Genomic DNA, 72,089 nt, shown 5'->3' on the forward strand with positions numbered 1-72,089 from the left:
TCCTTTTTCACCATAGCCCTCTATGGGCTTCCAAATATCACTTTTCCAATTCCACAAGAACTGTCTTAGCGAAAGGCTTCTTGAGGGGAAAGCTGTAACTCTGTGAGATGATTTCACAGAACACAAAGAAGTTTCTCAGAAAGCTTCTTTTTCTTTGTTATCGGAGGATATTTCCTTTGGCCCTATAGTCTTCAAAGGGATCCGAAATATCTGTTCTCAGATTCCACAGAAATAGGGCTAGCAAAGAGATCCTCGAAATACACATGTAACTCTGTGAGATGAATTAACAGAACACTAAGCAGTTTCTCAGAAAGCTTCTTTCCAGATTTCATCTGACGATATTACCTTTTTCACCATAGCCCTCTATGGGCTTCCAAATATCACTTTGCCAATTCCACAAGAACTGTCTTAGCGAAAGGCTTCTTGAGGGGAAAGCTGTAACTCTGTGAGATGATTTCACAGAACACAAAGAAGTTTCTCAGAAAGCTTCTTTCTCTTTGTTATCGGAGGATATTTCCTTTGGCCCTATAGTCTTCAAAGGGATCCGAAATATCTGTTCTCAGATTCCACAGAAATGGAGCTAGCAAAGAGATCCTCGAAATACACATGTAACTCTGTGAGATGAATTAACAAAACACTAAGCAGTTTCTCAGAAAGCTTCTTTCCAGATTTCATCTGACGATATTTCCTTTTTCACCATAGCCCTCTATGGGCTTCCAAATATCACTTTGCCAATTCCACAAGAACTGTCTTAGCGAAAGGCTTCTTGAGGGGAAAGCTGTAACTCTGTGAGATGATTTCACAGAACACAAAGAAGTTTCTCAGAAAGCTTCTTTCTCTTTGTTATCGGAGGATTTTTCCTTTGGCCCTATAGTCTTCAAAGGGATCTGAAATATCTTTTCTCAGTTTCCACAGAAATAGGGCTAGCAAAGAGATCCTCGAAATACACATGTAACTCTGTGAGATGAATTCACAGAACACTAAGCAGTTTCTCAGAAAGCTTCTTTCCAGATTTCATCTGAGGATATTTCCTTTTTCACCATAGCCCTCTATGGGCTTCCAAATATCACTTTGCCAATTCCACAAGAACTGTCTTAGCGAAAGGCTTCTTCAGGGGAAAGCTGTAACTCTGAGAGATGATTTCACAGAACACAAAGAAGTTTCTCAGAAAGCTTCTTTCTCTTTGTTATCGGAGGATTTTTCCTTTGGCCCTATAGTCTTCAAAGGGATCCGAAATATATTTTCTCAGTTTCCACAGAAATAGGGCTAGCAAAGAGATCCTCGAAATACACATGTAACTCTGTGAGATGAATTCACAGAACACTAAGCAGTTTCTCAGAAACCTTCTTTCCAGATTTCATCTGACGATATTTCCTATTTCACCATAGCCCTCTATGGGCTTCCAAATATCACTTTGCCAATTCCACAAGAACTGTCTTAGCGAAAGGCTTCTTGAGGGGAAAGCTGTAACTCTGTGAGATGATTTCACAGAACACAAAGAAGTTTCTCAGAAAGCTTCTTTCTCTTTGTTATCGGAGGATATTTCCTTTGGCCCTATAGTCTTCAAAGGGATCCGAAATATCTGTTCTCAGATTCCACAGAAATAGGGCTAGCAAAGAGATCCTCGAAATACACATGTAACTCTGTGAGATGAATTAACAGAACACTAAGCAGTTTCTCAGAAAGCTTCTTTCCAGATTTCATCTGAGGATATTTCCTTTTTCCCCATAGCCCTCTATGGGCGTCCAAATATCACTTTGCCAATTCCACAAGAACTGTCTTAGCGAAAGGCTTCTTGAGGGGAAAGCTGTAACTCTGTGAGATGATTTCACAGAACACAAAGAAGTTTCTCAGAAAGCTTCTTTCTCTTTGTTATCGGAGGATATTTCCTTTGGCCCTATAGTCTTCAAAGGGATCCGAAATATCTGTTCTCAGATTCCACAGAAATAGGGCTAGAAAAGAGATCCTCGAAATACACATGTAACTCTGTGAGATGAATTAACAGAACACTAAGCAGTTTCTCAGAAAGCTTCTTTCCAGATTTCATCTGACGATATTTCCTTTTTCACCATAGCCCTCTATGGGCTTCCAAATATCACTTTGCCAATTCCACAAGAACTGTCTTAGCGAAAGGCTTCTTGAGGGGAAAGCTGTAACTCTGTGAGATGATTTCACAGAACAAAAAGAAGTTTCTCAGAAAGCTTCTTTCTCTTTGTTATCCGAGGATATTTCCTTTGGCCCTATAGTCTTCAAAGGGATCCGAAATATCTGTTTTCAGATTCCACAGAAATAGGACTAGCAAAGAGATCCTCGAAATACACATGTAACTCGGTGAGATGAATTAACAGAACACTAAGCAGTTTCGCAGCACGCTTCTTTCCAAATTTCATCTGAGGATATTTCCTTTTTCACCATAGCCCTCTATGGGCTTCCAAATATCACTTTGCCAATTCCACAAGAACTGTCTTAGCGAAAGGCTTCTTGAGGGGAAAGTTGTAACTCCGTGAGATGATTTCACAGAACACAAAGAAGTTTCTCAGAAAGCTTCTTTCTCTTTGTTATCCGAGGATTTTTCCTTTGGCCCTATAGTCTTCAAAGGGATCCGAAATATCTGTTGTCAGATTCCACAGAAATAGGACTAGCAAAGAGATCCTCGAAATACACATGTAACTCGGTGAGATGAATTAACAGAACACTAAGCAGTTTCGCAGCAAGCTTCTTTCCAAATTTCATCTGAGGATATTTCCTTTTTCACCATAGCCCTCTATGGGCTTCCAAATATCACTTTGCCAATTCCACAAGAACTGTCTTAGCGAAAGGCTTCTTGAGGGGAAAGTTGTAACTCCGTGAGATGATTTCACAGAACACAAAGAAGTTTCTCAGAAAGCTTCTTTCTCTTTGTTATCAGAGGATTTTTCCTTTGGCCCTATAGTCTTCAAAGGGATCCGAAATATCTTTTCACAGTTTCCACAGAAATAGGGCTAGCAAAGAGATCCTCGAAATACACATGTAACTCTGTGAGATGAATTCACAGAACACTAAGCAGTTTTTCAGAAAGCTTCTTTCCAGATTTCATCTGAGGATATTTCCTTTTTCACCATAGCCCTCTATGGGCTTCAAAATATCACTTTGCCAATTCCAGAAGAACTGTCTTAGCGAAAGGCTTCTTGAGGGGAAAGCTGTAACTCTGTGAGATGATTTCACAGAACACAAAGAAGTTTCTCAGAAAGCTTCTTTCTCTTTGTTACCGGAGGATATTTCCTTTGGCCCTATAGTCTTCAAAGGGATCCGAAATATCTGTTCTCAGATTCCACAGAAATAGGGCTAGCAAAGAGATCCTGGAAATACACATGTAACTCTGTGAAATGAATTAACAGAACACTAAGCAGTTTCTCAGAAAGCTTCTTTCCAGATTTCATCTGAGGATATTTCATTTTTCCCCGTAGCCCTCTATGGGCTTCCAAATATCACTTTGCCAATTCCACAAGAACTGTCTTAGCGAAAGGCTTCTTGAGGGGAAAGCTGTAACTCTGTGAGATGATTTCACAGAACACAAAGAAGTTTCTCAGAAAGCTTCTTTCTCTTTGTTATGGGAGGATATTTCCTTTGGCCCTATAGTCTTCAAAGGGATCCGAAATATTTGACTCAGATTCCACAGAAATAGGGCTAGCAAAGAGATCCTCGAAATACACATGTAACTCTGTGAGATGAATTAACAGAACACTAAGCAGTTTCTCAGAAAGCTTCTTTTCAGATTTCATCTGATGATATTTCCTTTTTCACCATAGCCCTCTATCGGCTTCCAAATATCACTTTGCCAATTCCACAAGAACTGTCCTAGCGAAAGGCTTCTTGAAGGGAAACCTGTAACTCTGTGAGATGATTTCACAGAACACAAAGAAGTTTCTCAGAAAGCTTCTTTCTCTTTGTTATCGGAGGATATTTCCTTTGGCCCTATAGTCTTCAAAGGGATCCGAAATATCTCTTCTCAGATTCCACAGAAAGAAGGCTAGCAAAGAGATCCTGGAAATACACATGTAACTCTGTGAAATGAATTAACAGAACACTAAGCAGTTTCTCAGAAAGCTTCTTTCCAGATTTCATCTGAGGATATTTCATTTTTCCCCGTAGCCCTCTATGGGCTTCCAAATATCACTTTGCCAATTCCACAAGAACTGTCTTAGCGAAAGGCTTCTTGAGGGGAAAGCTGTAACTCTGTGATATGATTTCACAGAACACAAAGAAGTTTCTCAGAAAGCTTCTTTCTCTTTTTTATCCGAGGATATTTCCGTTGGCCCTATAGTCTTCAAAGTGATCCGAAATATCTGTTCTCAGATTCCACAGAAATAGAGCTAGCAAAGAGATCCTCGAAATACACATGTAACTCTGTGAGATGAATTAACAGAACACTAAGCAGTTTCGCAGAAAGCTTCTTTCCAGATTTCATCTGACGATATTTCCTTTTTCACCATAGCCCTCTATGGGCTTCCAAATATCACTTTGCCAATTCCACAAGAACTGTCTTAGCGAAAGGCTTCTTGAGAGGAAAGCTGTAACTCTGTGAGATGATTACACAGAACACAAAGAGGTTTCTCAGAAAGCTTCTTTCTCTTTGTTATCGGAGGATATTTCCTTTGGACCTATAGTCTTCAAAGGGATCCGAAATATCTGTTCTCAGATTCCACAGAAATAGGGCTAGCAAAGAGATCCTCGAAATACACATGTAACTATGTGAGATGAATTAACAGAACACTAAGCAGTTTCTCAGAAAGCTTCTTTCCAGATTTCATCTGAGGATATTTCCTTTTTCACCGTAGCCCTCTATGGGCTTCCAAATATCACTTTGCCAATTCCACAAGAACTGTCTTAGTGAAAGGCTTCTTGAGGGGAAAGCTGCAACTCTGTGAGATGATTTCACAGAACACAAAGAAGTTTCTCAGAAAGCTTCTTTCTCTTTGTTATCCGAGGATATTTCCTTTGGCCCTATAGTCTTCGAAGGGATCCGAAATATCTGTTCTCAGATTCCACAGAAATAGGGCTAGCAAAGAGATCCTCGAAATACACATGTAACTCTGTGAGATGAATTAACAGAACACTAAGCAGTTTCGCAGAAAGCTTCTTTCCAGATTTCATCTGAGGATATTTCCTTTTTCACCTTAGCCCTCTATGGGCTTCCAAATATCACTTTGCCAATTCCACAAGAACTGTCTTAGCGAAAGGCTTCTTGAGGGGAAAGCTGTAACTCTGTGAGATGATTTCACAGAACACAAAGAAGTTTCTCAGAAAGCTTCTTTCTCTTTGTTATCGGAGGATATTTCCTTTGGCCCTATAGTCTTCAAAGGGATCCGAAATATCTGTTCGCAGATTCCACAGAAATAGGGCTAGCAAAGAGATCCTCGAAATACACATGTAACTCTGTGAGATGAATTAACAAAACACTAAGCAGTTTCGCAGAAAGCTTCTTTCCAGATTTCATCTGACGATATTTCCTTTTTCACCATAGCCCTCTATGGGCTTCCAAATATCACTTGGCCAATTCCACAAGAACTGTCTTAGCGAAAGGCTTCTTGAGGGGAAAGCTGTAACTCTGTGAGATGATTTCACAGAACACAAAGAAGTTTCTCTGAAAGCTTCTTTCTCTTTGTTATCGGAGGATATTTCCTTTGGCCCTGTAGTCTTCAAAGGGATCCGAAATATCTGTTCTCAGATTCCACAGAAATAGAGCTAGCCAAGAGATCCTCGAAATACACATGTAACTCTGTGAGATGAATTAACAGAACACTAAGCAGTTTCTCAGAAAGCTTCTTTCCAGATTTCATCTGAGGATATTTCCTTTTTCACCATAGCCCTCTATGGGCTTCCAAATATCACTTTGCCAATTCCACAAGAACTGTCTTAGCGAAAGGCTTCTTGAGGGGAAAGCTGTAACTCTGTGAGATGATTTCACAGAACACAAAGAAGTTTCTCAGAAAGCTTCTTTTTCTTTGTTATCGGAGGATATTTCCTTTGGCCCTATAGTCTTCAAAGGGATCCGAAATATCTGTTCTCAGATTCCACAGAAATAGGGCTAGCAAAGAGATCCTCGAAATACACATGTAACTCTGTGAGATGAATTAACAGAACACTAAGCAGTTTCTCAGAAAGCTTCTTTCCAGATTTCATCTGACGATATTTCCTTTTTCACCATAGCCCTCTATGGGCTTCCAAATATCACTTTGCCAATTCCACAAGAACTGTCTTAGCGAAAGGCTTCTTGAGGGGAAAGCTGTAACTCTGTGAGATGATTTCACAGAACACAAAGAAGTTTCTCAGAAAGCTTCTTTCTCTTTGTTATCGGAGGATATTTCCTTTGGCCCTATAGTCTTCAAAGGGATCCGAAATATCTGTTCTCAGATTCCACAGAAATGGAGCTAGCAAAGAGATCCTCGAAATACACATGTAACTCTGTGAGATGAATTAACAAAACACTAAGCAGTTTCTCAGAAAGCTTCTTTCCAGATTTCATCTGACGATATTTCCTTTTTCACCATAGCCCTCTATGGGCTTCCAAATATCACTTTGCCAATTCCACAAGAACTGTCTTAGCGAAAGGCTTCTTGAGGGGAAAGCTGTAACTCTGTGAGATGATTTCACAGAACACAAAGAAGTTTCTCAGAAAGCTTCTTTCTCTTTGTTATCGGAGGATATTTCCTTTGGCCCTATAGTCTTCAAAGGGATCCGAAATATCTGTTCGCAGATTCCACAGAAATAGGGCTAGCAAAGAGATCCTCGAAATACACATGTAACTCTGTGAGATGAATTAACAAAACACTAAGCAGTTTCGCAGAAAGCTTCTTTCCAGATTTCATCTGACGATATTTCCTTTTTCACCATAGCCCTCTATGGGCTTCCAAATATCACTTGGCCAATTCCACAAGAACTGTCTTAGCGAAAGGCTTCTTGAGGGGAAAGCTGTAACTCTGTGAGATGATTTCACAGAACACAAAGAAGTTTCTCTGAAAGCTTCTTTCTCTTTGTTATCGGAGGATATTTCCTTTGGCCCTGTAGTCTTCAAAGGGATCCGAAATATCTGTTCTCAGATTCCACAGAAATAGAGCTAGCCAAGAGATCCTCGAAATACACATGTAACTCTGTGAGATGAATTAACAGAACACTAAGCAGTTTCTCAGAAAGCTTCTTTCCAGATTTCATCTGAGGATATTTCCTTTTTCACCATAGCCCTCTATGGGCTTCCAAATATCACTTTGCCAATTCCACAAGAACTGTCTTAGCGAAAGGCTTCTTGAGGGGAAAGCTGTAACTCTGTGAGATGATTTCACAGAACACAAAGAAGTTTCTCAGAAAGCTTCTTTTTCTTTGTTATCGGAGGATATTTCCTTTGGCCCTATAGTCTTCAAAGGGATTGAAATATCTGTTCTCAGATTCCACAGAAATAGGGCTAGAAAAGAGATCCTCGAAATACACATGTAACTCTGTGAGATGAATTAACAGAACACTAAGCAGTTTCTCAGAAAGCTTCTTTCCAGATTTCATCTGAGGATATTTCCTTTTTCCCCATAGCCCTCTATGGGCTTCCAAATATCACTTTGCCAATTCCACAAGAACTGTCTTAGCGAAAGGCTTCTTGAGGGGAAAGCTGTAACTCTGTGAGATGATTTCACAGAACACAAAGAAGTTTCTCAGAAAGCTTCTTTCTCTTTGTTATCGGAGGATATTTCCTTTGGCCCTATAGTCTTCAAAGGGATCCGAAATATCTGTTCTCAGATTCCACAGAAATAGGGCTAGAAAAGAGATCCTCGAAATACACATGTAACTCTGTGAGATGAATTAACAGAACACTAAGCAGTTTCTCAGAAAGCTTCTTTCCAGATTTCATCTGACGATATTTCCTTTTTCACCATAGCCCTCTATGGGCTTCCAAATATCACTTTGCCAATTCCACAAGAACTGTCTTAGCGAAAGGCTTCTTGAGGGGAAAGCTGTAACTCTGTGAGATGATTTCACAGAACACAAAGAAGTTTCTCAGAAAGCTTCTTTTTCTTTGTTATCGGAGGATATTTCCTTTGGCCCTATAGTCTTCAAAGGGATCCGAAATATCTGTTCTCAGATTCCACAGAAATAGGGCTAGCAAAGAGATCCTCGAAATACACATGTAACTCTGTGAGATGAATTAACAGAACACTAAGCAGTTTCTCAGAAAGCTTCTTTCCAGATTTCATCTGACGATATTTCCTTTTTCACCATAGCCCTCTATGGGCTTCCAAATATCACTTTGCCAATTCCACAAGAACTGTCTTAGCGAAAGGCTTCTTGAGGGGAAAGCTGTAACTCTGTGAGATGATTTCACAGAACACAAAGAAGTTTCTCAGAAAGCTTCTTTCTCTTTGTTATCGGAGGATATTTCCTTTGGCCCTATAGTCTTCAAAGGGATCCGAAATATCTGTTCTCAGATTCCACAGAAATGGAGCTAGCAAAGAGATCCTCGAAATACACATGTAACTCTGTGAGATGAATTAACAAAACACTAAGCAGTTTCTCAGAAAGCTTCTTTCCAGATTTCATCTGACGATATTTCCTTTTTCACCATAGCCCTCTATGGGCTTCCAAATATCACTTTGCCAATTCCACAAGAACTGTCTTAGCGAAAGGCTTCTTGAGGGGAAAGCTGTAACTCTGTGAGATGATTTCACAGAACACAAAGAAGTTTCTCAGAAAGCTTCTTTCTCTTTGTTATCGGAGGATATTTCCTTTGGCCCTATAGTCTTCAAAGGGATCCGAAATATCTGTTCGCAGATTCCACAGAAATAGGGCTAGCAAAGAGATCCTCGAAATACACATGTAACTCTGTGAGATGAATTAACAAAACACTAAGCAGTTTCGCAGAAAGCTTCTTTCCAGATTTCATCTGACGATATTTCCTTTTTCACCATAGCCCTCTATGGGCTTCCAAATATCACTTGGCCAATTCCACAAGAACTGTCTTAGCGAAAGGCTTCTTGAGGGGAAAGCTGTAACTCTGTGAGATGATTTCACAGAACACAAAGAAGTTTCTCTGAAAGCTTCTTTCTCTTTGTTATCGGAGGATATTTCCTTTGGCCCTGTAGTCTTCAAAGGGATCCGAAATATCTGTTCTCAGATTCCACAGAAATAGAGCTAGCCAAGAGATCCTCGAAATACACATGTAACTCTGTGAGATGAATTAACAGAACACTAAGCAGTTTCTCAGAAAGCTTCTTTCCAGATTTCATCTGAGGATATTTCCTTTTTCACCATAGCCCTCTATGGGCTTCCAAATATCACTTTGCCAATTCCACAAGAACTGTCTTAGCGAAAGGCTTCTTGAGGGGAAAGCTGTAACTCTGTGAGATGATTTCACAGAACACAAAGAAGTTTCTCAGAAAGCTTCTTTTTCTTTGTTATCGGAGGATATTTCCTTTGGCCCTATAGTCTTCAAAGGGATCCGAAATATCTGTTCTCAGATTCCACAGAAATAGGGCTAGAAAAGAGATCCTCGAAATACACATGTAACTCTGTGAGATGAATTAACAGAACACTAAGCAGTTTCTCAGAAAGCTTCTTTCCAGATTTCATCTGAGGATATTTCCTTTTTCCCCATAGCCCTCTATGGGCTTCCAAATATCACTTTGCCAATTCCACAAGAACTGTCTTAGCGAAAGGCTTCTTGAGGGGAAAGCTGTAACTCTGTGAGATGATTTCACAGAACACAAAGAAGTTTCTCAGAAAGCTTCTTTCTCTTTGTTATCGGAGGATATTTCCTTTGGCCCTATAGTCTTCAAAGGGATCCGAAATATCTGTTCTCAGATTCCACAGAAATAGGGCTAGAAAAGAGATCCTCGAAATACACATGTAACTCTGTGAGATGAATTAACAGAACACTAAGCAGTTTCTCAGAAAGCTTCTTTCCAGATTTCATCTGACGATATTTCCTTTTTCACCATAGCCCTCTATGGGCTTCCAAATATCACTTTGCCAATTCCACAAGAACTGTCTTAGCGAAAGGCTTCTTGAGGGGAAAGCTGTAACTCTGTGAGATGATTTCACAGAACACAAAGAAGTTTCTCAGAAAGCTTCTTTCTCTTTGTTATCCGAGGATATTTCCTTTGGCCCTATAGTCTTCAAAGGGATCCGAAATATCTGTTTTCAGATTCCACAGAAATAGGACTAGCAAAGAGATCCTCGAAATACACATGTAACTCGGTGAGATGAATTAACAGAACACTAAGCAGTTTCGCAGCAAGCTTCTTTCCAAATTTCATCTGAGGATATTTCCTTTTTCACCATAGCCCTCTATGGGCTTCCAAATATCCCTTTGCCAATTCCACAAGAACTGTCTTAGCGAAAGGCTTCTTGAGGGGAAAGTTGTAACTCCGTGAGATGATTTCACAGAACACAAAGAAGTTTCTCAGAAAGCTTCTTTCTCTTTGTTATCAGAGGATTTTTCCTTTGGCCCTATAGTCTTCAAAGGGATCCGAAATATCTTTTCACAGTTTCCACAGAAATAGGGCTAGCAAAGAGATCCTCAAAATACACATGTAACTCTGTGAGATGAATTCACAGAACACTAAGCAGTTTTTCAGAAAGCTTCTTTCCAGATTTCATCTGAGGATATTTCCTTTTTCACCATAGCCCTCTATGGGCTTCAAAATATCACTTTGCCAATTCCAGAAGAACTGTCTTAGCGAAAGGCTTCTTGAGGGGAAAGCTGTAACTCTGTGAGATGATTTCACAGAACACAAAGAAGTTTGTCAGAAAGCTTCTTTCTCTTTGTTACCGGAGGATATTTCCTTTGGCCCTATAGTCTTCAAAGGGATCCGAAATATCTGTTCTCAGATTCCACAGAAATAGGGCTAGCAAAGAGATCCTGGAAATACACATGTAACTCTGTGAAATGAATTAACAGAACACTAAGCAGTTTCTCAGAAAGCTTCTTTCCAGATTTCATCTGAGGATATTTCATTTTTCCCCGTAGCCCTCTATGGGCTTCCAAATATCACTTTGCCAATTCCACAAGAACTGTCTTAGCGAAAGGCTTCTTGAGGGGAAAGCTGTAACTCTGTGAGATGATTTCACAGAACACAAAGAAGTTTCTCAGAAAGCTTCTTTCTCTTTGTTATGGGAGGATATTTCCTTTGGCCCTATAGTCTTCAAAGTGATCCGAAATATTTGACTCAGATTCCACAGAAATAGGGCTAGCAAAGAGATCCTCGAAATACACATGTAACTCTGTGAGATGAATTAACAGAACACTAAGCAGTTTCTCAGAAAGCTTCTTTTCAGATTTCATCTGATGATATTTCCTTTTTCACCATAGCCCTCTATCGGCTTCCAAATATCACTTTGCCAATTCCACAAGAACTGTCCTAGCGAAAGGCTTCTTGAAGGGAAACCTGTAACTCTGTGAGATGATTTCACAGAACACAAAGAAGTTTCTCAGAAAGCTTCTTTCTCTTTGTTATCGGAGGATATTTCCTTTGGCCCTATAGTCTTCAAAGGGATCCGAAATATCTCTTCTCAGATTCCACAGAAAGAAGGCTAGCAAAGAGATCCTGGAAATACACATGTAACTCTGTGAAATGAATTAAGAGAACACTAAGCAGTTTCTCAGAAAGCTTCTTTCCAGATTTCATCTGAGGATATTTCATTTTTCCCCGTAGCCCTCTATGGGCTTCCAAATATCACTTTGCCAATTCCACAAGAACTGTCTTAGCGAAAGGCTTCATGAGGGGAAAGCTGTAACTCTGTGATATGATTTCACAGAACACAAAGAAGTTTCTCAGAAAGCTTCTTTCTCTTTTTTATCCGAGGATATTTCCGTTGGCCCTATAGTCTTCAAAGTGATCTGAAATATCTGTTCTCAGATTCCACAGAAATAGAGCTAGCAAAGAGATCCTCGAAATACACATGTAACTCTGTGAGATGAATTAACAGAACACTAAGCAGTTTCGCAGAAAGCTTCTTTCCAGATTTCATCTGACGATATTTCCTTTTTCACCATAGCCCTCTATGGGCTTCCAAATATCACTTTGCCAATTCCACAAGAACTGTCTTAGCGAAAGGCTTCTTGAGAGGAAAGCTGTAACTCTGTGAGATGATTACACAGAACACAAAGAGGTTTCTCAGAAAGCTTCTTTCTCTTTGTTATCGGAGGATATTTCCTTTGGACCTATAGTCTTCAAAGGGATCCGAAATATCTGTTCTCAGATTCCACAGAAATAGGGCTAGCAAAGAGATCCTCGAAATACACATGTAACTATGTGAGATGAATTAACAGAACACTAAGCAGTTTCTCAGAAAGCTTCTTTCCAGATTTCATCTGAGGATATTTCCTTTTTCACCGTAGCCCTCTATGGGCTTCCAAATATCACTTTGCCAATTCCACAAGAACTGTCTTAGTGAAAGGCTTCTTGAGGGGAAAGCTGCAACTCTGTGAGATGATTTCACAGAACACAAAGAAGTTTCTCAGAAAGCTTCTTTCTCTTTGTTATCCGAGGATATTTCCTTTGGCCCTATAGTCTTCGAAGGGATCCGAAATATCTGTTCTCAGATTCCACAGAAATAGGGCTAGCAAAGAGATCCTCGAAATACACATGTAACTCTGTGAGATGAATTAACAGAACACTAAGCAGTTTCGCAGAAAGCTTCTTTCCAGATTTCATCTGAGGATATTTCCTTTTTCACCTTAGCCCTCTATGGGCTTCCAAATATCACTTTGCCAATTCCACAAGAACTGTCTTAGCGAAAGGCTTCTTGAGGGGAAAGCTGTAACTCTGTGAGATGATTTCACAGAACACAAAGAAGTTTCTCAGAAAGCTTCTTTCTCTTTGTTATCGGAGGATATTTCCTTTGGCCCTATAGTCTTCAAAGGCATCCGAAATATCTGTTCGCAGATTCCACAGAAATAGGGCTAGCAAAGAGATCCTCGAAATACACATGTAACTCTGTGAGATGAATTAACAAAACACTAAGCAGTTTCGCAGAAAGCTTCTTTCCAGATTTCATCTGACGATATTTCCTTTTTCACCATAGCCCTCTATGGGCTTCCAAATATCACTTTGCCAATTCCACAAGAACTGCCTTAGCGAAAGGCTTCTTGAGGGGAAAGCTGTAACTCTGTGAGATGATTTCACAGAACACAAAGAAGTTTCTCAGAAAGCTTCTTTCTCTTTGTTATCGGAGGATATTTCCTTTGGCCCTATAGTCTTCAAAGGGATCCGAAATATCTGTTTTCAGATTCCACAGAAAAAGGACTAGCAAAGAGATCCTCGAAATACACATGTAACTCTGTGAGATGAATTAACAGAACACTAAGCAGTTTCGCAGCAAGCTTCTTTCCAGATTTCCTCAGACAATATTTCCTTTTTCACCATAGCCCTCTATGGGCTTCCAAATATCACTTTGCCAATTCCACAAGAACTGTCTTAGCGAAAGGCTTCTTGAGGAGAAAGCTGTAACTCTGTGAGATGATTTCACAGAACACAAAGAAGTTTCTCAGAAAGCTTCTTTCTCTTTGTTATCGGAGAATATTTCCGTTGGCCCTATAGTCTTCAAAGGGATCCGAAATATCTGTTCTCAGATTCCACAGAAATAGGGCTAGCAAAGAGATCCTCGAAATACACATGTAACTCTGTGAGATGAATTCACAGAACACTAAGCAGTTTCTCAGAAAGCTTCTTTCCAGATTTCATCTGAGGATATTTCCTTTTTCACCATAGCCCTCTATGAGCTTCCAAATATCACTTTGCCAATTCCAAAAGAAGTGTCTTAGCGAAAGGCTTCTTGAGGGGAAAGCTGTAACTCTGTGAGATGATTTCACAGAACACAAAGAAGTTTCTCAGAAAGCTTCTTTCTCTTTGTTATCGGAGGAAATTTCCTTTGGCCCTATAGTCTTCAAAGGGATCCGAAATATTTGTTCTCAGATTCCACAGAAATAGGGCTAGCAAAGAGATCCTCGAAATACACATGTAACTCTGTGAGATGAATTAACAGAACACTAAGCAGTTTCTCAGAAAGCTTCTTTTCAGATTTCATCTGATGATATTTCCTTTTTCACCATAGCCCTCTATCGGCTTCCAAATATCACTTTGCCAATTCCACAAGAACTGTCTTAACGAAAGGCTTCTTGAAGGGAAACCTGTAACTCTGTGAGACGATTTCACAGAACCCAAAGAAGTTTCTCAGAAAGCTTCTTTCTCTTTGTTATCGGAGGATATTTCCTTTGGCCCTATAGTCTTCAAAGGGATCCGAAATATCTGTTCTCAGATTCCACAGAAAGAAGGCTAGCAAAGAGATCCTGGAAATACACATGTAACTCTGTGAAATGAATTAACAGAACACTAAGCAGTTTCTCAGAAAGCTTCTCTCCAGATTTCATCGGAGGATATTTCATTTTTCCCCGGAACCCTCTATGGGCTTCCAAATATCACTTTGCCAATTCCACAAGAACTGTCTTAGCGAAAGGCTTCTTGAGGGGAAAGCTGTAACTCTGTGAGATGATTTCACAGAACACAAAGAAGTTTCTCAGAAAGCTTCTTTCTCTTTTTTATCCGAGGATATTTCCGTTGGACCTATAGTCTTCAAAGTGATCCGAAATATCTGTTCTCAGATTCCACAGAAATAGAGCTAGCAAAGAGATCCTCGAAATACACATGTAACTCTGTGAGATGAATTAACAGAACACTAAGCAGTTTCGCAGAAAGCTTCCTTCCAGATTTCATCTGACGATATTTCCTTTTTCACCATAGCCCTCTATGGGCTTCCAAATATCACTTTGCCAATTCCACAAGAACTGTCTTAGCGAAAGGCTTCTTGAGAGGAAAGCTGTAACTCTGTGAGATGATTACACAGAATACAAAGTGGTTTCTCAGAAAGCTTCTTTCTCTTTGTTATCAGAGGATATTTCCTTTGGACCTATAGTCTTCAAAGGGATCCGAAATATCTGTTCTCAGATTCCACAGAAATAGGGCTAGCAAAGAGATCCTCGAAATACACATGTAACTCTGTGAGATGAATTAACAGAACACTAAGCAGTTTCTCAGAAAGCTTCTTTCCAGATTTCATCCTAGGATATTTCCTTTTTCACCATAGCCCTCCATGGGCTTCCAAATATCACTTTGCCAATTCCACAAGAACTGTCTTAGCGAAAGGCTTCTTGAGGGGAAAGCTGCAACTCTGTGAGATGATTTCACAGAACACAAAGAAGTTTCTCAGAAAGCTTCTTTCTCTTTGTTATCCGAGGATATTTCCTTTGGCCCTATAGTCTTCGAAGGGATCCGAAATATCTGTTCTCAGATTCCACAGAAATAGGGCTAGCAAAGAGATCCTCGAAATACACATGTAACTCTGTGAGATGAATTAACAGAACACTAAGCAGTTTCGCAGAAAGCTTCTTTCCAGATTTCAACTGAGGATATTTCCTTTTTCACCATAGCCCTCTATGGGCTTCCAAATATCACTTTGCCAATTCCACAAGAACTGTCTTAGCGAAAGGCTTCTTGAGGGGAAAGCTGTAACTCCGTGAGATGATTTCACAGAACACAAAGAAGTTTCTAAGAACGCTTCTTTCTCTTTGTTATCGGAGGATATTTCCTTTGGCCCTATAGTCTTCAAAGGGATCCGAAATATCTGTTCTCAGATTCCACAGATATAGGGCTAGCAAAGAGATCCTCGAAATACACATGTAACTCTGTGAGATGAATTAACAGAACACTAAGCAGTTTCTCAGAAAGCTTCTTTCCAGATTTCATCTGAGGATATTTCCTTTTTCACCATAGCCCTCTATGGGCTTCCAAATATCACTTTGCCAATTCCAAAAGAAGTGTCTTAGCGAAAGGCTTCTTGAGGGGAAAGCTGTAACTCGGTGAGATGATTTCACAGAACACAAAGAAGTTTCTCAGAAAGCTTCTTTCTCTTTGTTATCGGAGGATATTTCCTTTGGCCCTATAGTCTTCAAAGGGATCCGAAATATTTGTTCTCAGATTCCACAGAAATAGGGCTAGCAAAGAGATCCTCGAAATACACATGTAACTCTGTGAGATGAATTAACAGAACACTAAGCAGTTTCTCAGAAAGCTTCTTTTCAGATTTCATCTGATGATATTTCCTTTTTCACCATACCCCTCTATCGGCTTCCAAATATCACTTTGCCAATTCCACAAGAACTGTCTTAGCGAAAGGCTTCTTGAAGGGAAACCTGTAACTCTGTGAGATGATTTCACAGAACCCAAAGAAGTTTCTCAGAAAGCTTCTTTCTCTTTGTTATCGGAGGATATTTCCTTTGGCCCTATAGTCTTCAAAGGGATCCGAAATATCTGTTCTCAGATTCCACAGAAAGAAGGCTAGCAAAGAGATCCTGGAAATACACATGTAACTCTGTGAAATGAATTAACAGAACACTAAGCAGTTTCTCAGAAAGCTTCTTTCCAGATTTCATCTGAGGATATTTCATTTTTCCCCGTAGCCCTCTATGGGCTTCCAAATATCACTTTACCAATTCCACAAGAACTGTCTTAGCGAAAGGCTTCTTGAGGGGAAAGCTGTAACTCTGTGAGATGATTTCACGGAACAAAAAGAAGTTTCTCAGAAAGCTTCTTTCTCTTTGTTATCGGAGGATATTTCCTTTGGCCCTATAGTCTTCAAAGGGATCCGAAATATCTGTTCTCAGATTCCACAGAAATAGGGCTAGCAAAGAGATCCTCGAAATACACATGTAACTCTGTGAGATGAATTAACAAAACACTAAGCAGTTTCTCAGAAAGCTTCTTTCCAGATTTCATCTGACGATATTTCCTTTTTCACCATAGCCCTCTATGGGCTTCCAAATATCACTTTGCCAATTCCACAAGAACTGTCTTAGTGAAAGGCTTCTTCAGGGGAAAGCTGTAACTCTGTGAGATGATTTCACAGAACACAAAGAAGTTTCTCAGAAAGCTTCTTTCTCTTTGTTATCGGAGGATATTTCCTTTGGCCCTATAGTCTTCAAAGGGATCCGAAATATCTGTTTTCATATTCCATAGAAAAAGGACTAGCAAAGAGATCCTCGAAATACACATGTAACTCTGTGAGATGAATTAACAGAACACTAAGCAGTTTCGCAGCAAGCTTCTTTCCAGATTTCATCTGACAATATTTCCTTTTTCACCATAGCCCTCTATGGGCTTCCAAATATCACTTTGCCAATTCCAAAAGAAGTGTCTCAGCAAAAGGCTTCTTGAGGGGAAAGCTGTAACTCTGTGAGATGATTTCACAGAACACAAAGAAGTTTCTCAGAAAGCTTCTTTCTCTTTGTTATCGGAGGAAATTTCCTTTGGCCCTATAGTCTTCAAAGGGATCCGAAATATTTGTTCTCAGATTCCACAGAAATAGGGCTAGCAAAGAGATCCTCGAAATACACATGTAACTCTGTGAGATGAATTAACAGAACACTAAGCAGTTTCTCAGAAAGCTACTTTTCAGATTTCATCTGATGATATTTCCTTTTTCACCATACCCCTCTATCGGCTTCCAAAAATCACTTTGCCAATTCCACAAGAACTGTCTTAGCGAAAGGCTTCTTGAAGGGAAACCTGTAACTCTGTGAGATGATTTCACAGAACCCAAAGAAGTTTCTCAGAAAGCTTCTTTCTCTTTGTTATCGGAGGATATTTCCTTTGGCCCTATAGTCTTCAAAGGGATCCGAAATATCTGTTCTCAGATTCCACAGAAAGAAGGCTAGCAAAGAGATCCTGGAAATACACATGTAACTCTGTGAAATGAATTAACAGAACACTAAGCAGTTTCTCAGAAAGCTTCTTTCCAGATTTCATCTGAGGATATTTCATTTTTCCCCGTAGCCCTCTATGGGCTTCCAAATATCACTTTGCCAATTCCACAAGAACTGTCTTAGCGAAAGGCTTCTTGAGGGGAAAGCTGTAACTCTGTGAGATGATTTCACGGAACACAAAGAAGTTTCTCAGAAAGCTTCTTTCTCTTTGTTATCGGAGGATATTTCCTTTGGCCCTATAGTCTTCAAAGGGATCCGAAATATCTGTTCTCAGATTCCACAGAAATAGGGCTAGCAAAGAGATCCTCGAAATACACATGTAACTCTGTGAGATGAATTAACAAAACACTAAGCAGTTTCTCAGAAAGCTTCTTTCCAGATTTCATCTGACGATATTTCCTTTTTCACCATAGCCCTCTATGGGCTTCCAAATATCACTTTGCCAATTCCACAAGAACTGTCTTAGCGAAAGGCTTCTTGAGGGGAAAGCTGTAACTCTGTGAGATGATTTCACAGAACACAAAGAAGTTTCTCAGAAAGCTTCTTTCTCTTTGTTATCGGAGGATATTTCCATTGGCCCTATAGTCTTCAAAGGGATCCGAAATATCTGTTCTCAGATTCCGCAGAAATAGGGCTAGGAAAGAGATCCTCGAAATACACATGTAACTCAGTGAGATGAATTAACAGAACACTAAGCAGTTTCGCAGAAAGCTTCTTTCCAGATTTCATCTGAGGATATTTCCTTTTTCACCATAGCCCTCTATGGGCTTCCAAATATCACTTTGCCAATTCCACAAGAACTGTCTTAGTGAAAGGCTTCTTCAGGGGAAAGCTGTAACTCTGTGAGATGATTTCACAGAACACAAAGAAGTTTCTCAGAAAGCTTCTTTCTCTTTGTTATCGGAGGATATTTCCTTTGGCCCTATAGTCTTCAAAGGGATCCGAAATATCTGTTTTCATATTCCATAGAAAAAGGACTAGCAAAGGGATCCTCGAAATACACATGTAACTCTGTGAGATGAATTAACAGAACACTAAGCAGTTTCGCAGCAAGCTTCTTTCCAGATTTCATCTGACAATATTTCCTTTTTCACCATAGCCCTCTATGGGCTTCCAAATATCACTTTGCCAATTCCAAAAGAAGTGTCTCAGCAAAAGGCTTCTTGAGGGGAAAGCTGTAACTCTGTGAGATGATTTCACAGAACACAAAGAAGTTTCTCAGAAAGCTTCTTTCTCTTTGTTATCGGAGGAAATTTCCTTTGGCCCTATAGTCTTCAAAGGGATCCGAAATATTTGTTCTCAGATTCCACAGAAATAGGGCTAGCAAAGAGATCCTCGAAATACACATGTAACTCTGTGAGATGAATTAACAGAACACTAAGCAGTTTCTCAGAAAGCTTCTTTCCAGATTTCATCTGACGATATTTCCTTTTTCACCATAGCCCTCTATGGGCTTCCAAATATCACTTTGCCAATTCCACAAGAACTGTCTTAGCGAAAGGCTTCTTGAGGGGAAAGCTGTAACTCTGTGAGATGATTTCACAGAACACAAAGAAGTTTCTCAGAAAGCTTCTTTCTCTTTGTTATCGGAGGATATATCCTTTGGCCCTATAGTCTTCAAAGGGATCCGAAATATCTGTTCTCAGATTCCACAGAAAGAAGGCTAGCAAAGAGATCCTGGAAATACACATGTAACTCTGTGAAATGAATTAACAGAACACTAAGCAGTTTCTCAGAAAGCTTCTTTCCAGATTTCATCTGAGGATATTTCATTTTTCCCCGTAGCCCTCTATGGGCTTCCAAATATCACTTTGCCAATTCCACAAGAACTGTCTTAGCGAAAGGCTTCTTGAGGGGAAAGCTGTAACTCTGTGAGATGTTTTCACAGAACACAAAGAAGTTTCTCAGAAAGCTTCTTTCTCTTTGTTATCGGAGGATATTTCCGTTGGCCCTATAGTCTTCAAAGTGATCCGAAATATCTGTTCTCAGATTCCACAGAAATAGAGCTAGCAAAGAGATCCTCGAAATACACATGTAACTCTGTGAGATGAATTAACAGAACACTAAGCAGTTTCGCAGAAAGCTTCTTTCCAGATTTCATCTGACGATATTTCCTTTTTCACCATAGCCCTCTATGGGCTTCCAAATATCACTTTGCCAATTCCACAAGAACTGTCTTAGCGAAAGGCTTCTTCAGAGGAAAGCTGTAACTCTGTGAGATGATTACACAGAACACAAAGAGGTTTCTCAGAAAGCTTCTTTCTCTTTGTTATCAGAGGATATTTCCTTTGGACCTATAGTCTTCAAAGGGATCCGAAATATCTCTTCTCAGATTCCACAGAAATAGGGCTAGCAAAGAGATCCTCGAAATACACATGTAACTATGTGAGATGAATTAACAGAACACTAAGCAGTTTCTCAGAAAGCTTCTTTCCAGATTTCATCTGATGATATTTCCTTTTTCACCATAGCCCTCTATGGGCTTCCAAATATCACTTTGCCAATTCCACAAGAACTGTCTTAGCGAAAGGCTTCTTGAGGGGAAAGCTGCAACTCTGTGAGATGATTTCACAGAACACAAAGAAGTTTCTCAGAAAGCTTCTTTCTCTTTGTTATCCGAGGATATTTCCTTTGGCCCTATAGTCTTCGAAGGGATCCGAATTATCTGTTCTCAGATTCCACAGAAATAGGGCTAGCAAAGAGATCCTCGAAATACACATGTAACTCTGTGAGATGAATTAACAGAACACTAAGCAGTTTCGCAGAAAGCTTCTTTCCAGATTTCATCTGAGGATATTTCCTTTTTCACCATAGCCCTCTATGGGATTCCAAATATCACTTTGCCAATTCCACAAGAACTGTCTTAGCGAAAGGCTTCTTGAGGGGAAAGCTGTAACTCTGTGAGATGATTTCACAGAACACAAAGAAGTTTCTCAGAAAGCTTCTTTCTCTTTGTTATCAGAGGATATTTCCTTTGGACCTATAGTCTTCAAAGGGATCCGAAATATCTGTTCTCAGATTCCACAGAAATAGGGCTAGCAAAGAGATCCTCGAAATACACACGTAACTATGTGAGATGAATTAACAGAACACTAAGCAGTTTCTCAGAAAGCTTTTTTCCAGATTTCATCTGAGGATATTTCCTTTTTCACCATAGCCCTCTATGGGCTTCCAAATATCACTTTGCCAATTCCACAAGAACTGTCTTAGCGAAAGGCTTCTTGAGGGGAAAGCTGCAACTCTGTGAGATGATTTCACAGAACACAAAGAAGTTTCTCAGAAAGCTTCTTTCTCTTTGTTATCCGAGGATATTTCCTTTGGCCCTATAGTCTTCGAAGGGATCCGAAATATCTGTTCTCAGGTTCCACAGAAATAGGGCTAGCAAAGAGATCCTCGAAATACACATGTAACTCTGTGAGATGAATTAACAGAACACTAAGCAGTTTCGCAGAAAGCTTCTTTCCAGATTTCATCTGAGGATATTTCCTTTTTCACCATAGCCCTCTATGGGCTTCCAAATATCACTTTGCCAATTCCACAAGAACTGTCTTAGCGAAAGGCTTCTTGAGGGGAAAGCTGTAACTCTGTGAGATGATTTCACAGAACACAAAGAAGTTTCTCAGAAAGCTTCTTTCTCTTTGTTATCGGAGGATATTTCCTTTGGCCCTATAGTCTTCAAAGGGATCCGAAATATCTGTTCTCAGATTTCACAGAAATAGGGCTAGCAAAGAGATCCTCGAAATACACATGTAACTCTGTGAGATGAATTAACAGAACACTAAGCAGTTTCGCAGCAAGCTTCTTTCCAGATTTCATCTGACAATATTTCCTTTTTCACCAGAGCCCTCTATGGGCTTCCAAATATCACTTTGCCAATTCCACAAGAACTGTCTTAGCGAAAGGCTTCTTGAGGGGAAAGCTGTAACTCCGTGAGATGATTTCACAGAACACAAAGAAGTTTCTCAGAACGCTTCTTTCTCTTTGTTATCGGAGGATATTTCCTTTGGCCCTATAGTCTTCAAAGGGATCCGAAATATCTGTTCTCAGATTCCACAGATATAGGGCTAGCAAAGAGATCCTCGAAATACACATGTAACTCTGTGAGATGAATTAACAGAACACTAAGCAGTTTCTCAGAAAGCTTCTTTCCAGATTTCATCTGAGGATATTTCCTTTTTCACCATAGCCCTCTATGGGCTTCCAAATATCACTTTGCCAATTCCAAAAGAAGTGTCTTAGCGAAAGGCTTCTTGAGGGGAAAGCTGTAACTCTGTGAGATGATTTCACAGAACACAAAGAAGTTTCTCAGAAAGCTTCTTTCTCTTTGTTATCGGAGGAAATTTCCTTTGGCCCTATAGTCTTCAAAGGGATCCGAAATATTTGTTCTCAGATTCCACAGAAATAGGGCTAGCAAAGAGATCCTCGAAATACACATGTAACTCTGTGAGATGAATTAACAGAACACTAAGCAGTTTCTCAGAAAGCTTCTTTTCAGATTTCATCTGATGATATTTCCTTTTTCACCATACCCCTCTATCGGCTTCCAAATATCACTTTGCCAATTCCACAAGAACTGTCTTAGCGAAAGGCTTCTTGAAGGGAAACCTGTAACTCTGTGAGATGATTTCACAGAACCCAAAGAAGTTTCTCAGAAAGCTTCTTTTTCTTTGTTATCGGAGGATATTTCCTTTGGCCCTATAGTCTTCAAAGGGATCCGAAATATCTGTTCTCAGATTCCACAGAAAGAAGGCTAGCAAAGAGATCCTGGAAATACACATGTAACTCTGTGAAATGAATTAACAGAACACTAAGCAGTTTCTCAGAAAGCTTCTTTCCAGATTTCATCTGAGGATATTTCATTTTTCCCCGTAGCCCTCTATGGGCTTCCAAATATCACTTTGCCAATTCCACAAGAACTGTCTTAGCGAAAGGCTTCTTGAGGGGAAAGCTGTAACTCTGTGAGATGATTTCACGGAACAAAAAGAAGTTTCTCAGAAAGCTTCTTTCTCTTTGTTATCGGAGGATATTTCCTTTGGCCCTATAGTCTTCAAAGGGATCCGAAATATCTGTTCTCAGATTCCACAGAAATAGGGCTAGCAAAGAGATCCTCGAAATACACATGTAACTCTGTGAGATGAATTAACAAAACACTAAGCAGTTTCTCAGAAAGCTTCTTTCCAGATTTCATCTGACGATATTTCCTTTTTCACCATAGCCCTCTATGGGCTTCCAAATATCACTTTGCCAATTCCACAAGAACTGTCTTAGCGAAAGGCTTCTTGAGGGGAAAGCTGTAACTCTGTGAGATGATTTCACAGAACACAAAGAAGTTTCTCAGAAAGCTTCTTTCTCTTTGTTATCGGAGGATATTTCCATTGGCCCTATAGTCTTCAAAGGGATCCGAAATATCTGTTCTCAGATTCCGCAGAAATAGGGCTAGGAAAGAGATCCTCGAAATACACATGTAACTCTGTGAGATGAATTAACAGAACACTAAGCAGTTTCGCAGAAAGCTTCTTTCCAGATTTCATCTGAGGATATTTCCTTTTTCACCATAGCCCTCTATGGGCTTCCAAATATCACTTTGCCAATTCCACAAGAACTGTCTTAGTGAAAGGCTTCTTCAGGGGAAAGCTGTAACTCTGTGAGATGATTTCACAGAACACAAAGAAGTTTCTCAGAAAGCTTCTTTCTCTTTGTTATCGGAGGATATTTCCTTTGGCCCTATAGTCTTCAAAGGGATCCGAAATATCTGTTTTCATATTCCATAGAAAAAGGACTAGCAAAGAGATCCTCGAAATACACATGTAACTCTGTGAGATGAATTAACAGAACACTAAGCAGTTTCGCAGCAAGCTTCTTTCCAGATTTCATCTGACAATATTTCCTTTTTCACCATAGCCCTCTATGGGCTTCCAAATATCACTTTGCCAATTCCAAAAGAAGTGTCTCAGCAAAAGGCTTCTTGAGGGGAAAGCTGTAACTCTGTGAGATGATTTCACAGAACACAAAGAAGTTTCTCAGAAAGCTTCTTTCTCTTTGTTATCGGAGGAAATTTCCTTTGGCCCTATAGTCTTCAAAGGGATCCGAAATATTTGTTCTCAGATTCCACAGAAATAGGGCTAGCAAAGAGATCCTCGAAATACACATGTAACTCTGTGAGATGAATTAACAGAACACTAAGCAGTTTCTCAGAAAGCTTCTTTTCAGATTTCATCTGATGATATTTCCTTTTTCACCATACCCCTCTATCGGCTTCCAAATATCACTTTGCCAATTCCACAAGAACTGTCTTAGCGAAAGGCTTCTTGAAGGGAAACCTGTAACTCTGTGAGATGATTTCACAGAACCCAAAGAAGTTTCTCAGAAAGCTTCTTTCTCTTTGTTATCGGAGGATATTTCCTTTGGCCCTATAGTCTTCAAAGGGATCCGAAATATCTGTTCTCAGATTCCGCAGAAATAGGGCTAGGAAAGAGATCCTCGAAATACACATGTAACTCTGTGAGATGAATTAACAGAACACTAAGCAGTTTCGCAGAAAGCTTCTTTCCAGATTTCATCTGAGGATATTTCCTTTTTCACCATAGCCCTCTATGGGCTTCCAAATATCACTTTGCCAATTCCACAAGAACTGTCTTAGTGAAAGGCTTCTTCAGGGGAAAGCTGTAACTCTGTGAGATGATTTCACAGAACACAAAGAAGTTTCTCAGAAAGCTTCTTTCTCTTTGTTATCGGAGGATATTTCCTTTGGCCCTATAGTCTTCAAAGGGATCCGAAATATCTGTTTTCATATTCCATAGAAAAAGGACTAGCAAAGAGATCCTCGAAATACACATGTAACTCTGTGAGATGAATTAACAGAACACTAAGCAGTTTCGCAGCAAGCTTCTTTCCAGATTTCATCTGACAATATTTCCTTTTTCACCATAGCCCTCTATGGGCTTCCAAATATCACTTTGCCAATTCCAAAAGAAGTGTCTCAGCAAAAGGCTTCTTGAGGGGAAAGCTGTAACTCTGTGAGATGATTTCACAGAACACAAAGAAGTTTCTCAGAAAGCTTCTTTCTCTTTGTTATCGGAGGAAATTTCCTTTGGCCCTATAGTCTTCAAAGGGATCCGAAATATTTGTTCTCAGATTCCACAGAAATAGGGCTAGCAAAGAGATCCTCGAAATACACATGTAACTCTGTGAGATGAATTAACAGAACACTAAGCAGTTTCTCAGAAAGCTTCTTTCCAGATTTCATCTGACGATATTTCCTTTTTCACCATAGCCCTCTATGGGCTTCCAAATATCACTTTGCCAATTCCACAAGAACTGTCTTAGCGAAAGGCTTCTTGAGGGGAAAGCTGTAACTCTGTGAGATGATTTCACAGAACACAAAGAAGTTTCTCAGAAAGCTTCTTTCTCTTTGTTATCGGAGGATATATCCTTTGGCCCTATAGTCTTCAAAGGGATCCGAAATATCTGTTCTCAGATTCCACAGAAAGAAGGCTAGCAAAGAGATCCTGGAAATACACATGTAACTCTGTGAAATGAATTAACAGAACACTAAGCAGTTTCTCAGAAAGCTTCTTTCCAGATTTCATCTGAGGATATTTCATTTTTCCCCGTAGCCCTCTATGGGCTTCCAAATATCACTTTGCCAATTCCACAAGAACTGTCTTAGCGAAAGGCTTCTTGAGGGGAAAGCTGTAACTCTGTGAGATGTTTTCACAGAACACAAAGAAGTTTCTCAGAAAGCTTCTTTCTCTTTGTTATCGGAGGATATTTCCGTTGGCCCTATAGTCTTCAAAGTGATCCGAAATATCTGTTCTCAGATTCCACAGAAATAGAGCTAGCAAAGAGATCCTCGAAATACACATGTAACTCTGTGAGATGAATTAACAGAACACTAAGCAGTTTCGCAGAAAGCTCCTTTCCAGATTTCATCTGACGATATTTCCTTTTTCACCATAGCCCTCTATGGGCTTCCAAATATCACTTTGCCAATTCCACAAGAACTGTCTTAGCGAAAGGCTTCTTCAGAGGAAAGCTGTAACTCTGTGAGATGATTACACAGAACACAAAGAGGTTTCTCAGAAAGCTTCTTTCTCTTTGTTATCAGAGGATATTTCCTTTGGACCTATAGTCTTCAAAGGGATCCGAAATATCTCTTCTCAGATTCCACAGAAATAGGGCTAGCAAAGAGATCCTCGAAATACACATGTAACTATGTGAGATGAATTAACAGAACACTAAGCAGTTTCTCAGAAAGCTTCTTTCCAGATTTCATCTGATGATATTTCCTTTTTCACCATAGCCCTCTATGGGCTTCCAAATATCACTTTGCCAATTCCACAAGAACTGTCTTAGCGAAAGGCTTCTTGAGGGGAAAGCTGCAACTCTGTGAGATGATTTCACAGAACACAAAGAAGTTTCTCAGAAAGCTTCTTTCTCTTTGTTATCCGAGGATATTTCCTTTGGCCCTATAGTCTTCGAAGGGATCCGAAATATCTGTTCTCAGATTCCACAGAAATAGGGCTAGCAAAGAGATCCTCGAAATACACATGTAACTCTGTGAGATGAATTAACAGAACACTAAGCAGTTTCGCAGAAAGCTTCTTTCCAGATTTCATCTGAGGATATTTCCTTTTTCACCATGGCCCTCTATGGGATTCCAAATATCACTTTGCCAATTCCACAAGAACTGTCTTAGCGAAAGGCTTCTTGAGGGGAAAGCTGTAACTCTGTGAGATGATTTCACAGAACACAAAGAAGTTTCTCAGAAAGCTTCTTTCTCTTTGTTATCGGAGGAAATTTCCTTTGGCCCTATAGTCTTCAAAGGGATCCGAAATATCTGTTCTCAGATTCCACAGAAATAGGGCTAGCAAAGAGATCCTCGAAATACACACGTAACTCTGTCAGATGAATTAACAAAACACTAAGCAGTTTCGCAGAAAGCTTCTTTCCAGATTTCATCTGACGATATTTCCTTTTTCACCATAGCCCTCTATGGGCTTCCAAATATCAATTTGCCAATTCCACAAGAACTGTCTTAGCGAAAGGCTTCTTGAGGGGAAAGCTGTAACTCTGTGAGATGATTTCACAGAACACAAAGAAGTTTCTCAGAAAGCTTCTTTCTGTTTGTTATCGGAGGATATTTCCTTTGGCCCTATAGTCTTCAAAGGGATCCGAAATATCTGTTCTCAGATTCCGCAGAAATAGGGCTAGGAAAGAGATCCTCGAAATACACATGTAACTCTGTGAGATGAATTAACAGAACACTAAGCACTTTCTCAGAAAGCTTCTTTCCAGATTTCATCTGACGATATTTCCTTTTTCACCATAGCCCTCTATGGGCTTCTAAATATCACTTTGGAATTCCACAAGAAGTGTCTTAGCGAAAGGCTTCTTCAGGGGAAAGCTGTAACTCTGTGAGATGATTTCACAGAACACAAAGAAGGTTCTCAGAAAGCTTCTTTCTCTTTGTTATCGCAGGATATTTCCTTTGGCCCTATAGTCTTCAAAGGGATCCGAAATATCTGTTTTCAGATTCCACAGAAAAAGGACTAGCAAAGAGATCCTCGAAATACACATGTAACTCTGTGAGATGAATTAACAGAACACTAAGCAGTTTCGCAGCAAGCTTCTTTCCAGATTTCATCTGACAATATTTCCTTTTTCACCATAGCCCTCTATGGGCTTCCAAATATCACTTTGCCAATTCCAAAAGAAGTGTCTCAGCAAAAGGCTTCTTGAGGGGAAAGCTGTAACTCTGTGAGATGATTTCACAGAACACAAAGAAGTTTCTCAGAAAGCTTCTTTCTCTTTGTTATCGGAGGAAATTTCCTTTGGCCCTATAGTCTTCAAAGGGATCCGAAATATTTGTTCTCAGATTCCACAGAAATAGGGCTAGCAAAGAGATCCTCGAAATACACATGTAACTCTGTGAGATGAATTAACAGAACACTAAGCAGTTTCTCAGAAAGCTTCTTTCCAGATTTCATCTGACGATATTTCCTTTTTCACCATAGCCCTCTATGGGCTTCCAAATATCACTTTGCCAATTCCACAAGAACTGTCTTAGCGAAAGGCTTCTTGAGGGGAAAGCTGTAACTCTGTGAGATGATTTCACAGAACACAAAGAAGTTTCTCAGAAAGCTTCTTTCTCTTTGTTATCGGAGGATATATCCTTTGGCCCTATAGTCTTCAAAGGGATCCGAAATATCTGTTCTCAGATTCCACAGAAAGAAGGCTAGCAAAGAGATCCTGGAAATACACATGTAACTCTGTGAAATGAATTAACAGAACACTAAGCAGTTTCTCAGAAAGCTTCTTTCCAGATTTCATCTGAGGATATTTCATTTTTCCCCGTAGCCCTCTATGGGCTTCCAAATATCACTTTGCCAATTCCACAAGAACTGTCTTAGCGAAAGGCTTCTTGAGGGGAAAGCTGTAACTCTGTGAGATGTTTTCACAGAACACAAAGAAGTTTCTCAGAAAGCTTCTTTCTCTTTGTTATCGGAGGATATTTCCGTTGGCCCTATAGTCTTCAAAGTGATCCGAAATATCTGTTCTCAGATTCCACAGAAATAGAGCTAGCAAAGAGATCCTCGAAATACACATGTAACTCTGTGAGATGAATTAACAGAACACTAAGCAGTTTCGCAGAAAGCTTCTTTCCAGATTTCATCTGACGATATTTCCTTTTTCACCATAGCCCTCTATGGGCTTCCAAATATCACTTTGCCAATTCCACAAGAACTGTCTTAGCGAAAGGCTTCTTCAGAGGAAAGCTGTAACTCTGTGAGATGATTACACAGAACACAAAGAGGTTTCTCAGAAAGCTTCTTTCTCTTTGTTATCAGAGGATATTTCCTTTGGACCTATAGTCTTCAAAGGGATCCGAAATATCTCTTCTCAGATTCCACAGAAATAGGGCTAGCAAAGAGATCCTCGAAATACACATGTAACTATGTGAGATGAATTAACAGAACACTAAGCAGTTTCTCAGAAAGCTTCTTTCCAGATTTCATCTGATGATATTTCCTTTTTCACCATAGCCCTCTATGGGCTTCCAAATATCACTTTGCCAATTCCACAAGAACTGTCTTAGCGAAAGGCTTCTTGAGGGGAAAGCTGCAACTCTGTGAGATGATTTCACAGAACACAAAGAAGTTTCTCAGAAAGCTTCTTTCTCTTTGTTATCCGAGGATATTTCCTTTGGCCCTATAGTCTTCGAAGGGATCCGAAATATCTGTTCTCAGATTCCACAGAAATAGGGCTAGCAAAGAGATCCTCGAAATACACATGTAACTCTGTGAGATGAATTAACAGAACACTAAGCAGTTTCGCAGAAAGCTTCTTTCCAGATTTCATCTGAGGATATTTCCTTTTTCACCATAGCCCTCTATGGGATTCCAAATATCACTTTGCCAATTCCACAAGAACTGTCTTAGCGAAAGGCTTCTTGAGGGGAAAGCTGTAACTCTGTGAGATGATTTCACAGAACACAAAGAAGTTTCTCAGAAAGCTTCTTTCTCTTTGTTATCGGAGGAAATTTCCTTTGGCCCTATAGTCTTCAAAGGGATCCGAAATATCTGTTCTCAGATTCCACAGAAATAGGGCTAGCAAAGAGATCCTCGAAATACACATGTAACTCTGTCAGATGAATTAACAAAACACTAAGCAGTTTCGCAGAAAGCTTCTTTCCAGATTTCATCTGACGATATTTCCTTTTTCACCATAGCCCTCTATGGGCTTCCAAATATCACTTTGCCAATTCCACAAGAACTGTCTTAGCGAACGGCTTCTTGAGGGGAAAGCTGTAACTCTGTGAGATGATTTCACAGAACACAAAGAAGTTTCTCAGAAAGCTTCTTTCTGTTTGTTATCGGAGGATATTTCCTTTGGCCCTATAGTCTTCAAAGGGATCCGAAATATCTGTTCTCAGATTCCGCAGAAATAGGGCTAGGAAAGAGATCCTCGAAATACACAGGTAACTCTGTGAGATGAATTAACAGAACACTAAGCAGTTTCTCAGAAAGCTTCTTTCCAGATTTCATCTGACGATATTTCCTTTTTCACCATAGCCCTCTATGGGCTTCTAAATATCACTTTGGAATTCCACAAGAACTGTCTTAGCGAAAGGCTTCTTCAGGGGAAAGCTGTAACTCTGTGAGATGATTTCACAGAACACAAAGAAGGTTCTCAGAAAGCTTCTTTCTCTTTGTTATCGCAGGATATTTCCTTTGGCCCTATAGTCTTCAAAGGGATCCGAAATATCTGTTTTCAGATTCCACAGAAAAAGGACTAGCAAAGAGATCCTCGAAATACACATGTAACTCTGTGAGATGAATTAACAGAACACTAAGCAGTTTCGCAGCAAGCTTCTTTCCAGATTTCATCTGACAATATTTCCTTTTTCACCATAGCCCTCTATGGGCTTCCAAATATCACTTTGCCAATTCCACAAGAACTGTCTTAGCGAAAGGCTTCTTGAGGGGAAAGCTGTAACTCCGTGAGATGATTTCACAGAACACAAAGAAGTTTCTCAGAAAGCTTCTTTCTCTTTGTTATCGGAGGATTTTTCCTTTGGCCCTATAGTCTTCAAAGGGATCCGAAATATCTTTTCTCAGTTTCCACAGAAATAGGGCTAGCAAAGAGATCCTCGAAATACACATGTAACTCTGTGAGATGAATTCACAGAACACTAAGCAGTTTCTCAGAAAGCTTCTTTCCAGATTTCATCTGAGGATATTTCCTTTTTCACCATAGCCCTCTATGGGCTTCCAAATATCACTTTGCGAATTCCACAAGAACTGTCTTAGCGAAAGGCTTCTTGAGGGGAAAGCTGTAACTCTGTGAGATGATTTCACAGAACACAAAGAAGTTTCTCAGAAAGCTTCTTTCTTTTTGTTATCGGAGGATATTTACTTTGGCCCTATAGTCTTCAAAGGGATCCGAAATATCTGTTCTCAGATTCCACAGATATAGGGCTAGCAAAGAGATCCTCGAAATACACATGTAACTCTGTGAGATGAATTAACAGAACACTAAGCAGTTTCTCAGAAAGCTTCTTTCCAGATTTGTTCTGACCATATTTCCTTTTTCACCATAACCATCTATGGGCTTCCAAATATCACTTTGCCAATTCCAAAAGAAGTGTCTTAGCGAAAGGCTTCTTGAGGGGAAAGCTGTAACTCTGTGAGATGATTTCACAGAACACAAAGAAGGTTCTCAGAAAGCTTCTTTCTCTTTGTTATCGGAGGAAATTTCCTTTGGCCCTATAGTCTTCAAATTGATCCGAAATATTTGTTCTCAGATTCCACAGAAATAGGGCTAGCAAAGAGATCCTCGAAATACACATGTAACTCTGTGAGATGAATTCACAGAACACTAAGCAGTTTCTCAGAAAGCTTCTTTTCAGATTTCATATGATGATATTTCCTTTTTCACCATAGCCCTCTATCGGCTTCCAAATATCACTTTGCCAATTCCACAAGAACTGTCTTAGCGAAAGGCTTCTTGAGGGGAAAGCTGTAACTCTGTGAGATGATTTAACAGAACACAAAGAAGTTTCTCAGAAAGCTTCTTTCTCTTTGTTATCGGAGGATATTTCCTTTGGCCCTATAGTCTTCAAAGGGATCCGAAATATCTGTTCTCAGATTCCACAGAAATAGGGCTAGCAAAGAGATCCTCGAAATACACATGTAACTCTGTGAGATGAATTAACAAAACACTAAGCAGTTTCGCAGAAAGCTTCTTTCCAGATTTCATCTGACGATATTTCCTTTTTCACCATAGCCCTCTATGGGCTTCCAAATATCACTTTGCCAATTCCACAAGAACTGTCTTAGCGAAAGGCTTCTTGAGGGGAAAGCTGTAACTCTGTGAGATGATTTCACAGAACACAAAGAAGTTTCTCAGAAAGCTTCTTTCTCTTTGTTATCGGAGGATATTTCCTTTGGCCCTATAGTCTTCAAAGGGATCCGAAATATCTGTTCTCAGATTCCGCAGAAATAGGGCTAGGAAAGAGATCCTCGAAATACACATGTAACTCTGTGAGATGAATTAACAGAACACTAAGCAGTTTCGCAGAAAGTTTCTTTCCAGATTTCATCTGAGGATATTTCCTTTTTCACCATAGCCCTCTATGGGCTTCCAAATATCACTTTGCCAATTCCACAAGAACTGTCATAGTGAAAGGCTTCTTCAGGGGAAAGCTGTAACTCTGTGAGATGATTTCACAGAACACAAAGAAGTTTCTCAGAAAGCTTCTTTCTCTTTGTTATCGGAGGATATTTCCTTTGGCCCTATAGTCTTCAAAGGGATCCGAAATATCTGTTTTCATATTCCACAGAAAAAGGACTAGCAAAGAGATCCTCGAAATACACATGTAACTCTGTGAGATGAATTAACAGAACACTAAGCAGTTTCGCAGCAAGCTTCTTTCCAGATTTCATCTGACAATATTTCCTTTTTCACCAGAGCCCTCTATGGGCTTCCAAATATCACTTTGCCAATTCCAAAAGAAGTGTCTTAGCGAAAGGCTTCTTGAGGGGAAAGCTGTAACTCTGTGAGATGATTTCACAGAACACAAAGAAGTTTCTCAGAAAGCTTCTTTCTCTTTGTTATCGGAGGAAATTTCCTTTGGCCCTATAGTCTTCAAAGGGATCCGAAATATTTGTTCTCAGATTCCACAGAAATAGGGCTAGCAAATAGATCCTCGAAATACACATGTAACTCTGTGAGATGAATTAACAGAACACTAAGCAGTTTCTCAGAAAGCTTCTTTTCAGATTTCATCTGATGATATTTCCTTTTTCACCATAGCCCTCTCTCGGCTTCCAAATATCACTTTGCCAATTCCACAAGAACTGTCTTAGCGAAAGGCTTCCTGAAGGGAAACCTGTAACTCTGTGAGATGATTTCACAGAACACAAAGAAGTTTCTCAGAAAGCTTCTTTCTCTTTGTTATCGGAGGATATATCCTTTGGCCCTATAGTCTTCAAAGGGATCCGAAATATCTGTTCTCAGATTCCACAGAAAGAAGGCTAGCAAAGAGATCCTGGAAATACACATGTAACTCTGTGAAATGAATTAACAGAACACTAAGCAGTTTCTCAGAAAGCTTCTTTCCAGATTTCATCTGAGGATATTTCATTTTTCCCCGTAGCCCTCTATGGGCTTCCAAATATCACTTTGCCAATTCCACAAGAACTGTCTTAGCGAAAGGCTTCTTGAGGGGAAAGCTGTAACTCTGTGAGATGATTTCACAGAACACAAAGAAGTTTCTCAGAAAGCTTCTTTCTCTTTGTTATCGGAGGATATTTCCGTTGGCCCTATAGTCTTCAAAGTGATCCGAAATATCTGTTCTCAGATTCCAAAGAAATAGAGCTAGCAAAGAGATCCTCGAAATACACATGTAACTCTGTGAGATGAATTAACAGAACACTAAGCAGTTTCGCAGAAAGCTTCTTTCCAGATTTCATCTGACGATATTTCCTTTTTCACCATAGCCCTCTATGGGCTTCCAAATATCACTTTGCCAATTCCACAAGAACTGTCTTAGCGAAAGGCTTCTTCAGAGGAAAGCTGTAACTCTGTGAGATGATTACACAGAACACAAAGAGGTTTCTCAGAAAGCTTCTTTCTCTTTGTTATCAGAGGATATTTCCTTTGGACGTATAGTCTTCAAAGGGATCCGAAATATCTGTTCTCAGATTCCACAGAAATAGGGCTAGCAAAGAGATCCTCGAAATACACATGTAACTCTGTGAGATGAATTAACAGAACACTAAGCAGTTTCTCAGAAAGCTTCTTTCCAGATTTCATCTGAGGATATTTCCTTTTTCACCATAGCCCTCTATGGGCTTCCAAATATCACTTTGCCAATTCCACAAGAACTGTCTTAGCAAAAGGCTTCTTGAGGGGAAAGCTGCAACTCTGTGAGATGATTTCACAGAACACAAAGAAGTTTCTCAGAAAGCTTCTTTCTCTTTGTTATCCGAGGATATTTCCTTTGGCCCTATAGTCTTCGAAGGGATCCGAAATATCTGTTCTCAGATTCCACAGAAATAGGGGTAGCAAAGAGATCCTCGAAATACACATGTAACTCTGTGAGAGGAATTAACAGAACACTAAGCAGTTTCGCAGAAAGCTTCTTTCCAGATTTCATCTGAGGATATTTCCTTTTTCACCATAGCCCTCTTTGGGCTTCCAAATATCCCTTTGCCAATTCCACAAGAACTGTCTTAGCGAAAGGCTTCTTGAGGGGAAAGCTGTAACTCTGTGAGATGATTTCACAGAACACAAAGAAGTTTCTCAGAAAGCTTCTTTCTCTTTGTTATCGGAGGAAATTTCCTTTGGCCCTATAGTCTTCAAAGGGATCCGAAATATTTGTTCTCAGATTCCACAGAAATAGGGCTAGCAAATAGATCCTCGAAATACACATGTAACTCTGTGAGATGAATTAACAGAACACTAAGCAGTTTCTCAGAAAGCTTCTTTTCAGATTTCATCTGATGATATTTCCTTTTTCACCATAGCCCTCTCTCGGCTTCCAAATATCACTTTGCCAATTCCACAAGAACTGTCTTAGCGAAAGGCTTCTTGAAGGGAAACCTGTAACTCTGTGAGATGATTTCACAGAACACAAAGAAGTTTCTCAGAAAGCTTCTTTCTCTTTGTTATCGGAGGATATATCCTTTGGCCCTATAGTCTTCAAAGGGATCCGAAATATCTGTTCTCAGATTCCACAGAAAGAAGGCTAGCAAAGAGATCCTGGAAATACACATGTAACTCTGTGAAATGAATTAACAGAACACTAAGCAGTTTCTCAGAAAGCTTCTTTCCAGATTTCATCTGAGGATATTTCATTTTTCCCCGTAGCCCTCTATGGGCTTCCAAATATCACTTTGCCAATTCCACAAGAACTGTCTTAGCGAAAGGCTTCTTGAGGGGAAAGCTGTAACTCTGTGAGATGATTTCACAGAACACAAAGAAGTTTCTCAGAAAGCTTCTTTCTCTTTGTTATCGGAGGATATTTCCGTTGGCCCTATAGTCTTCAAAGTGATCCGAAATATCTGTTCTCAGATTCCACAGAAATAGAGCTAGCAAAGAGATCCTCGAAATACACATGTAACTCTGTGAGATGAATTAACAGAACACTAAGCAGTTTCGCAGAAAGCTTCTTTCCAGATTTCATCTGACGATATTTCCTTTTTCACCATAGCCCTCTATGGGCTTCCAAATATCACTTTGCCAATTCCACAAGAACTGTCTTAGCGAAAGGCTTCTTCAGAGGAAAGCTGTAACTCTGTGAGATGATTACACAGAACACAAAGAGGTTTCTCAGAAAGCTTCTTTCTCTTTGTTATCAGAGGATATTTCCTTTGGACCTATAGTCTTCAAAGGGATCCGAAATATCTGTTCTCAGATTCCACAGAAATAGGGCTAGCAAAGAGATCCTCGAAATACACATGTAACTCTGTGAGATGAATTAACAGAACACTAAGCAGTTTCTCAGAAAGCTTCTTTCCAGATTTCATCTGAGGATATTTCCTTTTTCACCATAGCCCTCTATGGGCTTCCAAATATCACTTTGCCAATTCCACAAGAACTGTCTTAGCAAAAGGCTTCTTGAGGGGAAAGCTGCAACTCTGTGAGATGATTTCACAGAACACAAAGAAGTTTCTCAGAAAGCTTCTTTCTCTTTGTTATCCGAGGATATTTCCTTTGGCCCTATAGTCTTCGAAGGGATCCGAAATATCTGTTCTCAGATTCCACAGAAATAGGGGTAGCAAAGAGATCCTCGAAATACACATGTAACTCTGTGAGAGGAATTAACAGAACACTAAGCAGTTTCGCAGAAAGCTTCTTTCCAGATTTCATCTGAGGATATTTCCTTTTTCACCATAGCCCTCTTTGGGCTTCCAAATATCCCTTTGCCAATTCCACAAGAACTGTCTTAGCGAAAGGCTTCTTGAGGGGAAAGCTGTAACTCTGTGAGATGATTTCACAGAACACAAAGAAGTTTCTCAGAAACCTTCTTTCTCTTTGTTATCGGAGGATATTTCCTTTGGCCCTATAGTCTTCAAAGGGATCCGAAATATCTGTTCTCAGATTCCACAGAAATAGGGCTAGCAAAGAGATCCTCGAAATACACATGTAACTCTGTGAGATGAATTAAAAAAACACTAAGCAGTTTCGCAGAAAGCTTCTTTCCAGATTTCATCTGACGATATTTCCTTTTTCACCATAGCCCTCTATGGGCTTCCAAATATCACTTTGCCAATTCCACAAGAACTGTCTTAGCGAAAGGCTTCTTGAGGGGAAAGCTGTAACTCTGTGAGATGATTTCACAGAACACAAAGAAGTTTCTCAGAAAGCTTCTTTCTGTTTGTTATCGGAGGATATTTCCTTTGGCCCTATAGTCTTCCAAGCGATCCGAAATATCTGTTCTCAGATTCCGCAGAAATAGGGCTAGGAAAGAGATCCTCGAAATACACATGTAACTCTGTGAGATGAATTAACAGAACACTAAGCAGTTTCTCAGAAAGCTTCTTTCCAGATTTCATCTGACGATATTTCCTTTTTCACCATAGCCCTCTATGGGCTTCCAAATATCACTTTGCCAATTCCACAAGAACTGTCTTAGCGAAAGGCTTCTTCAGGGGAAAGCTGTAACTCTGTGAGATGATTTCACAGAACACAAAGAAGGTTCTCAGAAAGCTTCTTTCTCTTTGTTATCGGAGGATATTTCCTTTGGCCCTATAGTCTTCAAAGGGATCCGATATATCTGTTTTCAGATTCCACAGAAAAAGGACTAGCAAAGAGATCCTCGAAATACACATGTAACTCTGTGAGATGAATTAACAGAACACTAAGCAGTTTCGCAGCAAGCTTCTTTCCAGATTTCATCTGACAATATTTCCTTTTTCACCATAGCCCTCTATGGGCTTCCAAATATCACTTTGCCAATTCCACAAGAACTGTCTTAGCGAAAGGCTTCTTGAGGGGAAAGCTGTAACTCCGTGAGATGATTTCACAGAACACAAAGAAGTTTCTCAGAAAGCTTCTTTCTCTTTGTTATCGGAGGATTTTTCCTTTGGCCCTATAGTCTTCAAAGGGATCCGAAATATCTGTTCTCAGATTCCACAGAAATAGGGCTAGCAAAGAGATCCTCGAAATACACATGTAACTTTGTGAGATGAATTCACAGAACACTAAGCAGTTTCTCAGAAAGCTTCTTTCCAGATTTCATCTGAGGATATTTCCATTTTCACCATAGCCCTCTATGGGCTTCCAAATATCACTTTGCCAATTCCACAAGAACTGTCTTAGCGAAAGGCTTCTTGAGGGGAAAGCTGTAACTCTGTGAGATGATTTCACAGAACACAAAGAAGTTTCTCAGAAAGCTTCTTTCTTTTTGTTATCGGAGGATATTTCCTTTGGCCCTATAGTCTTCAAAGGGATCCGAAATATCTGTTCTCAGATTCCACAGATATAGGGCTAGCAAAGAGATCCTCGAAATACACATGTAACTCTGTGAGATGAATTAACAGAACACTAAGCAGTTTCGAAGAAAGCTTCTTTCCAGATTTCATCTGACGATATTTCCTTTTTCACCATATCCCTCTATGGGCTTCCAAATATCACTTTGCCAATTCCACAAGAAGTGTCTTAGCGAAAGGCTTCTTGAGGGGAAAGCTGTAACTCTGTGAGATGATTTCACAGAACACAAAGAAGTTTCTCAGAAAGCTTCTTTCTCTTTGTTATCCGAGGATATTTCCTTTGGCCCTATAGTCTTCAAAGGGATCCGAAATATCTGTTCTCAGATTCCACAGAAATAGGGCTAGCAAAGAGATCCTCGAAATACACATGTAACTCTGTGAGATGAATTAACAGAACACTAAGCAGTTTCGCAGAAAGCTTCTTTCCAGATTTCATCTGAGGATATTTCCTTTTTCACCATAGCCCTCTATGGGCTTCCAAATATCACTTTGCCAATTCCACAAGAACTGTCTTAGCGAAAGGCTTCTTGAGGGGAAAGCTGTAACTCTGTGAGATGATTTCACAGAACACAAAGAAGTTTCTCAGAAAGCTTCTTTCTCTTTGTTATCGGAGGATATTTCCTTTGGCCGTATAGTCTTCAAAGGGATCCGAAATATCTGTTCTCAGATTCCACAGAAATAGGGCTAGCAAAGAGATCCTCGAAATACACATGTAACTCTGTGAGATGAATTAAAAAAACACTAAGCAGTTTCGCAGAAAGCTTCTTTCCAGATTTCATCTGACGATATTTCCTTTTTCACCATAGCCCTCTATGGGCTTCCAAATATCACTTTGCCAATTCCACAAGAACTGTCTTAGCGAAAGGCTTCTTGAGGGGAAAGCTGCAACTCTGTGAGATGATTTCACAGAACACAAAGAAGTTTCTCAGAAAGCTTCTTTCTCTTTGTTATCCGAGGATATTTCCTTTGGCCCTATAGTCTTCGAAGGGATCCGAAATATCTGTTCTCAGATTCCACAGAAATAGGGCTAGCAAAGAGATCCTCGAAATACACATGTAACTCTGTGAGAGGAATTTACAGAACACTAAGCAGTTTCTCAGAAAGCTTCTTTCCAGATTTCATCTGAGGATATTTCCTTTTTCACCATAGCCCTCTATGGGCTTCCAAATATCACTTTGCCAATTCCACAAGAACTGTCATAGTGAAAGGCTTCTTCAGGGGAAATCTGTAACTCTGTGAGATGATTTCACAGAACACAAAGAAGTTTCTCAGAAAGCTTCTTTCTCTTTGTTATCGGAGGATATTTCCTTTGGCCCTATAGTCTTCAAAGGGATCCGAAATATCTGTTTTCATATTCCACAGAAAAAGGACTAGCAAAGAGATCCTCGAAATACACATGTAACTCTGTGAGATGAATTAACAGAACACTAAGCAGTTTCGCAGCAAGCTTCTTTCCAGATTTCATCTGACAATATTTCCTTTTTCACCAGAGCCCTCTATGGGCTTCCAAATATCACTTTGCCAATTCCACAAGAACTGTCTTAGCGAAAGGCTTCTTGAGGGGAAAGCTGTAACTCTGTGAGATGATTTAACAGAACACAAAGAAGTTTCTCAGAAAGCTTCTTTCTCTTTTTTATCCGAGGATATTTCCGTTGGCCCTATAGTCTTCAAAGTGATCCGAAATATCTGTTCTCAGATTCCACAGAAATAGAGCTAGCAAAGAGATCCTCGAAATACACATGTAACTCTGTGAGATGAATTAACAGAACACTAAGCAGTTTCGCAGAAAGCTTCTTTCCAGATTTCATCTGACGATATTTCCTTTTTCACCATAGCCCTCTATGGGCTTCCAAATATCACTTTGCCAATTCCACAAGAACTGTCTTAGCAAAAGGCTTCTTGAGAGGAAAGCTGTAACTCTGTGAGATGATTACACAGAACACAAAGAGGTTTCTCAGAAAGCTTCTTTCTCTTTGTTATCAGAGGATATTTCCTTTGGACCTATAGTCTTCAAAGGGATCCGAAATATCTGTTCTCAGATTCCACAGAAATAGGGCTAGCAAAGAGATCCTCGAAATACACATGTAACTATGTGAGATGAATTAACAGAACACTAAGCAGTTTCTCAGAAAGCTTCTTTCCAGATTTCATCTGAGGATATTTCCTTTTTCACCATAGCCATCTATGGGCTTCCAAATATCACTTTGCCAATTCCACAAGAACTGTCTTAGCGAAAGGCTTCTTGAGGGGAAAGCTGCAACTCTGTGAGATGATTTCACAGAACACAAAGAAGTTTCTCAGAAAGCTTCTTTCTCTTTGTTATCCGAGGATATTTCCTTTGGCCCTATAGTCTTCAAAGGGATCCGAAATATCTGTTCTCAGATTCCACAGAAATAGGGCTAGCAAAGAGATCCTCGAAATACACATGTAACTCTGTGAGATGAATTAACAGAACACTAAGCAGTTTCGCAGAAAGCTTCTTTCCAGATTTCATCTGAGGATATTTCCTTTTTCACCATAGCCCTCTATGGGCTTCCAAATATCACTTTGCCAATTCCACAAGAACTGTCTTAGCGAAAGGCTTCTTGAGGGGAAAGCTGTAACTCTGTGAGATGATTTCACAGAACACAAAGAAGTTTCTCAGAAAGCTTCTTTCTCTTTGTTATCCGAGGATATTTCCTTTGGCCCTATAGTCTTCAAAGGGATCCGAAATATCTGTTCTCAGATTCCACAGAAATAGGGCTAGCAAAGAGATCCTCGAAATACACATGTAACTCTGTGAGATGAATTAACAGAACACTAAGCAGTTTCGCAGAAAGCTTCTTTCCAGATTTCATCTGAGGATATTTCCTTTTTCACCATAGCCCTCTATGGGCTTCCAAATATCACTTTGCCAATTCCACAAGAACTGTCTTAGCGAAAGGCTTCTTGAGGGGAAAGCTGTAACTCTGTGAGATGATTTCACAGAACACAAAGAAGTTTCTCAGAAAGCTTCTTTCTCTTTGTTATCGGAGGATATTTCCTTTGGCCCTATAGTCTTCAAAGGGATCCGAAATATCTGTTCTCAGATTCCACAGAAATAGGGCTAGCAAAGAGATCCTCGAAATACACATGTAACTCTGTGAGATGAATTAAAAAAACACTAAGCAGTTTCGCAGAAAGCTTCTTTCCAGATTTCATCTGACGATATTTCCTTTTTCACCATAGCCCTCTATGGGCTTCCAAATATCACTTTGCCAATTCCACAAGAACTGTCTTAGCGAAAGGCTTCTTGAGGGGAAAGCTGCAACTCTGTGAGATGATTTCACAGAACACAAAGAAGTTTCTCAGAAAGCTTCTTTCTCTTTGTTATCCGAGGATATTTCCTTTGGCCCTATAGTCTTCGAAGGGATCCGAAATATCTGTTCTCAGATTCCACAGAAATAGGGCTAGCAAAGAGATCCTCGAAATACACATGTAACTCTGTGAGAGGAATTAACAGAACACTAAGCAGTTTCTCAGAAAGCTTCTTTCCAGATTTCATCTGAGGATATTTCCTTTTTCACCATAGCCCTCTATGGGCTTCCAAATATCACTTTGCCAATTCCACAAGAACTGTCATAGTGAAAGGCTTCTTCAGGGGAAATCTGTAACTCTGTGAGATGATTTCACAGAACACAAAGAAGTTTCTCAGAACGCTTCTTTCTCTTTGTTATCGGAGGATATTTCCTTTGGCCCTATAGTCTTCAAAGGGATCCGAAATATCTGTTTTCATATTCCACAGAAAAAGGACTAGCAAAGAGATCCTCGAAATACACATGTAACTCTGTGAGATGAATTAACAGAACACTAAGCAGTTTCGCAGCAAGCTTCTTTCCAGATTTCATCTGACAATATTTCCTTTTTCACCAGAGCCCTCTATGGGCTTCCAAATATCACTTTGCCAATTGCACAAGAAGTGTCTTAGCGAAAGGCTTCTTGAGGGGAAAGCTGTAACTCTGTGAGATGATTTCACAGAACACAAAGAAGTTTCTCAGAAAGCTTCTTTCTCTTTGTTATCGGAGGAAATTTCCTTTGGCCCTATAGTCTTCAAAGGGATCCGAAATATTTGTTCTCAGATTCCACAGAAATAGGGCTAGCAAATAGATCCTCGAAATACACATGTAACTCTGTGAGATGAATTAACAGAACACTAAGCAGTTTCTCAGAAAGCTTCTTTTCAGATTTCATCTGATGATATTTCCTTTTTCACCATAGCCCTCTCTCGGCTTCAAATTATCACTTTGCCAATTCCACAAGAACTGTCTTAGCGAAAGGCTTCTTGAAGGGAAACCTGTAACTCTGTGAGATGATTTCACAGAACACAAAGAAGTTTCTCAGAAAGCTTCTTTCTCTTTGTTATCGGAGGATATATCCTTTGGCCCTATAGTCTTCAAAGGGATCCGAAATATCTGTTCTCAGATTCCACAGAAAGAAGGCTAGCAAAGAGATCCTGGAAATACACATGTAACTCTGTGAAATGAATTAACAGAACACTAAGCAGTTTCTCAGAAAGCTTCTTTCCAGATTTCATCTGAGGATATTTCATTTTTCCCCGTAGCCCTCTATGGGCTTCCAAATATCACTTTGCCAATTCCACAAGAACTGTCTTAGCGAAAGGCTTCTTGAGGGGAAAGCTGTAACTCTGTGAGATGATTTCACAGAACACAAAGAAGTTTCTCAGAAAGCTTCTTTCTCTTTGTTATCGGAGGATATTTCCGTTGGCCCTATAGTCTTCAAAGTGATCCGAAATATCTGTTCTCAGATTCCACAGAAATAGAGCTAGCAAAGAGATCCTCGAAATACACATGTAACTCTGTGAGATGAATTAACAGAACACTAAGCAGTTTCGCAGAAAGCTTCTTTCCAGATTTCATCTGACGATATTTCCTTTTTCACCATAGCCCTCTATGGGCTTCCAAATATCACTTTGCCAATTCCACAAGAACTGTCTTAGCGAAAGGCTTCTTCAGAGGAAAGCTGTAACTCTGTGAGATGATTACACAGAACACAAAGAGGTTTCTCAGAAAGCTTCTTTCTCTTTGTTATCAGAGGATATTTCCTTTGGACGTATAGTCTTCAAAGGGATCCGAAATATCTGTTCTCAGATTCCACAGAAATAGGGCTAGCAAAGAGATCCTCGAAATACACATGTAACTCTGTGAGATGAATTAACAGAACACTAAGCAGTTTCTCAGAAAGCTTCTTTCCAGATTTCATCTGAGGATATTTCCTTTTTCACCATAGCCCTCTATGGGCTTCCAAATATCACTTTGCCAATTCCACAAGAACTGTCTTAGCAAAAGGCTTCTTGAGGGGAAAGCTGCAACTCTGTGAGATGATTTCACAGAACACAAAGAAGTTTCTCAGAAAGCTTCTTTCTCTTTGTTATCCGAGGATATTTCCTTTGGCCCTATAGTCTTCGAAGGGATCCGAAATATCTGTTCTCAGATTCCACAGAAATAGGGGTAGCAAAGAGATCCTCGAAATACACATGTAACTCTGTGAGAGGAATTAACAGAACACTAAGCAGTTTCGCAGAAAGCTTCTTTCCAGATTTCATCTGAGGATATTTCCTTTTTCACCATAGCCCTCTTTGGGCTTCCAAATATCCCTTTGCCAATTCCACAAGAACTGTCTTAGCGAAAGGCTTCTTGAGGGGAAAGCTGTAACTCTGTGAGATGATTTCACGGAACACAAAGAAGTTTCTCAGAAAGCTTCTTTCTCTTTGTTATCGGAGGAAATTTCCTTTGGCCCTATAGTCTTCAAAGGGATCCGAAATATTTGTTCTCAGATTCCACAGAAATAGGGCTAGCAAATAGATCCTCGAAATACACATGTAACTCTGTGAGATGAATTAACAGAACACTAAGCAGTTTCTCAGAAAGCTTCTTTTCAGATTTCATCTGATGATATTTCCTTTTTCACCATAGCCCTCTCTCGGCTTCCAAATATCACTTTGCCAATTCCACAAGAACTGTCTTAGCGAAAGGCTTCTTGAAGGGAAACCTGTAACTCTGTGAGATGATTTCACAGAACACAAAGAAGTTTCTCAGAAAGCTTCTTTCTCTTTGTTATCGGAGGATATATCCTTTGGCCCTATAGTCTTCAAAGGGATCCGAAATATCTGTTCTCAGATTCCACAGAAAGAAGGCTAGCAAAGAGATCCTGGAAATACACATGTAACTCTGTGAAATGAATTAACAGAACACTAAGCAGTTTCTCAGAAAGCTTCTTTCCAGATTTCATCTGAGGATATTTCATTTTTCCCCGTAGCCCTCTATGGGCTTCCAAATATCACTTTGCCAATTCCACAAGAACTGTCTTAGCGAAAGGCTTCTTGAGGGGAAAGCTGTAACTCTGTGAGATGATTTCACAGAACACAAAGAAGTTTCTCAGAAAGCTTCTTTCTCTTTGTTATCGGAGGATATTTCTGTTGGCCCTATAGTCTTCAAAGTGATCCGAAATATCTGTTCTCAGATTCCACAGAAATAGAGCTAGCAAAGAGATCCTCGAAATACACATGTAACTCTGTGAGATGAATTAACAGAACACTAAGCAGTTTCGCAGAAAGCTTCTTTCCAGATTTCATCTGACGATATTTCCTTTTTCACCATAGCCCTCTATGGGCTTCCAAATATCACTTTGCCAATTCCACAAGAACTGTCTTAGCGAAAGGCTTCTTCAGAGGAAAGCTGTAACTCTGTGAGATGATTACACAGAACACAAAGAGGTTTCTCAGAAAGCTTCTTTCTCTTTGTTATCAGAGGATATTTCCTTTGGACCTATAGTCTTCAAAGGGATCCGAAATATCTGTTCTCAGATTCCACAGAAATAGGGCTAGCAAAGAGATCCTCGAAATACACATGTAACTCTGTGAGATGAATTAACAGAACACTAAGCAGTTTCTCAGAAAGCTTCTTTCCAGATTTCATCTGAGGATATTTCCTTTTTCACCATAGCCCTCTATGGGCTTCCAAATATCACTTTGCCAATTCCACAAGAACTGTCTTAGCAAAAGGCTTCTTGAGGGGAAAGCTGCAACTCTGTGAGATGATTTCACAGAACACAAAGAAGTTTCTCAGAAAGCTTCTTTCTCTTTGTTATCCGAGGATATTTCCTTTGGCCCTATAGTCTTCGAAGGGATCCGAAATATCTGTTCTCAGATTCCACAGAAATAGGGGTAGCAAAGAGATCCTCGAAATACACATGTAACTCTGTGAGAGGAATTAACAGAACACTAAGCAGTTTCGCAGAAAGCTTCTTTCCAGATTTCATCTGAGGATATTTCCTTTTTCACCATAGCCCTCTTTGGGCTTCCAAATATCCCTTTGCCAATTCCACAAGAACTGTCTTAGCGAAAGGCTTCTTGAGGGGAAAGCTGTAACTCTGTGAGATGATTTCACAGAACACAAAGAAGTTTCTCAGAAACCTTCTTTCTCTTTGTTATCGGAGGATATTTCCTTTGGCCCTATAGTCTTCAAAGGGATCCGAAATATCTGTTCTCAGATTCCACAGAAATAGGGCTAGCAAAGAGATCCTCGAAATACACATGTAACTCTGTGAGATGAATTAAAAAAACACTAAGCAGTTTCGCAGAAAGCTTCTTTCCAGATTTCATCTGACGATATTTCCTTTTTCACCATAGCCCTCTATGGGCTTCCAAATATCACTTTGCCAATTCCACAAGAACTGTCTTAGCGAAAGGCTTCTTGAGGGGAAAGCTGTAACTCTGTGAGATGATTTCACAGAACACAAAGAAGTTTCTCAGAAAGCTTCTTTCTGTTTGTTATCGGAGGATATTTCCTTTGGCCCTATAGTCTTCCAAGCGATCCGAAATATCTGTTCTCAGATTCCGCAGAAATAGGGCTAGGAAAGAGATCCTCGAAATACACATGTAACTCTGTGAGATGAATTAACAGAACACTAAGCAGTTTCTCAGAAAGCTTCTTTCCAGATTTCATCTGACGATATTTCCTTTTTCACCATAGCCCTCTATGGGCTTCCAAATATCACTTTGCCAATTCCACAAGAACTGTCTTAGCGAAAGGCTTCTTGAGGGGAAAGCTGTAACTCTGTGAGATGATTTCACAGAACACAAAGAAGGTTCTCAGAAAGCTTCTTTCTCTTTGTTATCGGAGGATATTTCCTTTGGCCCTATAGTCTTCAAAGGGATCCGATATATCTGTTTTCAGATTCCACAGAAAAAGGACTAGCAAAGAGATCCTCGAAATACACATGTAACTCTGTGAGATGAATTAACAGAACACTAAGCAGTTTCGCAGCAAGCTTCTTTCCAGATTTCATCTGACAATATTTCCTTTTTCACCATAGCCCTCTATGGGCTTCCAAATATCACTTTGCCAATTCCACAAGAACTGTCTTAGCGAAAGGCTTCTTGAGGGGAAAGCTGTAACTCCGTGAGATGATTTCACAGAACACAAAGAAGTTTCTCAGAAAGCTTCTTTCTCTTTGTTATCGGAGGATTTTTCCTTTGGCCCTATAGTCTTCAAAGGGATCCGAAATATCTGTTCTCAGATTCCACAGAAATAGGGCTAGCAAAGAGATCCTCGAAATACACATGTAACTTTGTGAGATGAATTCACAGAACACTAAGCAGTTTCTCAGAAAGCTTCTTTCCAGATTTCATCTGAGGATATTTCCATTTTCACCATAGCCCTCTATGGGCTTCCAAATATCACTTTGCCAATTCCACAAGAACTGTCTTAGCGAAAGGCTTCTTGAGGGGAAAGCTGTAACTCTGTGAGATGATTTCACAGAACACAAAGAAGTTTCTCAGAAAGCTTCTTTCTTTTTGTTATCGGAGGATATTTCCTTTGGCCCTATAGTCTTCAAAGGGATCCGAAATATCTGTTCTCAGATTCCACAGATATAGGGCTAGCAAAGAGATCCTCGAAATACACATGTAACTCTGTGAGATGAATTAACAGAACACTAAGCAGTTTCGAAGAAAGCTTCTTTCCAGATTTCATCTGACGATATTTCCTTTTTCACCATATCCCTCTATGGGCTTCCAAATATCACTTTGCCAATTCCACAAGAAGTGTCTTAGCGAAAGGCTTCTTGAGGGGAAAGCTGTAACTCTGTGAGATGATTTCACAGAACACAAAGAAGTTTCTCAGAAAGCTTCTTTCTCTTTGTTATCCGAGGATATTTCCTTTGGCCCTATAGTCTTCAAAGGGATCCGAAATATCTGTTCTCAGATTCCACAGAAATAGGGCTAGCAAAGAGATCCTCGAAATACACATGTAACTCTGTGAGATGAATTAACAGAACACTAAGCAGTTTCGCAGAAAGCTTCTTTCCAGATTTCATCTGAGGATATTTCCTTTTTCACCATAGCCCTCTATGGGCTTCCAAATATCACTTTGCCAATTCCACAAGAACTGTCTTAGCGAAAGGCTTCTTGAGGGGAAAGCTGTAACTCTGTGAGATGATTTCACAGAACACAAAGAAGTTTCTCAGAAAGCTTCTTTCTCTTTGTTATCGGAGGATATTTCCTTTGGCCGTATAGTCTTCAAAGGGATCCGAAATATCTGTTCTCAGATTCCACAGAAATAGGGCTAGCAAAGAGATCCTCGAAATACACATGTAACTCTGTGAGATGAATTAAAAAAACACTAAGCAGTTTCGCAGAAAGCTTCTTTCCAGATTTCATCTGACGATATTTCCTTTTTCACCATAGCCCTCTATGGGCTTCCAAATATCACTTTGCCAATTCCACAAGAACTGTCTTAGCGAAAGGCTTCTTGAGGGGAAAGCTGCAACTCTGTGAGATGATTTCACAGAACACAAAGAAGTTTCTCAGAAAGCTTCTTTCTCTTTGTTATCCGAGGATATTTCCTTTGGCCCTATAGTCTTCGAAGGGATCCGAAATATCTGTTCTCAGATTCCACAGAAATAGGGCTAGCAAAGAGATCCTCGAAATACACATGTAACTCTGTGAGAGGAATTTACAGAACACTAAGCAGTTTCTCAGAAAGCTTCTTTCCAGATTTCATCTGAGGATATTTCCTTTTTCACCATAGCCCTCTATGGGCTTCCAAATATCACTTTGCCAATTCCACAAGAACTGTCATAGTGAAAGGCTTCTTCAGGGGAAATCTGTAACTCTGTGAGATGATTTCACAGAACACAAAGAAGTTTCTCAGAAAGCTTCTTTCTCTTTGTTATCGGAGGATATTTCCTTTGGCCCTATAGTCTTCAAAGGGATCCGAAATATCTGTTTTCATATTCCACAGAAAAAGGACTAGCAAAGAGATCCTCGAAATACACATGTAACTCTGTGAGATGAATTAACAGAACACTAAGCAGTTTCGCAGCAAGCTTCTTTCCAGATTTCATCTGACAATATTTCCTTTTTCACCAGAGCCCTCTATGGGCTTCCAAATATCACTTTGCCAATTCCACAAGAACTGTCTTAGCGAAAGGCTTCTTGAGGGGAAAGCTGTAACTCTGTGAGATGATTTAACAGAACACAAAGAAGTTTCTCAGAAAGCTTCTTTCTCTTTTTTATCCGAGGATATTTCCGTTGGCCCTATAGTCTTCAAAGTGATCCGAAATATCTGTTCTCAGATTCCACAGAAATAGAGCTAGCAAAGAGATCCTCGAAATACACATGTAACTCTGTGAGATGAATTAACAGAACACTAAGCAGTTTCGCAGAAAGCTTCTTTCCAGATTTCATCTGACGATATTTCCTTTTTCACCATAGCCCTCTATGGGCTACCAAATATCACTTTGCCAATTCCACAAGAACTGTCTTAGCAAAAGGCTTCTTGAGAGGAAAGCTGTAACTCTGTGAGATGATTACACAGAACACAAAGAGGTTTCTCAGAAAGCTTCTTTCTCTTTGTTATCAGAGGATATTTCCTTTGGACCTATAGTCTTCAAAGGGATCCGAAATATCTGTTCTCAGATTCCACAGAAATAGGGCTAGCAAAGAGATCCTCGAAATACACATGTAACTATGTGAGATGAATTAACAGAACACTAAGCAGTTTCTCAGAAAGCTTCTTTCCAGATTTCATCTGAGGATATTTCCTTTTTCACCATAGCCATCTATGGGCTTCCAAATATCACTTTGCCAATTCCACAAGAACTGTCTTAGCGAAAGGCTTCTTGAGGGGAAAGCTGCAACTCTGTGAGATGATTTCACAGAACACAAAGAAGTTTCTCAGAAAGCTTCTTTCTCTTTGTTATCCGAGGATATTTCCTTTGGCCCTATAGTCTTCAAAGGGATCCGAAATATCTGTTCTCAGATTCCACAGAAATAGGGCTAGCAAAGAGATCCTCGAAATACACATGTAACTCTGTGAGATGAATTAACAGAACACTAAGCAGTTTCGCAGAAAGCTTCTTTCCAGATTTCATCTGAGGATATTTCCTTTTTCACCATAGCCCTCTATGGGCTTCCAAATATCACTTTGCCAATTCCACAAGAACTGTCTTAGCGAAAGGCTTCTTGAGGGGAAAGCTGTAACTCTGTGAGATGATTTCACAGAACACAAAGAAGTTTCTCAGAAAGCTTCTTTCTCTTTGTTATCCGAGGATATTTCCTTTGGCCCTATAGTCTTCAAAGGGATCCGAAATATCTGTTCTCAGATTCCACAGAAATAGGGCTAGCAAAGAGATCCTCGAAATACACATGTAACTCTGTGAGATGAATTAACAGAACACTAAGCAGTTTCGCAGAAAGCTTCTTTCCAGATTTCATCTGAGGATATTTCCTTTTTCACCATAGCCCTCTATGGGCTTCCAAATATCACTTTGCCAATTCCACAAGAACTGTCTTAGCGAAAGGCTTCTTGAGGGGAAAGCTGTAACTCTGTGAGATGATTTCACAGAACACAAAGAAGTTTCTCAGAAAGCTTCTTTCTCTTTGTTATCGGAGGATATTTCCTTTGGCCCTATAGTCTTCAAAGGGATCCGAAATATCTGTTCTCAGATTCCACAGAAATAGGGCTAGCAAAGAGATCCTCGAAATACACATGTAACTCTGTGAGATGAATTAAAAAAACACTAAGCAGTTTCGCAGAAAGCTTCTTTCCAGATTTCATCTGACGATATTTCCTTTTTCACCATAGCCCTCTATGGGCTTCCAAATATCACTTTGCCAATTCCACAAGAACTGTCTTAGCGAAAGGCTTCTTGAGGGGAAAGCTGCAACTCTGTGAGATGATTTCACAGAACACAAAGAAGTTTCTCAGAAAGCTTCTTTCTCTTTGTTATCCGAGGATATTTCCTTTGGCCCTATAGTCTTCGAAGGGATCCGAAATATCTGTTCTCAGATTCCACAGAAATAGGGCTAGCAAAGAGATCCTCGAAATACACATGTAACTCTGTGAGAGGAATTAACAGAACACTAAGCAGTTTCTCAGAAAGCTTCTTTCCAGATTTCATCTGAGGATATTTCCTTTTTCACCATAGCCCTCTATGGGCTTCCAAATATCACTTTGCCAATTCCACAAGAACTGTCATAGTGAAAGGCTTCTTCAGGGGAAATCTGTAACTCTGTGAGATGATTTCACAGAACACAAAGAAGTTTCTCAGAAAGCTTCTTTCTCTTTGTTATCGGAGGATATTTCCTTTGGCCCTATAGTCTTCAAAGGGATCCGAAATATCTGTTTTCATATTCCACAGAAAAAGGACTAGCAAAGAGATCCTCGAAATACACATGTAACTCTGTGAGATGAATTAACAGAACACTAAGCAGTTTCGCAGCAAGCTTCTTTCCAGATTTCATCTGACAATATTTCCTTTTTCACCAGAGCCCTCTATGGGCTTCCAAATATCACTTTGCCAATTGCACAAGAAGTGTCTTAGCGAAAGGCTTCTTGAGGGGAAAGCTGTAACTCTGTGAGATGATTTCACAGAACACAAAGAAGTTTCTCAGAAAGCTTCTTTCTCTTTGTTATCGGAGGAAATTTCCTTTGGCCCTATAGTCTTCAAAGGGATCCGAAATATTTGTTCTCAGATTCCACAGAAATAGGGCTAGCAAATAGATCCTCGAAATACACATGTAACTCTGTGAGATGAATTAACAGAACACTAAGCAGTTTCTCAGAAAGCTTCTTTTCAGATTTCATCTGATGATATTTCCTTTTTCACCATAGCCCTCTCTCGGCTTCAAATTATCACTTTGCCAATTCCACAAGAACTGTCTTAGCGAAAGGCTTCTTGAAGGGAAACCTGTAACTCTGTGAGATGATTTCACAGAACACAAAGAAGTTTCTCAGAAAGCTTCTTTCTCTTTGTTATCGGAGGATATATCCTTTGGCCCTATAGTCTTCAAAGGGATCCGAAATATCTGTTCTCAGATTCCACAGAAAGAAGGCTAGCAAAGAGATCCTGGAAATACACATGTAACTCTGTGAAATGAATTAACAGAACACTAAGCAGTTTCTCAGAAAGCTTCTTTCCAGATTTCATCTGAGGATATTTCATTTTTCCCCGTAGCCCTCTATGGGCTTCCAAATATCACTTTGCCAATTCCACAAGAACTGTCTTAGCGAAAGGCTTCTTGAGGGGAAAGCTGTAACTCTGTGAGATGATTTCACAGAACACAAAGAAGTTTATCAGAAAGCTTCTTTCTCTTTTTTATCCGAGGATATTTCCGTTGGCCCTATAGTCTTCAAAGTGATCCGAAATATCTGTTCTCAGATTCCACAGAAATAGAGCTAGCAAAGAGATCCTCGAAATACACATGTAACTCTGTGAGATGAATTAACAGAACACTAAGCAGTTTCGCAGAAAGCTTCTTTCCAGATTTCATCTGACGATATTTCCTTTTTCACCATAGCCCTCTATGGGCTTCCAAATATCACTTTGCCAATTCCACAAGAACTGTCTTAGCAAAAGGCTTCTTGAGAGGAAAGCTGTAACTCTGTGAGATGATTACACAGAACACAAAGAGGTTTCTCAGAAAGCTTCTTTCTCTTTGTTATCAGAGGATATTTCCTTTGGACCTATAGTCTTCAAAGGGATCCGAAATATCTGTTCTCAGATTCCACAGAAATAGGGCTAGCAAAGAGATCCTCGAAATACACATGTAACTATGTGAGATGAATTAACAGAACACTAAGCAGTTTCTCAGAAAGCTTCTTTCCAGATTTCATCTGAGGATATTTCCTTTTTCACCATAGCCATCTATGGGCTTCCAAATATCACTTTGCCAATTCCACAAGAACTGTCTTAGCGAAAGGCTTCTTGAGGGGAAAGCTGCAACTCTGTGAGATGATTTCACAGAACACAAAGAAGTTTCTCAGAAAGCTTCTTTCTCTTTGTTATCCGAGGATATTTCCTTTGGCCCTATAGTCTTCAAAGGGATCCGAAATATCTGTTCTCAGATTCCACAGAAATAGGGCTAGCAAAGAGATCCTCGAAATACACATGTAACTCTGTGAGATGAATTAACAGAACACTAAGCAGTTTCGCAGAAAGCTTCTTTCCAGATTTCATCTGAGGATATTTCCTTTTTCACCATAGCCCTCTATGGGCTTCCAAATATCACTTTGCCAATTCCACAAGAACTGTCTTAGCGAAAGGCTTCTTGAGGGGAAAGCTGTAACTCTGTGAGATGATTTCACAGAACACAAAGAAGTTTCTCAGAAAGCTTCTTTCTCTTTGTTATCGGAGGATATTTCCTTTGGCCCTATAGTCTTCAAAGGGATCCGAAATATCTGTTCTCAGATTCCACAGAAATAGGGCTAGCAAAGAGATCCTCGAAATACACATGTAACTCTGTGAGATGAATTAAAAAAACACTAAGCAGTTTCGCAGAAAGCTTCTTTCCAGATTTCATCTGACGATATTTCCTTTTTCACCATAGCCCTCTATGGGCTTCCAAATATCACTTTGCCAATTCCACAAGAACTGTCTTAGCGAAAGGCTTCTTGAGGGGAAAGCTGCAACTCTGTGAGATGATTTCACAGAACACAAAGAAGTTTCTCAGAAAGCTTCTTTCTCTTTGTTATCCGAGGATATTTCCTTTGGCCCTATAGTCTTCGAAGGGATCCGAAATATCTGTTCTCAGATTCCACAGAAATAGGGCTAGCAAAGAGATCCTCGAAATACACATGTAACTCTGTGAGAGGAATTAACAGAACACTAAGCAGTTTCTCAGAAAGCTTCTTTCCAGATTTCATCTGAGGATATTTCCTTTTTCACCATAGCCCTCTATGGGCTTCCAAATATCACTTTGCCAATTCCACAAGAACTGTCATAGTGAAAGGCTTCTTCAGGGGAAATCTGTAACTCTGTGAGATGATTTCACAGAACACAAAGAAGTTTCTCAGAAAGCTTCTTTCTCTTTGTTATCGGAGGATATTTCCTTTGGCCCTATAGTCTTCAAAGGGATCCGAAATATCTGTTTTCATATTCCACAGAAAAAGGACTAGCAAAGAGATCCTCGAAATACACATGTAACTCTGTGAGATGAATTAACAGAACACTAAGCAGTTTCGCAGCAAGCTTCTTTCCAGATTTCATCTGACAATATTTCCTTTTTCACCAGAGCCCTCTATGGGCTTCCAAATATCACTTTGCCAATTCCAAAAGAAGTGTCTTAGCGAAAGGCTTCTTGAGGGGAAAGCTGTAACTCTGTGAGATGATTTCACAGAACACAAAGAAGTTTCTCAGAAAGCTTCTTTCTCTTTGTTATCGGAGGAAATTTCCTTTGGCCCTATAGTCTTCAAAGGGATCCGAAATATTTGTTCTCAGATTCCACAGAAATAGGGCTAGCAAATAGATCCTCGAAATACACATGTAACTCTGTGAGATGAATTAACAGAACACTAAGCAGTTTCTCAGAAAGCTTCTTTTCAGATTTCATCTGATGATATTTCCTTTTTCACCATAGCCCTCTCTCGGCTTCAAATTATCACTTTGCCAATTCCACAAGAACTGTCTTAGCGAAAGGCTTCTTGAAGGGAAACCTGTAACTCTGTGAGATGATATCACAGAACACAAAGAAGTTTCTCAGAAAGCTTCTTTCTCTTTGTTATCGGAGGATATATCCTTTGGCCCTATAGTCTTCAAAGGGATCCGAAATATCTGTTCTCAGATTCCACAGAAAGAAGGCTAGCAAAGAGATCCTGGAAATACACATGTAACTCTGTGAAATGAATTAACAGAACACAAAGCAGTTTCTCAGAAAGCTTCTTTCCAGATTTCATCTGAGGATATTTCATTTTTCCCCGTAGCCCTCTAAGGGCTTCCAAATATCACTTTGCCAATTCCACAAGAACTGTCTTAGCGAAAGGCTTCTTGAGGGGAAAGCTGTAACTCTGTGAGATGATTTCACAGAACACAAAGAAGTTTCTCAGAAAGCTTCTTTCTCTTTGTTATCGGAGGATATTTCCGTTGGCCCTATAGTCTTCAAAGTGATCCGAAATATCTGTTCTCAGATTCCACAGAAATAGAGCTAGCAAAGAGATCCTCGAAATACACATGTAACTCTGTGAGATGAATTAACAGAACACTAAGCAGTTTCGCAGAAAGCTTCTTTCCAGATTTCATCTGACGATATTTCCTTTTTCACCATAGCCCTCTATGGGCTTCCAAATATCACTTTGCCAATTCCACAAGAACTGTCTTAGCGAAAGGCTTCTTGAGAGGAAAGCTGTAACTCTGTGAGATGATTACACAGAACACAAAGAGGTTTCTCAGAAAGCTTCTTTCTCTTTGTTATCAGAGGATATTTCCTTTGGACCTATAGTCTTCAAAGGGATCCGAAATATCTGTTCTCAGATTCCACAGAAATAGGGCTAGCAAAGAGATCCTCGAAATACACATGTAACTCTGTGAGATGAATTAACAGAACACTAAGCAGTTTCTCAGAAAGCTTCTTTCCAGATTTCATCTGAGGATATTTCCTTTTTCACCATAGCCCTCTATGGGCTTCCAAATATCACTTTGCCAATTCCACAAGAACTGTCTTAGCGAAAGGCTTCTTGAGGGGAAAGCTGCAACTCTGTGAGATGATTTCACAGAACACAAAGAAGTTTCTCAGAAAGCTTCTTTCTCTTTGTTATCCGAGGATATTTCCTTTGGCCCTATAGTCTTCGAAGGGATCCGAAATATCTGTTCTCAGATTCCACAGAAATAGGGCTAGCAAAGAGATCCTCGAAATACACATGTAACTCTGTGAGAGGAATTAACAGAACACTAAGCAGTTTCGCAGAAAGCTTCTTTCCAGATTTCATCTGAGGATATTTCCTTTTTCACCATAGCCCTCTATGGGCTTCCAAATATCCCTTTGCCAATTCCACAAGAACTGTCTTAGCGAAAGGCTTCTTGAGGGGAAAGCTGTAACTCTGTGAGATGATTTCACAGAACACAAAGAAGTTTCTCAGAAAGCTTCTTTCTCTTTGTTATCGGAGGATATTTCCTTTGGCCCTATAGTCTTCAAAGGGATCCGAAATATCTGTTCTCAGATTCCACAGAAATAGGGCTAGCAAAGAGATCCTCGAAATACACATGTAACTCTGTGAGATGAATTAAAAAAACACTAAGCAGTTTCGCAGAAAGCTTCTTTCCAGATTTCATCTGACGATATTTCCTTTTTCACCATAGCCCTCTATGGGCTTCCAAATATCACTTTGCCAATTCCACAAGAACTGTCTTAGCGAAAGGCTTCTTGAGGGGAAAGCTGTAACTCTGTGAGATGATTTCACAGAACACAAAGAAGTTTCTCAGAAAGCTTCTTTCTGTTTGTTATCGGAGGATATTTCCTTTGGCCCTATAGTCTTCCAAGCGATCCGAAATATCTGTTCTCAGATTCCGCAGAAATAGGGCTAGGAAAGAGATCCTCGAAATACACATGTAACTCTGTGAGATGAATTAACAGAACACTAAGCAGTTTCTCAGAAAGCTTCTTTCCAGATTTCATCTGACGATATTTCCTTTTTCACCATAGCCCTCTATGGGCTTCCAAATATCACTTTGCCAATTCCACAAGAACTGTCTTAGCGAAAGGCTTCTTCAGGGGAAAGCTGTAACTCTGTGAGATGATTTCACAGAACACAAAGAAGGTTCTCAGAAAGCTTCTTTCTCTTTGTTATCGGAGGATATTTCCTTTGGCCCTATAGTCTTCAAAGGGATCCGATATATCTGTTTTCAGATTCCACAGAAAAAGGACTAGCAAAGAGATCCTCGAAATACACATGTAACTCTGTGAGATGAATTAACAGAACACTAAGCAGTTTCGCAGCAAGCTTCTTTCCAGATTTCATCTGACAATATTTCCTTTTTCACCATAGCCCTCTATGGGCTTCCAAATATCACTTTGCCAATTCCACAAGAAGTGTCTTAGCCAAAGGCTTCTTGAGGGGAAAGCTGTAACTCTGTGAGATGATTTCACAGAACACAAAGAAGGTTCTCAGAAAGCTTCTTTCTCTTTGTTATCGGAGGAAATTTCCTTTGGCCCTATAGTCTTCAAATTGATCCGAAATATTTGTTCTCAGATTCCACAGAAATAGGGCTAGCAAAGAGATCCTCGAAATACACATGTAACTCTGTGAGATGAATTAACAGAACACTAAGCAGTTTCTCAGAAAGCTTCTTTTCAGATTTCATCTGATGATATTTCCTTTTTCACCATAGCCCTCTATCGGCTTCCAAATATCACTTTGCCAATTCCACAAGAACTGTCTTAGCGAAAGGCTTCTTGAAGGGAAACCTGTAACTCTGTGAGATGATTTCACAGAACACAAAGAAGTTTCTCAGAAAGCTTCTTTCTCTTTGTTATCGGAGGATATTTCCTTTGGCCCTATAGTCTTCAAAGGGATCCGAAATATCTGTTCTCAGATTCCACAGAAAGAAGGCTAGCAAAGAGATCCTGGAAATACACTTGTAACTCTGTGAAATGAATTAACAGAACACTAAGCAGTTTCTCAGAAAGCTTCTTTCCAGATTTCATCTGAGGATATTTCATTTTTCCCCGTAGCCCTCTATGGGCTTCCAAATATCACTTTGCCAATTCCACAAGAACTGTCTTAGCGAAAGGCTTCTTGAGGGGAAAGCTGTAACTCTGTGAGATGATTTCACAGAACACAAAGAAGTTTCTCAGAAAGCTTCTTTCTCTTTTTTATCCGAGGATATTTCCGTTGGCCCTATAGTCTTCAAAGTGATCCGAAATATCTGTTCTCAGATTCCACAGAAATAGAGCTAGCAAAGAGATCCTCGAAATACACATGTAACTCTGTGAGATGAATTAACAGAACACTAAGCAGTTTCGCAGAAAGCTTCTTTCCAGATTTCATCTGACGATATTTCCTTTTTCACCATAGCCCTCTATGGGCTTCCAAATATCACTTTGCCAATTCCACAAGAACTGTCTTAGCAAAAGGCTTCTTGAGAGGAAAGCTGTAACTCTGTGAGATGATTACACAGAACACAAAGAGGTTTCTCAGAAAGCTTCTTTCTCTTTGTTATCAGAGGATATTTCCTTTGGACCTATAGTCTTCAAAGGGATCCGAAATATCTGTTCTCAGATTCCACAGAAATAGGGCTAGCAAAGAGATCCTCGAAATACACATGTAACTATGTGAGATGAATTAACAGAACACTAAGCAGTTTCTCAGAAAGCTTCTTTCCAGATTTCATCTGAGGATATTTCCTTTTTCACCATAGCCATCTATGGGCTTCCAAATATCACTTTGCCAATTCCACAAGAACTGTCTTAGCGAAAGGCTTCTTGAGGGGAAAGCTGCAACTCTGTGAGATGATTTCACAGAACACAAAGAAGTTTCTCAGAAAGCTTCTTTCTCTTTGTTATCCGAGGATATTTCCTTTGGCCCTATAGTCTTCAAAGGGATCCGAAATATCTGTTCTCAGATTCCACAGAAATAGGGCTAGCAAAGAGATCCTCGAAATACACATGTAACTCTGTGAGATGAATTAACAGAACACTAAGCAGTTTCGCAGAAAGCTTCTTTCCAGATTTCATCTGACGATATTTCCTTTTTCACCATAGCCCTCTATGGGCTTCCAAATATCACTTTGCCAATTCCACAAGAACTGTCTTAGCGAAAGGCTTCTTGAGGGGAAAGCTGTAACTCTGTGAGATGATTTCACAGAACACAAAGAAGTTTCTCAGAAAGCTTCTTTCTGTTTGTTATCGGAGGATATTTCCTTTGGCCCTATAGTCTTCCAAGCGATCCGAAATATCTGTTCTCAGATTCCACAGATATAGGGCTAGCAAAGAGATCCTCGAAATACACATGTAACTCTGTGAGATGAATTAACAGAACACTAAGCAGTTTCGCAGAAAGCTTCTTTCCAGATTTCATCTGACGATATTTCCTTTTTCACCATAGCCCTCTATGGGCTTCCAAATATCACTTTGCCAATTCCACAAGAAGTGTCTTAGCGAAAGGCTTCTTGAGGGGAAAGCTGTAACTCTGTGAGATGATTTCACAGAACACAAAGAAGGTTCTCAGAAAGCTTCTTTCTCTTTGTTATCGGAGGAAATTTCCTTTGGCCCTATAGTCTTCAAATTGATCCGAAATATTTGTTCTCAGATTCCACAGAAATAGGGCTAGCAAAGAGATCCTCGAAATACACATGTAACTCTGTGAGATGAATTAACAGAACACTAAGCAGTTTCTCAGAAAGCTTCTTTTCAGATTTCATCTGATGATATTTCCTTTTTCACCATAGCCCTCTATCGGCTTCCAAGTATCACTTTGCCAATTCCACAAGAACTGTCTTAGCGAAAGGCTTCTTGAATGGAAACCTGTAACTCTGTGAGATGATTTCACAGAACACAAAGAAGTTTCTCAGAAAGCTTCTTTCTCTTTGTTATCGGAGGATATTTCCTTTGGCCCTATAGTCTTCAAAGGGATCCGAAATATCTGTTCTCAGATTCCACAGAAAGAAGGCTAGCAAAGAGATCCTGGAAATACACTTGTAACTCTGTGAAATGAATTAACAGAACACTAAGCAGTTTCTCAGAAAGCTTCTTTCCAGATTTCATCTGAGGATATTTCATTTTTCCCCGTAGCCCTCTATGGGCTTCCAAATATCACTTTGCCAATTCCACAAGAACTGTCTTAGCGAAAGGCTTCTTGAGGGGAAAGCTGTAACTCTGTGAGATGATTTAACAGAACACAAAGAAGTTTCTCAGAAAGCTTCTTTCTCTTTTTTATCCGAGGATATTTCCGTTGGCCCTATAGTCTTCAAAGTGATCCGAAATATCTGTTCTCAGATTCCACAGAAATAGAGCTAGCAAAGAGATCCTCGAAATACACATGTAACTCTGTGAGATGAATTAGCAGAACACTAAGCAGTTTCGCAGAAAGCTTCTTTCCAGATTTCATCTGACGATATTTCCTTTTTCACCATAGCCCTCTATGGGCTTCCAAATATCACTTTGCCAATTCCACAAGAACTGTCTTAGCGAAAGGCTTCTTGAGGGGAAAGCTGCAACTCTGTGAGATGATTTCACAGAACACAAAGAAGTTTCTCAGAAAGCTTCTTTATCTTTGTTATCCGAGGATATTTCCTTTGGCCCTATAGTCTTCAAAGGGATCCGAAATATCTGTTCTCAGATTCCACAGAAATAGGGCTAGCAAAGAGATCCTCGAAATACACATGTAACTCTGTGAGATGAATTAACAGAACACTAAGCAGTTTCGCAGAAAGCTTCTTTCCAGATTTCATCTGAGGATATTTCCTTTTTCACCATAGCCCTCTATGGGCTTCCAAATATCTCTTTGCCAATTCCACAAGAACTGTCTTAGCGAAAGGCTTCTTGAGGGGAAAGCTGTAACTCTGTGAGATGATTTCACAGAACACAAAGAAGTTTCTCAGAAAGCTTCTTTCTCTTTGTTATCGGAGGATATTTCCTTTGGCCCTATAGTCTTCAAAGGGATCCGAAATATCTGTTCTCAGATTCCACAGAAATAGGGCTAGCAAAGAGATCCTCGAAATACACATGTAACTCTGTGAGATGAATTAAAAAAACACTAAGCAGTTTCGCAGAAAGCTTCTTTCCAGATTTCATCTGACGATATTATCTTTTTCACCATAGACCTCTATGGGCTTCCAAATATCACTTTGCCAATTCCACAAGAACTGTCTTAGCGAAAGGCTTCTTGAGGGGAAAGCTGTAACTCTGTGAGATGATTTCACAGAACACAAAGAAGTTTCTCAGAAAGCTTCTTTCTGTTTGTTATCGGAGGATATTTCCTTTGGCCCTGTAGTCTTCAAAGGGATCCGAAATATCTGTTCTCAGATTCCGCAGAAATAGGGCTAGGAAAGAGATCCTCGAAATACACATGTAACTCTGTGAGATGAATTAACAGAACACTAAGCAGTTTCTCAGAAAGCTTCTTTCCAGATTTCATCTGACGATATTTCCTTTTTCACCATAGCCCTCTAAGGGCTTCCAAATATCACTTTGCCAATTCCACAAGAACTGTCTTAGCGAAAGGCTTCTTCAGGGGAAAGCTGTAACTCTGTGAGATGATTTCACAGAACACAAAAAAGGTTCTCAGGAAGCTTCTTTCTCTTTGTTATCGAAGGATATTTCCTTTGGCCCTATAGTCTTCAAAGGGATCAGAAATATCTGTTCTCAGATTCCACAGAAATAGGGCTAGCAAAGAGATCCTCAAAATACACATGTAACTCTGTGAGATGAATTAACAGAACACTAAGCAGTTTCTCAGAAAGCTTCTTTCCAGATTTCATCTGACGATATTTCCTTTTTCACTATAACCCTCTATGGGCTTCCAAATATCACTTTGCCAATTCCACAAGAACTGTCTTAGCGAAAGACTTCTTGAGGGGGAAGCTGTAACTCTGTGAGATGATTTCACAGAACACAAAGAAGTTTCTCAGAAAGCTTCTTTCTCTTTGTTATCGGAGGATATTTCCTTTGGCCCTATAGTCTTCAAAGGGATCCGAAATATCTGTTCTCAGATTCCACAGAAATAGGGCTAGCAAAGAGATCCTCGAAATACACATGTAACTCTGTGAGATGAATTAACAGAACACTAAGCAGTTTCTCAGAAAGCTTCTTTCCAGATTTCATCTGAGGATATTTCCTTTTTCACCATAGCCCTCTATGGGCTTCCAAATATCACTTTGCCAATTCCACAAGAACTGTCTTAGCGAAAGGCTACTTGAGGGGAAAGCTGTAACTCTGTGAGATGATTTCACAGAACACAAAGAAGTTTTTCAGAAAGCTTCTTTCTCTTTGTTATCGGAGGATATTTCCTTTGGCCCTATAGTCTTCAAAGGGATCCGAAATATCTGTTCTCAGATTCCACAGAAATAGAGCTAGCAAAGAGATCCTCGAAATACACATGTAACTCTGTGAGATGAATTAACAGAACACTAAGCAGTTTCGCAAAAAGCTTCTTTCCAGATTTCATCTGACGATATTTCCTTTTTCACCATAGCCCTCTATGGGCTTCCAAATATCACTTTGCCAATTCCACAAGAACTGTCTTAGCGAAAGGCTTCTTGAGGGGAAAGCTGTAACTCTGTGAGATGATTTCACAGAACACAAAGAAGTTGCTCAGAAAGCTTCTTTCTCTTTGTTATCGGAGGATTTTTCCTTTGGCCCTATTGTCTTCAAAGGGATCCGAAATATCTTTTCTCAGTTTCCACAGAAATAGGGCTAGCAAAGAGATCCTCGAAATACACATGTAACTCTGTGAGATGAATTCACAGAACACTAAGCAGTTTCGCAGAAAGCTTCTTTCCAGATTTCATCTGAGGATATTTCCTTTTTCACCATAGCCCTCTATCGGCTTCCAAATATCACTTTGCCAATTCCACAAGAACTGTCTTAGCGAAAGGCTTCTTCAGGGGAAAGCTGTAACTCTGTGAGATGATTTCACAGAACACAAAGAAGTTTCTCAGAAAGCTTCTTTCTCTTTGTTATCGGAGGATATTTCCTTTGGCCCTATAGTCTTCAAAGGGATCCGAAATATCTGTTCTCAGATTCCACAGAAATAGGGCTAGCAAAGAGATCCTCGAAATACACATGTAACTCTGTGAGATGAATTAACAGAACACTAAGCAGTTTCGCAGAAAGCTTCTTTCCAGATTTCATCTGAGGATATTTCCTTTTTCACCATAGCCCTCTATGGGCTTCCAAATATCACTTTGCCAATTCCACAAGAAGTGTCTTAGCGAAAGGCTTCTTGAGGGTAAAGCTGTAACTCTGTGAGATGATTTCACAGAACACAAAGAAGTTTCTCAGAAAGCTTCTTTCTCTTTGTTATCGGAGGATTTTTCCTTTGGCCCTATAGTCTTCAAAGGGATCCGAAATATCTGTTCTCAGTTTCCACAGAAATAGGGCTAGCAAAGAGATCCTCGAAATACACATGTAACTCTGTGAGTTGAATTCACAGAACACTAAGCAGTTTCTCAGAAAGTTTCTTTCCAGATTTCATCTGAGGATATTTCCTTTTTCACCATAGCCCTCTATGGGCTTCCAAATATCACTTTGCCAATTCCACAAGAACTGTCTTAGCGAAAGGCTTCTTGAGGGGAAAGCTGTAACTCCGTGAGATGATTTCACAGAACACAAAGAAGTTTCTCAGAAAGCTTCTTTCTCTTTGTTAACGGAGGATTTTTCCTTTGGCCCTATAGTCTTCAAAGGGATCCGAAATATCTTTTCTCAGTTTCCACAGAAATAGGGCTAGCAAAGAGATCCTCGAAAAACACATGTAACTCTGTGAGATGAATTCACAGAACACTAAGCAGTTTCTCAGAAAGCTTCTTTCCAGATTTCATCTGACGATATTTCCTTTTTCACCATAGCCCTCTATGGGCTTCCAAATATCACTTTGCCAATTCCACAAGAACTGTCTTAGCGAAAGGCTTCTTGAGGGGAAAGCTGTAACTCTGTGAGATGATTTCACAGAACACAAAGAAGTTTCTCAGAAAGCTTCTTTCTTTTTGTTATCGGAGGATATTTCCTTTGGCCCTATAGTCTTCAAAGTGATCCGAAATATCTGTTCTCAGATTCCACAGATATAGGGCTAGCAAAGAGATCCTCGAAATACACATGTAACTCTGTGAGATGAATTAACAGAACACTAAGCAGTTTCTCAGAAAGCTTCTTTCCAGATTTCATCTGACGATATTTCCTTTTTCACCATAGCCCTCTATGGGCTTCCAAATATCACTTTGCCAATTCCAAAAGAAGTGTCTTAGCGAAAGGCTTCTTGAGGGGAAAGCTGTAACTCTGTGAGGTGATTTCACAGAACACAAAGAAGGTTCTCAGAAAGCTTCTTTCTCTTTGTTATCGGAGGAAATTTCCTTTGGCCCTATAGTCTTCAAATTGATCAGAAATATTTGTTCTCAGATTCCACAGAAATAGGGCTAGCAAAGAGATCCTCGAAATACACATGTAACTCTGTGAGATGAATTAACAGAACACTAAGCAGTTTCTCAGAAAGCTTCTTTTCAGATTTCATCTGATGATATTTCCTTTTTCACCATAGCCCTCTATCGGCTTCCAAATATCACTTTGCCAATTCCACAAGAACTGTCTTAGCGAAAGGCTTCTTGAAGGGAAACCTGTAACTCTGTGAGATGATTTCACAGAACACAAAGAAGTTTCTCAGAAAGCTTCTTTCTGTTTGTTATCGGAGGATATTTCCTTTGGCCCTATAGTCTTCAAAGGGATCCGAAATATCTGTTCTCAGATTCCACAGAAAGAAGGCTAGCAAAGAGATCCTGGAAATACACTTGTAACTCTGTGAAATGAATTAACAGAACACTAAGCAGTTTCTCAGAAAGCTTCTTTCCAGATTTCATCTGAGGATATTTCATTTTTCCCCGTAGCCCTCTATGGGCTTCCAAATATCACTTTGCCAATTCCACAAGAACTGTCTTAGCGAAAGGCTTCTTGAGGGGAAAGCTGTAACTCTGTGAGATGATTTAACAGAACACAAAGAAGTTTCTCAGAAAGCTTCTTTCTCTTTTTTATCCGAGGATATTTCCGTTGGCCCTATAGTCTTCAAAGTGATCCGAAATATCTGTTCTCAGATTCCACAGAAATAGAGATAGCAAAGAGATCCTCGAAATACACATGTAACTCTGTGAGGTGAATTAACAGAACACTAAGCAGTTTCGCAGAAAGCTTCTTTCCAGATTTCATCTGACGATATTTCCTTTTTCACCATAGCCCTCTATGGGCTTCCAAATATCACTTTGCCAATTCCACAAGAACTGTCTTAGCGAAAGGCTTCTTGAGAGGAAAGCTGTAACTCTGTGAGATGATTACACAGAACACAAAGAGGTTTCTCAGAAAGCTTCTTTCTCTTTGTTATCAGAGGATATTTCCTTTGGACCTTTAGTCTTCAAAGGGATCCGAAATATCTGTTCTCAGATTCCACAGAAATAGGGCTAGCAAAGAGATCCTCGAAATACACATGTAACTATGTGAGATGAATTAACAGAACACTAAGCAGTTTCTCAGAAAGCTTCTTTCCAGATTTCATCTGAGGATATTTCCTTTTTCACCATAGCCCACTATGGGCTTCCAAATATCACTTTGCCAATTCCACAAGAACTGTCTTAGCGAAAGGCTTCTTGAGCGGAAAGCTGCAACTCTGTGAGATGATGTCACAGAACACAAAGAAGTTTCTCAGAAAGCTTTTTTCTCTTTGTTATCCGAGGATATTTCCTTTGGCCCTATAGTCTTCGAAGGGATCCGAAATATGTGTTCTCAGATTCCACAGAAATAGGGCTAGCAAAGAGATCCTCGAAATACACATGTAACTCTGTGAGATGAATTCACAGAACACTAAGCAGTTTCGCAGAAAGCTTCTTTCCAGATTTCATCTGAGGATATTTCCTTTTTCACCATAGCCCTCTATGGGCTTCCAAATATCACTTGGCCAATTCCACAAGAACTGTCTTAGCGAAAGGCTTCTTGAGGGGAAAGCTGTAACTCTGTGAGATGATTTCACAGAACACAAAGAAGTTTCTCAGAAAGCTTCTTTCTCTTTGTTATCGGAGGATATTTCCTTTGGCCCTATAGTCTTCAAAGGGATCCGAAATATCGGTTCTCAGATTTCACAGAAATAGGGCTAGCAAAGAGATCCTCGAAATACACATGTAACTCTGTGAGATGAATTAAAAAACACTAAGCAGTTTCGCAGAAAGCTTCTTTCCAGATTTCATCTGAGGATATTTCCTTTTTCACCATAGCCCTCTATGGGCTTCCAAATATCACTTTGCCAATTCCACAAGAACTGTCTTAGCGAAAGGCTTCTTGAGGAGAAAGCTGTAACTCTGTGAGATGATTTCACAGAACACAAAGAAGTTTCTCAGAAAGCTTCTTTCTCATTGTTATCGGAGGATATTTCCTTTGGCCCTATAGTCTTCAAAGGGATCCGAAATATCTGTTCTCAGATTCCACAGAAATAGGGCTAGCAAAGAGATCCTCGAAATACACATGTAACTCTGTGAGATGAATTAACAGAACACTAAGCAGTTTCTCAGAAAGCTTCTTTCCAGATTTCATCTGACGATATTTCCTTTTTCACCATAGCCCTCTATGGGCTTCCAAATATCACTTTGCCAATTCCACAAGAACTGTCTTAGCGAAAGGCTTCTTGAGGGGAAAGCTGTAACTCTGTGAGATGATTTCACAGAACACAAAGAAGTTTCTCAGAAAGCTTCTTTCTCTTTGTTATCGGAGGATATTTCCTTTGGCCCTATAGTCTTCAAAGGGATCCGAAATATCTGTTCTCAGATTCCACAGAAATAGGGCTAGCAAAGAGATCCTCGAAATACACATGTAACTCTGTGAGGTGAATTAAAAAAACACTAAGCAGTTTCGCAGAAAGCTTCTTTCCAGATTTCATCTGACGATATTTCCTTTTTCACCATAGACCTCTATGGGCTTCCAAATATCACTTTGCCAATTCCACAAGAACTGTCTTAGCGAAAGGCTTCTTGAGGGGAAAGCTGTAACTCTGTGAGATGATTTCACAGAACACAAAGAAGTTTCTCAGAAAGCTTCTTTCTCTTTGTTATCGGAGGATATTTCCTTTGGCCCTATAGTCTTCAAAGGGATCCGAAATATCTGTTCTCAGATTCCACAGAAATAGGGCTAGCAAAGAGATCCTCGAAATACACATGTAACTCTGTGAGATGAATTAACAGAACACTAAGCAGTTTCGCAGAAAGCTTCTTTCCAGATTTCATCTGACGATATTTCCTTTTTCACCATAGCCCTCTATGGGCTTCCAAATATCACTTTGCCAATTCCAAAAGAACTGTCTTAGCGAAACGCTTCTTGAGGGGAAAGCTGTAACTCCGTGAGATGATTTCACAGAACACAAAGAAGTTTCTCAGAAAGCTTCTTTCTCTTTGTTATCGGAGGATTTTTCCTTTGGCCCTATAGTCTTCAAAGGGATCCGAAATATCTTTTCTCAATTTCCACAGAAATAGGGCTAGCAAAGAGATCCTCGAAATACACATGTAACTCTGTGAGATGAATTAACAGAACACTAAGCAGTTTCTCAGAAAGCTTCTTTCCAGATTTCATCTGACGATATTTCCTTTTTCACCATAGCCCTCTATGGGCTTCCAAATATCACTTTGCCAATTCCACAAGAACTGTCTTAGCGAAAGGCTTCTTCAGGGGAAAGCTGTAACTCTGTGAGATGATTTCACAGAACACAAAGAAGTTTTACAGAAAGCTTCTTTCTCTTTGTTATCGGAGGATATTTCCTTTGGCCCTATAGTCTTCAAAGGGATCCGAAATATCTCTTCTCAGATTCCACAGAAATAGAGCTAGCAAAGAGATCATCGAAATACACATGTAACTCTGTGAGATGAATTCACAGAACACTAAGCAGTTTCGCAGAAAGCTTCTTTCCAGATTTCATCTGACGATATTTCCTTTTTCACCATAGCCCTCTATGGGCTTCCAAATATCACTTTGCCAATTCCACAAGAACTGTCTTAGCGAAAGGCTTCTTGAGGGGAAAGCTGTAACTCTGTGAGATGATTTCACAGAACACAAAGAAGTTTCTCAGAGAGCTTCTTTCTCTTTGTTATCAGAGGATATTTCCTTTGGCCCTCTAGTCTTCAAAGGGATCCGAAATATCTGTTTTCAGATTCCACAGAAATAGGACTAGCAAAGAGATCCTCGAAATACACATGTAACTCTGTGAGATGAAATAACAGAACACTAAGCAGTTTCGCAAAAAGCTTCTTTCCAGATTTCATCTGACGATATTTCCTTTTTCACCATAGCCCTCTATGGGCTTCCAAATATCACTTTGCCAATTCCACAAGAACTGTCTTAGCGAAAGGCTTCTTCAGGGGAAAGCTGTAACTCTGTGAGATGATTTCACAGAACACAAAGAAGTTGCTCAGAAAGCTTCTTTCTCTTTGTTATCGGAGGATTTTTCCTTTGGCCCTATTTTCTTCAAAGGGATCCGAAATATCTTTTCTCAGTTTCCACAGAAATAGGGCTAGCAAAGAGATCCTCGAAATACACATGTAACTCTGTGAGATGAATTCACAGAACACTAAGCAGTTTCGCAGAAAGCTTCTTTCCAGATTTCATCTGACGATATTTCCATTTTCACCATAGCCCTCTATGGGCTTCCAAATATCACTTTGCCAATTCCACAAGAACTGTCTTAGCGAAAGGCTTCTTGAGGGGAAAGCTGTAACTCTGTGAGATGATTTCACAGAACACAAAGAAGTTTCTCAGAAAGCTTCTTTCTCTTTGTTATCGGAGGATTTTTCCTTTGGCCCTATAGTCTTCAAAGGGATCCGAAATATCTTTTCTCAGTTTCCACAGAAATAGGGCTAGCAAAGAGATCCTCGAAATACACATGTAACTCTGTGAGATGAATTCACAGAACACTAAGCAGTTTCTCAGAAAGCTTCTTTCCAGATTTCATCTGAGGATATTTCCTTTTTCACCATAGCCCACTATGGGCTTCCAAATATCACTTTGCCAATTCCACAAGAACTGTTTTAGCGAAAGGCTTCTTCAGGGGAAAGCTGTAACTCTGTGAGATGATTTCACAGAACACAAAGAAGTTTCTCAGAAAGCTTCTTTCTCTTTGTTATCGGAGGATATTTCCTTTGGCCCTATAGTCTTCAAAGGGATCCGAAATATCTGTTCTCAGATTCCACAGAAATAGGGCTAGCAAAGAGATCCTCGAAATACACATGTAACTCTGTGAGATGAATTTACAGAACACTAAGCAGTTTCGCAGAAAGCTTCTTTCCAGATTTCATCTGACGATATTTCCTTTTTCACCATAGCCCTCTATGGGCTTCCAAATATCACTTTGCCAATTCCACAAGAACTGTCTTAGCGAAAGGCTTCTTGAGGGGAAAGCTGTAACTCTGTGAGATGATTTCACAGAACACAAAGAAGTTTCTCGGAAAGCTTCTTTCTCTTTGTTATCGGAGGATTTTTCCTTTGGCCCTATAGTCTTGAAAGGCATCCGAAATATCTCTTCTCAGTTTCCACAGAAATAGGGCTAGCAAAGAGATCCTCGAAATACACATGTAACTCTGTGAGATGAATTCACAGAACACTAAGCAGTTTCTCAGAAAGCTTCTTTCCAGATTTCATCTGAGGATATTTCCTTTTTCACCATAGCCCTCTATGGGCTTCCAAATATCACTTTGCCAATTCCACAAGAACTGTCTTAGCGAAAGGTTTCTTCAGGGGAAAGCTGTAACTCTGTGAGATGATTTCACAGAACACAAAGAAGTTTCTCAGAAAGCTTCTTTCTCTTTGTTATCGGAGGATATTTCCTTTGGCCCTTTAGTCTTCAAAGGGATCCGAAATATTTGTTCTCAGATTCCACAGAAATAGGGCTAGCAAAGAGATCCTCGAAATACACATGGAACTCTGTGAGATGAATTAACAGAACACTAAGCCGTTTCTCAGAAAGCTTCCTTCCAGATTTCATCTGAGGATATTTCCTTTTTCACCATAGTCCTCTATGGGCTTCCAAATATCACTTTGCCAATTCCACAAGAACTGTCTTAGCGAAAGGCTTCTTGAGGGGAAAGCTGTAACTCTGTGAGATGATTTCACAGAACACAAAGAAGTTTCTCAGAAAGCTTCTTTCTCTTTGTTATCCGAGGATATTTCCTTTGGCCCTATAGTCTTCAAAGGGATCCGAAATATCTGTTCTCAGATTCCACAGAAATAGGGCTAGCAAAGAGATCCTCGATATACACATGTAACTCTGTCAGATGAATTAACAGAACACTAAGCAGTTTCTCAGAAAGCTTCTTTCCAGATTTCATCTGAGGATATTTCCTTTTTCACCATAGCCCTCTATGGGCTTCCAAATATCACTTTGCCAATTCCACAAGAACTGTCTTAGCGAAAGGCTTCTTGAGGGGAAAGCTGCAACTCTGTGAGATGATTTCACAGAACACAAAGAAGTTTCTCAGAAAGCTTTTTTCTCTTTGTTATCCGAGGATATTTCCTTTGGCCCTATAGTCTTCGAAGGGATCCGAAATATGTGTTCTCAGATTCCACAGAAATAGGGCTAGCAAAGAGATCCTCGAAATACACATGTAACTCTGTGAGATGAATTCACAGAACACTAAGCAGTTTCGCAGAAAGCTTCTTTCCAGATTTCATCTGAGGATATTTCCTTTTTCACCATAGCCCTCTATGGGCTTCCAAATATCACTTTGCCAATTCCACAAGAACCGTCTTAGCGAAAGGCTTCTTGAGGGGAAAGCTGTAACTCTGTGAGATGATTTCACAGAACACAAAGAAGTTTCTCGGAAAGCTTCTTTCTCTTTGTTATCGGAGGATTTTTCCTTTGGCCCTATAGTCTTGAAAGGGATCCGAAATATCTTTTCTCAGTTTCCACAGAAATAGGGCTAGCAAAGAGATCCTCGAAATACACATGTAACTCTGTGAGATGAATTCACAGAACACTAAGCAGTTTCTCAGAAAGCTTCTTTCCAGATTTCATCTGAGGATATTTCCTTTTTCACCATAGCCCTCTATGGGCTTCCAAATATCACTTTGCCAATTCCACAAGAACTGTCTTAGCGAAAGGCTTCTTCAGGGGAAAGCTGTAACTCTGTGAGATGATTTCACAGAACACAAAGAAGTTTCTCAGAAAGCTTCTTTCTCTTTGTTATCGGAGGATATTTCCTTTGGCCCTTTAGTCTTCAAAGGGATCCGAAATATTTGTTCTCAGATTCCACAGAAATAGGGCTAGCAAAGAGATCCTCGAAATACACATGTAACTCTGTGAGATGAATTAACAGAACACTAAGCCGTTTCTCAGAAAGCTTCCTTCCAGATTTCATCTGAGGATATTTCCTTTTTCACCATAGCCCTCTATGGGCTTCCAAATATCACTTTGCCAATTCCACAAGAACTGTCTTAGCGAAAGGCTTCTTGAGGGGAAAGCTGCAACTCTGTGAGATGATTTCACAGAACACAAAGAAGTTTTTCAGAAAGCTTTTTTCTCTTTGTTATCCGAGGATATTTCCTTTGGCCCTATAGTCTTCGAAGGGATCCGAAATATGTGTTCTCAGATTCCACAGAAATAGGGCTAGCAAAGAGATCCTCGAAATACACATGTAACTCTGTGAGATGAATTCACAGAACACTAAGCAGTTTCGCAGAAAGCTTCTTTCCAGATTTCATCTGAGGATATTTCCTTTTTCACCATAGCCCTCTATGGGCTTCCAAATATCACTTTGCCAATTCCACAAGAACTGTCTTAGCGAAAGGCTTCTTGAGGGGAAAGCTGTAACTCTGTGAGATGATTTCACAGAACACAAAGAAGTTTCTCGGAAAGCTTCTTTCTCTTTGTTATCGGAGGATTTTTCCTTTGGCCCTATAGTCTTGAAAGGGATCCGAAATATCTTTTCTCAGTTTCCACAGAAATAGGGCTAGCAAAGAGATCCTCGAAATACACATGTAACTCTGTGAGATGAATTCACAGAACACTAAGCAGTTTCTCAGAAAGCTTCTTTCCAGATTTCATCTGAGGATATTTCCTTTTTCACCATAGCCCTCTATGGGCTTCCAAATATCACTTTGCCAATTCCACAAGAACTGTCTTAGCGAAAGGCTTCTTCAGGGGAAAGCTGTAACTCTGTGAGATGATTTCACAGAACACAAAGAAGTTTCTCAGAAAGCTTCTTTCTCTTTGTTATCGGAGGATATTTCCTTTGGCCCTTTAGTCTTCAAAGGGATCCGAAATATTTGTTCTCAGATTCCACAGAATTAGGGCTAGCAAAGAGATCCTCGAAATACACATGGAACTCTGTGAGATGAATTAACAGAACACTAAGCCGTTTCTCAGAAAGCTTCCTTCCAGATTTCATCTGAGGATATTTCCTTTTTCACCATAGTCCTCTATGGGCTTCCAAATATCACTTTGCCAATTCCACAAGAACTGTCTTAGCGAAAGGCTTCTTGAGGGGAAAGCTGTAACTCTGTGAGATGATTTCACAGAACACAAAGAAGTTTCTCAGAAAGCTTCTTTCTCTTTGTTATCCGAGGATATTTCCTTTGGCCCTATAGTCTTCAAAGGGATCCGAAATATCTGTTCTCAGATTCCACAGAAATAGGGCTAGCAAAGAGATCCTCGATATACACATGTAACTCTGTCAGATGAATTAACAGAACACTAAGCAGTTTCTCAGAAAGCTTCTTTCCAGATTTCATCTGAGGATATTTCCTTTTTCACCATAGCCCTCTATGGGCTTCCAAATATCACTTTGCCAATTCCACAAGAACTGTCTTAGCGAAAGGCTTCTTGAGGGGAAAGCTGCAACTCTGTGAGATGATTTCACAGAACACAAAGAAGTTTCTCAGAAAGCTTTTTTCTCTTTGTTATCCGAGGATATTTCCGTTGGCCCTATAGTCTTCGAAGGGATCCGAAATATGTGTTCTCAGATTCCACAGAAATAGGGCTAGCAAAGAGATCCTCGAAATACACATGTAACTCTGTGAGATGAATTCACAGAACACTAAGCAGTTTCGCAGAAAGCTTCTTTCCAGATTTCATCTGAGGATATTTCCTTTTTCACCATAGCCCTCTATGGGCTTCCAAATATCACTTTGCCAATTCCACAAGAACTGTCTTAGCGAAAGGCTTCTTGAGGGGAAAGCTGTAACTCTGTGAGATGATTTCACAGAACACAAAGAAGTTTCTCAGAAAGCTTCTTTCTCTTTGTTATCGGAGGATATTTCCTTTGGCCCTATAGTCTTCAAAGGGATCCGAAATATCGGTTCTCAGATTTCACAGAAATAGGGCTAGCAAAGAGATCCTCGAAATACACATGTAACTCTGTGAGATGAATTAAAAAACACTAAGCAGTTTCGCAGAAAGCTTCTTTCCAGATTTCATCTGAGGATATTTCCTTTTTCACCTTAGCCCTGTATGGGCTTCCAAATATCACTTTGCCAATTCCACAAGAACTGTCTTAGCGAAAGGCTTCTTGAGGAGAAAGCTGTAACTCTGTGAGATGATTTCACAGAACACAAAGAAGTTTCTCAGAAAGCTTCTTTCTCTTTGTTATCGGAGGATATTTCCTTTGGCCCTATAGTCTTCAAAGGGATCCGAAATATCTGTTCTCAGATTCCACAGAAATAGGGCTAGCAAAGAGATCCTCGAAATACACATGTAACTCTGTGAGATGAATTAACAGAACACTAAGCAGTTTCTCAGAAAGCTTCTTTCCAGATTTCATCTGACGATATTTCCTTTTTCACCATAGCCCTCTATGGGCTTCCAAATATCACTTTGCCAATTCCACAAGAACTGTCT

This window comes from Macaca nemestrina, chromosome 11, assembly GCF_043159975.1.
Source record: "Macaca nemestrina isolate mMacNem1 chromosome 11, mMacNem.hap1, whole genome shotgun sequence".
Classification (NCBI taxonomy): domain Eukaryota; kingdom Metazoa; phylum Chordata; class Mammalia; order Primates; family Cercopithecidae; genus Macaca; species Macaca nemestrina.